Source organism: Octopus bimaculoides, chromosome 16 (assembly GCF_046866305.1).
Source record: "Octopus bimaculoides isolate indiv1 chromosome 16, ASM4686630v1, whole genome shotgun sequence".
NCBI lineage: Eukaryota > Metazoa > Mollusca > Cephalopoda > Octopoda > Octopodidae > Octopus > Octopus bimaculoides.
Genome location: NC_142943.1, coordinates 22,761,004 through 22,827,096, shown reverse-complemented (window position 1 = coordinate 22,827,096; position 66,093 = coordinate 22,761,004). Strand labels below are relative to the sequence as shown.

The window sequence follows — 66,093 nt, the reverse complement described above, 5'->3', positions numbered from 1 at the left end:
TGTCACATAGCTAGCTAGAGGCGATGGCTTCTTGGAGCTAATTCACGGCAGCTTTCGTCCTAATTTTGGGACTGCCATGTTGGCTTGGCGATAACTATTAATTTCCAGTACCGCTGCCGTAGTCTCCTTTAGAGAGACTTAGAAATATTAATAACTCTATTTCTGAAAACCAGTGGATAGATTCCACTGAAATTAGATAAATAACCTTCGAGCAGATAGTCAGCAGCGCCGCCTGGCTAAGGCTTGGCTACTCTGCATTGACAAGGGGCAACACCCTGAAACTAGTCTAGTCTGCAGATGCCAAACCAGCAGGGGGACACTGCTGACCTCCCCTGTTCGAAGGTTATAAAGGACACAGGTTTCGTGTGTCACATAGCTAGCTAGAGGCGATGGCTTCTTGGAGCTAATTCACGGCAGCTTTCGTCCTAATTTTGGGACTGCCATGTTGGCTTGGCGATAACTATTAATTTCCAGTACCGCTGCCGTAGTCTCCTTTAGAGAGACTTAGAAATATTAATAACTCTATTTCTGAAAACCAGTGGATAGATTCCACTGAAATTAGATAAATAACCTTCGAGCAGATAGTCAGCAGCGCCGCCTGGCTAAGGCTTGGCTACTCTGCATTGACAAGGGGCAACACCCTGAAACTAGTCTAGTCTGCAGATGCCAAACCAGCAGGGGGACACTGCTGACCTCCCCTGTTCGAAGGTTATAAAGGACACAGGTTTCGTGTGTCACATAGCTAGCTAGAGGCGATGGCTTCTTGGAGCTAATTCACGGCAGCTTTCGTCCTAATTTTGGGACTGCCATGTTGGCTTGGCGATAACTATTAATATATATATGTATATATATATATATATATGTATATATATGTATATATATATATTTATATGTATGTGTATATATATATATATATATATATATATATATACATATATATATATATATATATATATACATATATATATATATATATATATATATATATATATATATATATATATATATATACATATATATATGTATATATATATATTTATATGTATGTGTATATATATATATATATATATACATATATATATGTATATATATATATATATATATACATATACATATATATATATATATACATATACATATATATATATATATGTATATATATATATTTATATGTATGTGTATATATATATATATATATATACATATATGGTATATATATATATTTATATGTATGTGTATATATATATATATATATATATATATATATATATATATAGACCAATCAGAATGACAACATGAATCACGTAGGTAAAGTAAATGTTAGAGGTAATACTTGACAATTGTAAGCACCTGTGTATGCCAGCTCGTGGTTGGGGTGAATGAATAAATTGTAAATGCAAAAATAAAAACAAAACACAAAGGATTCTGCGGTACACGTGTTTCAAGCTTTATAGTTGTTACATCAGTGTATAATTGACGGTATAAAGTTATCTTCAGCCACAAATGTATTCTCTCCCAAGAATGATATCACATAGATGTTAAAGGAGGAAGAAAGATGAGATATAAGAGGTGTGGTTCCGTTTGGTATTTTGCATTGTAATATACCTCGTAGTATTCTTAATTTGATATATTTATACATAATTTCCTCGGTACTCCGGAATCCGTCCATACCTTGCCACAATTCAGTGTGTAGTGAATGCTAAGTAAACAATACTATTTTATATTAGTTAGAAGGGTAGTGTTAAAGGAGGGAATAAGTTGGTGGTTAAAACAATATAACAAAAATGAAATAATAATATAAAATAAAATAAGGAATATAAAATACTAAGAAGAAAAAAAATAATACACAGATATTCATACAAAAATAAAAATAAAAGGAGTCAAATCGGTGGGGTGGGTAATCTAAGAAACAATAAGAGAAAATCTGGGTAGTAAAGTAAGATAAATTTGGGATTTATGTACTGCCATCCTTTTTCGTAGGCTGTTTTTTGTATGGCCTATATATTGCCTATTGCTTCCTGTGCATGTTTTCACATAAATTTAATTTTCTGATGCACAGGTGAATTTTGTTCTGATGGTGAAATGAAAGCCTTGTTCTAATATGTATTCCAAACCTACTAAGATTATACAAATCCCGCAGTTGGGCCTTCCACACTTTTTAACTGTTGGTTTTGTGGTTGTTATTGGGTGCAGTTTAGCCTGGTTTAAAATCTTCTTTAGGGATTTTGATTGCTGTTTACTTTTTATGATGGTGTACATTTGGAGGATTCGGTTCATCCCTCGAGTCTTTAGCCTGGTTTAAAATCTTCTTTAGGGATTTTGATTGCTGTTTACTTTTTATGATGGTGTACGTTTGGAGGATTCGGTTTATCCCTTGAGTCTTCCTTGAGTAGGGCTGTGCTTTGGAGTATGGTGTTGAAGGTCTCATTGTTAAGTGGGTTGTGTGTAGAGATGTAAGGTAGGGTTTTTAATTTTTCATCCTTTCTTGGTTTTGGTTTTGGTTGTTTCAGGTCTTATATATTTAATGTAAGTGTTCGTTGGATTGTATTGTCTATTAGGGGTTGTGGATAATTCCTATTTATGAGTGTAGTTCTGAGTTCTTGGAGACGTGTGTCGGGTGTTTGTGTCTGATACTATGGTGCAAATCCTTTTGGCTAAACAGAAAGGGATGTTCATTCTTGTATGTTGTAGGTGGCATGAGTCAAATAGTAGGTACTGCTTTGAGTCTGTCGGTTTATAATAGATATCCATCTCTATTTTGTTGCCGACTTTCTTAATGAGGATATCTAAAAGTGGTAGTTTTTCCTGGTTATGTTCTATCGAGAATTGGATGTTTTCACTAATTCCATTTAGTAGTATTGAGCAGTGATTTTGCTTTTATGTTGTTGAAGTTAGCTTCTCATGTTACCATTGTGCATTGCTGTCATTGTCTATTCATGTCTCACATGAGATGTTTTTGTTGCATGTGCATAATACTTGTGAGCAGAAGATTAAGATTAGTGGAGGATGGTATTATCTGTGCAGAAGTGTGTGATGAGAAGCATCGGTAATTAGGAAAGAAGAATATGGGAGACATAACTAAACATTGGAATACACCAAAGTTGACAGTTGGATTGAAGAGAATCCCATCAAAAGCATGTTGCACTGGAACAATCTTGTACAATTTTAAAATTTCTGTAGTTTCTGTATCAATTTTGTTATTGATTGCATACATACTAAATCTGAAAGTCCACGATGAAAGCTTCATATGTATAAAACCACAATGAAAGAGAAGAGGCTGACAACAAAATCACACATACCCAATATTATCATTAAATTCTTCATGAACTAAACAAATACTGTAATATTCTTAAATCCATTCTCAGGAACTTTAAGGAACACACCAATGCATGATTAAAGGCAGCTTGCCATTATAGGCTTTATAATGACTGTAAATTATAACATGACACAGGGTGCAGCCATTACTGTGTGTATTTATTTCATCATTCATACCAACTCATGATATCACACTTTGTGTGCACATCTTAATGTAAAATTACTGTTATTACATCTCACTTCTTTACAAACATTGCAAAAGGTATTAGTGTTGTCAATATGCACACAAAGTCCAGGTCCTGGCAATATTTGGAACTTAAATTATCAACTTCAAATAAACTCAATTATATATTACATGGAAAAATATGAGCATGAAAAGTAATATTCTTAAGATTATAAACATGGAAAAGTACAGGACAAGTTATTACACCTGTAAAAGTACAGGACAAGTTATTACACCTGTAAAAGTATAGGACAAACTATTACTTCAAGTAAAGTAAAGAATAAGAAACTTTTTGCTTAAAATATTATAGCAAAGAATGCCAGTTCTAATTTATCACTCTTTACAGATGTCATCTTTTAAATTTATTTTACAAAATTGTTCAGCTAATTTGTAAGTTTGTTTAATTAGTCACTTTTTTCTGTAATTAAGGTAGTAAATTAGCCAAATTCTACTTTAATAAGTATAGTGTTATTTGTAAACTATAATAAAATATTTTTTAATATTCAAATTTTAATTTTAGCTGCAATATTTTAAGTAAAAAGTCTCTTACTCTTTACTTTACTTAAAGTAATAGTTTGTCCTATACTTTTACAGATGTAATAACTTGTCCTGTACTTTTCCAGGTTTATAATCTTAAGAATATTACTTTTCATGCTCGCATTTTTCCATGTAATCCATAATTTTTCCAGGCATTGCTGTTATAAGATAATTAATAATGTGTCAATTAATAATTTAAGATTTTACCTTATAAAATATTGAAAGATAATATTTAAATTTTTCCATGTAAGTGATAATAATATTTCAATTTTTTTCATGTTTAATTTAAATATATATTGTGATTGAATTATTTGATATTACCCATCCACAAAGGGTTTTGTAGCATATTAGATCACAGGAATTGATTAAACAAAAAAAAATTTCCAATGATTCTGGGGTCGGGGTGGGGGGGATACCCCTCTTGCCCCACCCACATTTTTCCAAAGCAAAATAAGAGATTTGCAGCATATTAGGAGGTCAGAGTACTTGATTTCACACAAAAAATCCTTTTTTTTTTTTTCTTAGTGAAAATCGTGCGTGAGTTAATATAGAAATTTAGGATAATGTTGTTATTTAGGCTCAAATCAACCCTATCATCAAAGACATTCCAGCTTTCAGTAAACTGTCTTTGTAGAGATAATGTAGGACATTATGTACAATGGGGGATACACTGGCACCTATTTTTAGCATGTCAAGCAACCAGGTAGAGGCTCTTTCATTGGTTTGAATACATGATGGGATTTTTTTACATATATTTGTATAATATGTATACATCGGCAGAAGTTAGAGAGTAAGTCAAAAGCTGAGAGTTTCATGTATTGACACTTATCAAGCGCGAATTTGTCCATTGTCATTCTGTAACTTGTGATGAAATAATTTCTAAGATACAAAATTTTGTCAAAAACGTTAAGAGTAAACCCTGTTGTATGTGACACATTGTACCAGTATCAGAAGTTTCAAAGTGTTTAGTTAAAAAAAATTAATGAAATAATCTGTACATCGAATTGAATAGATCCGAAATGGATAAAAGGCAAAGTCGGCCTCGGCAGAATTTGAACTCAAAATGTAAACACAGATGAAATACCACTAAGCATTTCACCGGCACTCTAACATTTTATCAAATAGAACTAAGTAGACATCTCAGCTAGTAGCTTCTGTTTTCTTGAGCAGATTTTTTACTGCCTGAAGTGTATGCTCAGCTTGTCCATTTGATTGTAGGTATGTCGGACTTGATGTTGTGTGTTTGACATCTCATTCTAGACCAAAGTTACAGAACTCTGCACTTGTAAACTGCAGTCCGTTATCTGTCATGAGCTCATCTGGGATGCCATGTCATTTTGCTTGATAGGTCAGGCACTGCTGTGATTGTCATTTTACTTGATAGATCAGACAATTTCACAATACTTTGAGAAATAATCCACACACCCTAGGTAGTCAATGTTCTTGTACACAAATAAGTCAGCTCCGACTTTGGCCCATAGTCAATCAGGAATTTCATGGCTCTCCAACAGTTGTTTCAGATTACTCTTTCTGTTCTCATTGCACACAGAACATCGTGATACAAATTCTTCAGTTTGTACAGTCATTCCTAGCCAGAAGATAACATCTTTGGCTCTGAGTATGCACTTTATCACTCTGAAATTAGCATCATGAATTCTCTTCAACATTTCTGTTTGTAGTGTTGCAGGAACTACAACTTTATCAGCTTTGAAGATTAAGTCATCAACAACAGTCAGTTCATCTCAAATATTCTAGTGGTCTCTCACACTTGCTGGAACATCATTTCTGTTTTCTGGCCATCCACACAGAATCACTGATTTCAGCTGTTGCAGTTTGTGGCAATCCTGAATTCACTCAACTTTCCTGAGGTCATCAGCAGTTATGATATTAGGTTCACATCACACTCGGTTTCATCAAACCAATCATTACTGGCTTGAAGATATGCCCTGCTCAAGGCATCTGTAAGAATCAGTTCTTTGCCAGATTTCTAGATAACTTGAAGATCATACTTCTGTAAATGCAGCAACATTCTCTGCAACCTCTGAGGAGCTCTACACAAAGGTATCTGAAATATGATTTCAAGGGGTTTGTGATCAGTTTCTACTTGAACTCTTTTCCCGTAGACATACTGATGAAACTTCTCACATCCATGTAGGATACCTAGCATCTCTTTCTCAATCTGCATATACTTCTTTTGTGCACTTGTCAGTGACCTCGAAGCAAATGCTACAGGTTTTTCAGCTTGCATCAATACTGCTCCTAGCCCTGCAAAGCTTGCATCCATTGATAATGTTACTGGCTTTGTAAAATCAAAGTACTGTAATACTGGAGTCTCTGTCACTTTCTTTCAAATTCTTGAAACAGGTTTATTGCCTCTCTTCCCAGTGCCATGCAATGTCCTTCGGCAATAAATATACCTCTGGCACCAACTTCACTGAAATACCTCTGGTGCTAACTTTACTCCAGAAGGTAGTCAAGTGATTTAGTATCTACCAAACAGGGTATTGAAAGTACACAACTTGGAACTGCTTTCATCAAGTTGTATCTGCCAAAATCTAGACTCTGCATCAAGAATGGTGAACAGCTTGGCACCTGGTATTTGTGACATAATTTTCTCAACAGTTCACATGGGATAATGTTCTTTTCTCATGGTACTATTGAGATCATTTGGATCTATACAGATCCTAATCTTGTTTGGTTTCACTACTGTCACCCAGTTTGTATGCTGAGTCGCTTTGATGACAACTCCAAGCTTGGTCATTTGATCAAGTTTTGCCTGCACTTTGTCCATCAAAGCAGCAGGCACTTTTCTCAGCAGGTGTACCACAGGTGTGATTTTGTCCATTAATTCTATATGTTTACCCGGCATGCATCCAAGTCCTTTTAACAGCTCTGGATATGCTCCCAGTATGTCTGTATTCACTTTCTGAATGTTGTGAACTCACTGTACCAATTTCAATTTCTCACAGGTTTTTCTTCCCAGTATACTTGGGCAGTTTTCCTCCACAACCTGGAATAGTACTTCATTCAAAGTGCCACTGAATTTACTTGATACTGATAGTTCCATCTGTCCAAACAGGAATTGCTTTTCTCTGAAGTATGACACAGGTTTCATTTTTGAACTTGACAGTCCCTTATTCTTCAAATTCAAGCAGTTGAACATTGATTTGGAAATGATATTGTACTGTGCACCTGTATCCAGTTTGACTTTCACTGGTTTCTTGTTGATTGATAAAGTCTCATACCAGTTTTCATAATCTTCATTACTAGTCATATGTCCAATGAATAATTCTTTAAATTTTTCAATTTCTTCAGAATTGTCAACGGTCTGAATATGTTTGTGTTTTCTCTCTCTAGGGTTTTGTCTGTCATGCCTAAATGGTATTATAGTTTTACAGATGCTGGCAAAATTATGCTTACCACTTTTCCTGCAGCAGGACACTTGTCTTTAGCATGTTTTTAACTACACTGTTTACACTGAGAGTATTCTATTGTTCTACCTTTAGGTTCATGCTTTCTTCTTGGACTCCTACTGGCATTCACGTCATTGACTTCTTTAGACATGGTTGACTGTTCATCATTAAAAACTTTCAATTGCTGTCCACTGATTTCTGTAGCTCTATACATCTGTACAGTATTTTTCCAAATCAAGATCATGGTCTCTCAATAACCATATTCTGAGGCTGTTACTAAGAATTCCACAGACAATTCTGTCTTTAATAAGCCTATCATTTTATGTCCCAAACTCACAAGTTCTAGATTTATTCTTTAGATCTGTTACATACTGATCAATTATCTCATCTGGTTTCTGAGATCATGTGAAAAATGCATGTCTCTCAATTGTCAGATTTTTCTTAGGTTCACAGTATTCCTTAAAACTTTTGCTTCACTTTGTCATAATTCTTGCTATCTGCTTCCTAACTCCACTCAAAAGAGTTTCACACTTGAACTGCAGCCCTTCCCACTACATGTTGTAGAGTAGCACTCTGTGATTTAGTTGCAATTCTGCTAGCTGTAAGGTAAAGTTCAGACCTTTGTATCCACCATTTCCAGCTCTTGGCTACATTGCCTTCAAGATTAAGCTCATTCAAGCTTCTTATTTGTTCCATTCAGGCGATTATTCAATCTCCTTCTGATACCATGTAAATTATGACACGACACAGGGCGCAGCCATTACTACATGTATTTATTTTGTCATGCATACCAACTCATGACACTATCATTACAATGACTAGCTTTTGATGCCAGATACAGATCAAAATTTTCAGCTATTAGCCATTGCTCTTTCCAATTCACTGATGAATACATTTGATCACAAATCTAGGAAATAATTCAATCTAGTTGCTGATTGTCTATAAGGCTCGAGTAAGACTCATAACTGAGTACTATTCTCATACTGAAATAGTGCTGCTACCCCCCCCCCCACACACACACACACACATTCATGCACATGTGCATGCACTCACGCAAATATCCTAACCTGCATCCAAAAGAAAGCCATGCATCTTCCACTCCTCTCATATATCTGCTGTCCCTGTCCTTGCACTAAACAAGTTATCTAATTATTTCTTCTCATAATTTCAGACTTCTAGAATTCCCACCCTGCCCATATTTTCTCAACAAACATTAGAAGTTCAAGCTTAACATAACTGTATTGCTTTCACCAGAAAGTTTTGTAAACTTTTCTAATAGAATTTTATAAAAAGAAATTTTTAACAGTATATGTTGTATTTTTTTTTAGAGTATGTCTAAGCAAAAAATGCTCATGAGATTGCATGTCATGGACAAGGATTGCCAACACAATTATCTTCCAAATAATGTTGAAATGCCTCTTTATATGCCAGTCATAGATAAGTAAGTTTTGATTTAACATCTTACGTTTTATTTAAAAGCTTTCATCTCATGTGTGCTGAACAATAAATGATTGTTACCTTAACTATTTTTGTTTAATCTAAGTGATAAGTCATATTTATATAAACATATTTATGATATATATTATTTAGAGTTAAAATCCAAATTAATCAGAAAGTATCCAGTTTCATGTTATAGAAAATACTTTTCGCAATAATTTTCCAGCCTACTTCACTCATAGATTTATTCCCTCAATATTTTATTTTACATTTTAATTTTATAGACAACTACTTTACTACATATTGTCTATCTCTTTACTATAGATAGTGATTTCTTACACTGTCACAAGCCAAAATTTTGAAGAGTCAATCAATTTACATTACCTAATGGTTCTTTTTTTCCTTTCCTATTTTTTTTTTACACAATTGGGAACAAAAATATAGTTGACAATGGTAGGATTTCATCTCAAAATATTACAAGGTGGTATCAAAAAGTTCTTGGACTAGTTCTGTTGCACACCAACACACAGTTGCTTGCAATGCCACTTGGCACCAACACAGCAATGCCACTTGGCACACTGCCTCATGAAGGTCACTGTTAGCTAACAGTGACCTTCATGAGGCAGTGTGCCCAGTGGCATTGCTGTGTTTACTTTGCAAGTTGTGTTTTTGTGATCACATGTATGCTGTAGTCTGCGATTTTTGTCATGGAACAAAGAGCTAACATGAAATTTTGCATTAAACTTCGGAAGTCTGCTACAAAGACATTGAACATGCTTTGGTAAGCTTACAATGTCGAGGCAATGGGTCATATGCAATGTTTCAAGCAGCAGAGGTGCACGACAGTCGCAACTGAATCAAGAGCATGCTCATCATTTTTTTTACATCTGCAGTATTGTGCATGGAGAATTCATCCCCCAGGGCCAGACTATGAATTGAGAGTTCAATTGCAATGTTTTGGTGTGTTTGAGGCAGGACATTCAGCAAAGCAGCCAGATCTGTGGAGGATGAAGAATTGGACGACAGTGCATGCTGTCACTGAGGTGTCCTCACTCATGAGTTTCTTGCCAAAAACATGGTGTCACTTCTACACCCACCCTATTCACCAGATTTAGCACCTGCGGACTTCCCTCTCTTCTCCAAGATGAAAATGCAGCTCAAAGGTCAATGTTTTAGCACTGTTGCTGAGCTCAAGAGTGAATCACAGGTCCTTGACTCACATACAGAAAACAACTTCCAGGATGGATTCCAAAAGTGGCAGGAACACTGGAACTGGTGTATTGCTGTGCAAGGTGACTGTTTCGGAGGAGATGATAAAACTTAAATAAATAAGTTATATTTTTTATTAAACAGCCAGTCCAAGAACTTTTTGATACCACCTCATCATCATCATCATCATCATCGTTTAACGTCCGCTTTCCATGCTAGCATGGGTTGGACGATTTGACTGAGGACTGGTGCAACCGGATGGCTACACCAGGCTCCAATCTAATTTGGCAGAGTTTCTACAGCTGGATGCCCTTCCTAACGCCAACCACTCAGAGAGTGTAGTGGGTGCTTTTACGTGTCACCCGCACGAAATGGAATGTAATTAAATTCTGTAAAGCATTTAGTCTGAAATGTAAAGCTTTCTCTTGTCTGTACCTTACAGTGCTTTGTTGTAATATGTCCACTGTATTCTCATCTTAAATATTCATTATGTGTAAACAAAAGGAAATAAACATCACATCAACATTGCTGGTGTCTTATTCTGAGGTTTTACTTGTAAACTTTAGTTTCGGTTATACATCATGTAACAGTTTAAAAAGAGTTCTATGTAAAGTTATACAAATTGAAACTCTTTAAAAACCTAAACATTAACAATATCCCAAACATAACCTTTAAGGTGATGTTGTATGCTAGATGAACACTAACAGTAGTCATTTGTGTAGTGTGTCTCTCAGAAACTCAGATGCTCCTGTCTTTGTTAGCTTGAAATTTACTCACAACCTCTGATCCACCCATTCCTTGTTTATCTTTGTTTCTTTTATTCTTGCCACATCAAATTTTAAACAACTATCACTAACAAAGTAATATGAATTTAAAGTCTCAATAAGTGATTAGTTGTCCAATTTTGCAAAGTACTTTTGGCAATCTTGGCAACAGGAATATTTCCTACTAAGGCACCAGCATTGGTTAGATTATTAAGTTCAGAAGCTTCTAAAGCTAATGGATTCCACATTAGTTCTTGAAGTGGCTTCAGAGAAAAGAATTTAGATGTAGACTTTTAATTTGGTTGATAATGCATTGAAGGGCTGAGAAAATAGCAATATGTTAAAACACAAACTTATGTGTGAAACTGTGCCACAGTATTTCAAGTAATAGTTTACTATACTTCCAGCTATGAAAGATGAAGGAAAATCCTTTTCCATACCAACAAGGGAAATAGCTGCTGGTGATCTCAAATTATCTAAGAGAATATCTATTTTTAAATAAAATGAATCTGTCAATAATAGAATTTCTAATTTTGAGCACTTAGAAATTTATAGAAATACCTATATTTGACCTGAGTTTCAGCATACTGACTGGTGATAATATGTTGTGACTACAACTGTAGTATAGATAGAAATTATGACAATTGCACAGAGAATTGAGATGATATTAGTTTCCTTCAATTTATCAAAAAAATAGTTTTGCACAAATTTAGATAAACCCATACATACATACATACAACACATAGACACATGCACACACACACAGATACAGATGTAAATGCATGCACAGATAAGGATACACACTATAGAAAGACAGAATGGACTGAACAAAATAGGAGACACGTGGGGTGAAGAATCACTGAAAAGTTCACATGATGTGTGACAGAAGATTTCCAAACAGTGCATGTGTTTATTTGGCAAAAGGAAAAATAATGACCATCCTGAAATATAACAATATCTATTTCAACACACAATTTTATATCAGGAATCTTGCAAAACAAATACATAAACATAAAAACAGTTCAGTTTGGGGCTATTTGACGACTCAAAGAGAAAACCATATTGTTTGTGCTGATCAATACTAATTTAATCCCAGAAAAGAAATGCGCATTTTAGCAGTTTACTCACACCTGATACCATTTTTTTGTTGTAAATTTAATGTATTAATATTTTTTTTTTTTTAGAGTTCTAGGTGTTCATGATGGAAATTTAGAAGAACTACCTCTGAGAATCATTGTTGAATGGGATTCTCATTTATGGGAAATGTAAGATTTTTTTTATTAATGATTATAATGATCAATAATCATTGATTTTTTTTTGGTTTTTAATTTAGGTATAAATTATCTAAAAACATTAATATTTCTTATATATTCAGAATGATTGCCAATTCTAGTGTTGTAAATAATTAATTCTTTTTTTACAAGGATCTTTTTAGCTTTTATTTATACACATATCAATGAATATCTCTCCATATTAATTGGTTTCATCATCATCATCATTTGATGTCCATTTTCCATTCTGGCATAAATTAGACAGTTCAACAGGAGCTGGCAAGCCAAAGAGCTACATTCGGTTCTGTTTGTCTGATTTGGCATGATTTTTATAGCTGGATGCCCTTCATAAAGCCAATCATTTTAAAATAGCTTGTAAGACTAAACCCTCTCAGCTGAGGGAGGAAGTGGAGCCAAGGGAAGTGACTGTGTGTCAGGCAATAGGTTAGAGTATAATTGGGGGACAGAGGTAATAGGTTAGAGTATAACAGGGGGACAGAGATTGCTATCTTATGATAGATACTTGGCTACCGCAGTAGGATAGGAAAGGAGAGGAAGGGGAGAGAGAGAGTTAGAAAGACAGAGAGACAGTCAGTGTGAGAAAGAGATATTGGGGCCTATTTATAGGCAACTGTAAGGGAGTATAAATTGTACAGAGGGGATTGAGGGGTATGTTCCATAAAAGTGTGAGGGACTATCATTAGCAATGGGGAAGACATGACTGTAACAAATGATGGTGAAAGAAAATGGAGTGTTAGGTATGTTAGAGCATGGAAACTGTGCAGATTGATATGTGAGGGACAGTGAAGGGGTCTGTAGTGGGTGGTGATCATGCGTAGTGAGATGAGGATGATGGGAAGAAGGCTTGTAGGTGTGTTTTGAAAGAGGACTAATGTGTGAGTGAGGAGCATGGTTGTAAAGGACATGCCTATACCTATGGATGGCCAAGATTTTACTTAGCTTGTTGTGTTTTCTCAAGCCCAGCAAAATGCCAGATATCTTGATCCTTTCTCATCTCCTCTATGAAGCTCAACATCTAAAGATCATTTCTCACAACTCTGTAAAACTTTTTGGAAGTTAATCATTTAAATATATATGAGCTTGTCTAGATATGCTATTATATGCATGAGAATACATACATAATACAAAACATGCAAATCTGCATATATACATACATACATATATACAAAAAAAAAATATTCCTGATTGGTTATATGCCATAACCAAGAATATAATACTTGGCAACATATGTATGTGTGTGTGTGTGTGTGTGTGTGTGTGTGTGTGTGTGTGTGTGTGTGTGTGTGTGTGTGTGTGTAATATATATCTTATATTTTAAATCCATCTGGGTGTTGTCATTTCAGCCATTTTCATTTGAACATCTAGAAATTTTATAATTTTTTTTTAAAGAGATGATTGCACTGAAGAATTATAAAACTATTATTATTAGCACTTATGTATATTATTTGTAGGATTGTTAATCATACAGCTCAACTTTTGGATGAACATTGCAGTGTTATAAATGTACAAACTATGCAACAGAAAATGGGTCATACCACTTTGAAAGATTGTTTTTATTTATATACACAAGAAGAAAAGGTAATAAATATTGTTTCTCATTTTACTTTTTGACATATATTGCATTGTATTTTTAAAACCTTCATATTAAATCTTCAAATGTATTCTCTATCTTACTAAAAATGATCACAAAGCCAGAGGCCAAATTGAGTCATAAAATTATAAAGAAGCAGGTTCTTGATTATTTTTTTTTCTCTCTCTTTTTATGAATGTGTATGGAGTGGGGATGGGACAAACAGGAAAAGCAGTTCATCCTTACCTTAGCCACAGGATAAGCAAGCATCAGGTTAGACTCCAAAAAGGAAACAGAGGGAAAGATTATTCCGTGTGGAGACATCTTTTTCTCCCTAACTCCTCTCTCCTACAAGTGGTACATTACTCTTGGCTTATATCTTCAGATTCCTCTTTGATCTTAAGATTACTTCATATGTTAGCAACCACTACTCTCCACATGCATATGCCCCAAGAAAATCTACAAACTGCTCAACAATAGAAAAAATTTCGATTTGTGCTTCCCAATTATTTATGTCTATATATATCATCTGTAACTGGAAAATGCAGTTTAATGCCTTCATTTTTATTTGAGGGCACAGAGACTACTCACACCTACAGATCAATTCTCCTAAGAACCCCAGGCATATATAATTTATATATATAAATTTACCATTATCATCATTGTCATTTAACAGCCATTTTCCATGCTGGGATGGATTGGATAGCTTGACAGGAACTGGCAAAGCCAGGAGCTGCACCAGCTTCCATACTCTGTTTTAGCTTGGTTTCCATTGATAAAATTCTAAGCGACATTTTATCCATCTCTACAGTCTGAGTCCAAATTCCACCAGGGTCAACTTTGCCTTTTATCTTTTCGGGGTTGATAAAATACCAGCTGAGTACTGGGATCAAGTAAATCAACTTCCCCCCTCCCTCGAAATTGCTGGCCTTATACCATAATTTGAAACCAGTATAATTTATGTATGCATATAATTATATGTGTGTGTGTGTGTGTGTGTGTGTGTGTGTGTGTGTGTGTGTGTGTGTGTGTGAGTAAATGTAATGATAAGCAAGTTAGGCAAGTCAATATATAAAAAATATTAAATACAAAAAAGGTACATATAAAAAGAAATGATATCAGGAATTAAAGCAGTTAAATAAGAATTTTACAAGTCCAATAGCTACTTCTGGGGGCTTTGTGATCCTAAATAATGATTGAAAATTGATTCCATCATCGGATAGTACCAGCCTCCATCTTCAGGGAAGAATTTTACATTTGAGGTGTTGACAGAAAGGAGATTAAAGATGGAATGATTTTGTGAAGAACTAAGTGTATTAGAAGTAGTTGGAAAGTAAGTAGTGGAAGGAGAAAACAAATTTCAGGGTTAAGCGTTATTAATAAGGTAGTGAGAGTAGTAGAAGTGGAAGGTGAGAGGAAGAGGGTAGGGTTGTTTAGGTAGTATGTGAATGGTAACTTTTGTCTTAGTTTGTATGAAGACTATACAGTTAAAGGTTGAGGTAGTGAAAATTGTTTATATAAGAAATACACAAACTAAATTTTATATCTATAATGTTGATGTGTGTATGTATTTATGTGTATGTTGTCACAGATCACGTATGTGTGGTTGTGTGTGTTTTTACGTTTCTATGTTATGAAAAATATGTAAAAAATACTAAGAGGAGACAAGGACGCTGAACATGCAGACAGACAATGTAACAAAAACATGAACGAGTGAAATGCCGATAAGCCCCAGATGACCAGGTCACGTAGATAGTTAGAGGTGTAGAGGGATAGAAGAAAGCTATTAAATGGGAGAGAGGAAGAATAGTCTTCAACCAAATTAATCTATGACTTTGTATGTATCACTTTCTCTCTCTCTCCCTCTCTCTCTCTCTCCCTCTCTCTCTCTCTCCCTCTCTCTCTCTCTCTCTTTCTCTCTTATATGTTGAGCACATGATCGATGTGTAAGAACAGTGGTACAGATAGAATGGAAGAAATATAAAAGTTGCTAGAAACAAAGGCCAAATCTCCTTTAAATCACACAAAAGTAAACGGAATTTTAAAAATCTAATTACTGCACTGGAAAGCTCACATTGAGAAAATTCCATTGATGTAAAAATTTTCACTAAAAAGTGGAAAATGTGGATTCCTATAAACTTTTAAAAAGGCTTCACACAGGCACACAACTTCAGCTTTATATATTAAGATAATTTTATATATATATATATGTGTGTGTATATATATCTATATATCTATATATATATATATATATATATATATATATATATATATAATTGTATATATATGTGTGTGTTCCCAGGCTACAGGCCCACACCCCCAACACCCATACTGTTAGGATTGGCACTCTCAACGTCGGCACGCTGAAAGGTAGATCTGCTGAAATTGTTGAGATGCTTGAACGGAGACGTGTAGATATGTGCTGCATCCAGGAAGTAAGATGGAGAGGAGGTTCCTCACAGGCAAAGAACACAGGTACAAGATTTTCTGGGCAAGGAACACTGACGGGGTCGGAGGCGTAGGAATACTTCTAGCGGAGAAATGGGTGGATAAGGTAATCGAGGTCGTTAGAGTAAGTGACAGAGTACTTAAGATTAGACTAGTGCTTCATCATAGATTAGCTACTGTCATCTCAGCCTTTGCACCTCAACCGGGGCTACCAGATGGTCTGAAAGACCAATTCTATGACACCCTCTTGCAAACTACCTCGTCGACAAGTGACAGGGACCTTCTCTTTGTGGCTGGAGACTTCAATGGTCATGTCGGACGTCGTGCCGGAGGCTTTCATGGCATACATGGAGGCTATGGCTTCGGTTCCCGCAACGAGGAGGGAACCAGACTGCTGGAGTTCTGTGATGCAACCGATCTTATGGTCTGCATTACCAACTTCAGGAAACCTGCTAGTCACCTAGTCACCTACCGCTCCGGCAGACACTCTAGCCAAATCGACTACATCCTCGCCAGAAATAGGGAAAGAGGGCGGCTTATAAATGCCAAAACCTACCCTGGCGAAGAATGTACCCCACAACATAGATTAGTAGTTAGCGACTTTGGGATCAAGGCAAAATGGGTGCCCAGAATTAGACAGGCTTGGAGGAGAAGGGTGTGGAAGCTTAAAGACCCTGCAAATGGACAGAGACTTAGAGACAAGTTACTTGAAGCATTTAACGAAATAGAAGGGGATATAGCATCATACAACGTGGAGATTTCTGCGGGACAACCTGTTGAAAGCCACCGACCAGATTTGTGGGTGGTGTAAGGTCCCCTCCCGACCCAGAGTAATGTGGTGGTGGAACAAGGAGGTAGACAGGGCTATTAGACAAAAGAAACAGGCTTGGAAGGACTGGAAGAATGGTGGTAGCAGGGAATTGTACCAATGTGCCAGAAGGGAAGCTAGGCGACAGGTTTATTTAGCCAGAGGGGAAGCAGATAAGAAAAGATTTGCCAATGTTCTGTGCTGTGAAGACCAAAGACTCGAGGTATTTCGTGTTGCAAGACAGTGTAGGAGAGAAATGTGTTCGCATGGATGATGGTACGCTTGCACTAAATGAGGATGCAAAGAAAGAGGTCTGGAGATGCCACTACGATAGATTGCTTAATAAAGAGAATGAATGGGAGGAAGAGAGCCTGCCGTATGTCGACCCAATAGAGGGACCAGCTATCCGAGTTGATGGTACCAGGGTAGATAAAGCAATTAAGAGTATGAAGACCGGGAAAGCCCCCGGCCCATCAGGAATCACTGCAGAGATGCTCAAAATATCTGGCAGTGTTGGCTATAGCCTAGTCACCCGTATTACGAACCAGGTGATACACGAAGGAGTCATACCCAATGACTGGTGTAGCAGCATCATAGTCAACTGCTACAAAGGTAAAGGTGACGCTTTAGATACAAATAATTACAGATGCATCAAGCTGTTAGATCAGGTTATGAAAGTTACAGAGAGGGTCATAGCCCAACTAATTAGGGAGCGAATCAATTTAGATGAGATACAGTTTGGGTTCGTGCCAGGTAAAAGCACTACTGATGCCTTATTTCTAGTGAGACAGCTGCAGGAGAAATACCTAGCTAAGGATAAACCTCTGTACCTGGCTTTCGTTGACATGGAGAAAGCCTTTGACAGGGTCCCCCGATCCCTTATCTGGTGGTCAATGAGGAAACTTGGGATAGAAGAATGGTTAGTGAGAGCTGTGCAAGCCATGTACAGAGATGCTGCCAGTAAGGTAAGGGTTGGAAATGAGTACAGCAATGAATTCCGGGTAGAGGTAGGGGTCCACCAAGGTTCCGTCCTCAGCCCCCTCTTATTTATCATAGTCCTCCAGGCAATCACAGAGGAGTTCAAGACAGGTTGCCCCTGGGAGCTCCTCTATGCTGATGACCTTGCCCTAATTGCGGAGTCACTATCAGAACGAGAGGAGAAGTTTCAGGTGTGGAAGCAAGGACTAGAATCGATGGGCCTTAGAGTCAACCTAGCTAAAACCAAAATCCTAATAAGTAGGAAGGTAGATAAAACACAAACCCCTTCCGGTAGATGGCCCTGCTCAGTAGGTAGTAACTCTATAAGATGTACCCGGTGCAAGCTATGGACACATAAGAGGTGCAGCAACATCAAAGGCAGGTTAACTAGCAAGTTAGTTTTTGTATGTGGCAGATGTTCAGGTGCAATAAACACTGTAAACAAACAGGAAACAACTTCTATCTCATTCCAGGGTGAAAAACTAGAGGTAGTCGATAGCTTCCGCTATCTGGGCGACCAAGTTAGTAGTGGGGGTGGGTGCGCTGAAAGTGTAGCTGCTAGAATAAGAATAGCCTGGGCAAAGTTTAGAGAGCTCTTACCCCTGCTGGCGACAAAGGGACTCTCACTCAGAGTAAAAGGCAGACTGTATGACGCATGCGTACGAACAGCCATGCTACATGGCAGTGAAACATGGGCTGTAACTGCTGAGGACATGCGTAAGCTCGCAAGGAATGAAGCCAGTATGCTCCGTTGAGAGAAAAGCTGAACATTAGAAGCATCAGTTGTGGTGTGCAAGAGAGACGATTGCGCTGGTATGTGGTGAGAATGGATGAGGATAGCTGCGTGAAAAAGTGCCACACCCTAACAGTTGAGGGAACCCGTGGAAGAGGTAGGCCCAGGAAGACCTGGGCTGAGGTGATGAGGCAAGACTTTCGTACATTGGGCCTCACCGAGGCGATGACTACTGACCGAGACCTTTGGAAATGTGCTGTGCGTGAGAAGACCCGGCAAGCCAAGTAAGATCGTTGCCAGTGCCCCTGGACTGGCTCTTGTGCGGGTGGCACATGAGATGCACCATTTTGAGCGTGGCCGTTGCCAGTACCGCCTGACTGGCTCTCGTAGGATTTTCGAGTGAGATCGTTGCCAGTGCCCCTGGACTGGCTTGTGCGGGTGGCACATAAAAGACACCATTTCGAGCGTGGCCGTTTTCGTGCGGATGACACGTAAAAGCACCCACTACACTCTCTGAGTGGTTGGCGTTAGGAAGGGCATCCAGCTGTAGAAACTCTGCCAAATCAGATTGGAGCCTGGTTTCACTTTTTTAGAAAAAGATGGTCAAAAGTAAAATATAAAGCTTTGGATTATTAAGTACTGGTTATCGCAAAAGTATTTAAATACATATCTACATTCTCTGATAATAATAAGAATATGTTAAAAGCAGTTTAAGTAAAGACCTGTTGAGGCAAGTGAAATTGAAATCGAGTTAAATTGGACACTAAACTCCACTTGCAAAGACCTGTTGAGGCAAGTGAAATAGAACTAAATTCGACGACTGGCACCCATGCCAACGTCGTCTCCCTCATTGGACACGAAACTCAGGTTGCAAAGACTTATTGGGGCAAGCGAAAGCAAAATTGTGATGGCACCTGTGCCCAGCGTCGCCTTTCTGGCACTTGTGCCTGCGGAATGTGTAAGGACTTTCAGGCGAGATCATTGCCAGTGCCCCTGGACTGGCTCTTGTGTGGGTGGCACATAAAATACACCATTTTGAGCGTGGCCATTGCCAGTACTGCCTGACTGGCCTTCGTGCGGGTGGCACGTAAAAGCACCCACCACACTCTCTGAGTGGTTGGCGTTAGGAAGAGCATCCAGCTGTAGAAACTCTGCCAAATCAGATTGGAGCCTGGTGTAGCCATCTGGTTTCACCAGTCCTCAGTCAAATCGTCCAACCCATGCTAGCATGGAAAGCGGACGTTAAACGACGATGATGATGATGATGATATATAAATACATATATATATTCTTTGATAATAATAAAAAAATGTTAGAAACACACAGACCCATATACACACACCACAATAAACTCTGGGACCAATCAAAAACGGCTCACACTCACAGACACAAACACATGTATACACACACACACACACACACACACACACACACATAGAGACATGCACAGAGACATTCTGACCTCTAAGACCAGTCCTAAAAACCACTGAACCATGGCAGACTAGCCCAGAAACAAAAAAATCCTTTTAATTCTACATTGCTCTTCCTTCCTCCCACCCCAACCAGCCTCCCACACTGTCCCTTAAAATAGCAAACATCCCCTAGCCACACACAAGAGAGAAAACATGTTAAAAAGATGGGTCAGTTCCTCTCCAATGTTTTGTAAATTCTTAAATATATCTCCTTCTGGGTATATATATATATATATATACTACCAAACACTTTTGTTGAATACTCTCTTTTAAACTGTTTTAAACATATTCTTATTATTATCAAACAATGTAAATATATATTTTAATACTTAAACTGTTTTTAACATTTTCTTGTTATTATCAAAAATATATATATGTATTTTAATACTTAAACTGTTTTTAACATTTTCTTGTTATTATCAAAAAATATATATGTATTTTAATACTTTTGTGATAACCAGTACTTAACACTACAAAGTTTTACAAAGCTTTATATTTTACTTTTGACAATCTTTTTCTAAAAAAGTGAAACCGGTCAAGTGAATAAACATCTTTAAAATTGCATTTTCAAACCTTCTTTCATATATATTTCCACTTGTGCGGTATTTTACAACTTTACTTTGTTATATATATGTGTATATACATACAGACATATATATATATATATATATATACATATATATATATATATATATATATATATATATATATATTATATGTTAGTATTCATCACTCCACTCTCACCACCTCCATCCACTAATCCACTACAAACACACAGACTCACACTCATACTGCAACTTCTCCTCCTCCCACCTTAAGCACACCAAACTCTCCAGCCGCTATTCCCAGTTCCTCTGTCTGCGCAAGCCCAGTAGTGACAACTATGACTTTGAAACTCAGGATATCCCCTCACCACTATCCACACCGCCCTTGCCAAAGCATTTTTTGTGGACCGTGTATCTGCTCTCTCCACCCACTGTCACCCATCTCCTGTTTCCCTTCACCTGCCACCTCTCCACTCTACATCTCTAATGCACCGTTCTCCGAGCCTTCTGACAACTCCAGTCTGACCCCTACACTTCACACATCTTCCCTAACCGACCTCTCCCTTCCTTCAAACGAGCCCACAACCTGCATGACCTCCTGGTCCACAGTTTCTTTTCTAATCCAACCTCCCAACCCGGCTCATTCCCCTGCTCCCTCCCACGCTGCTGCACTTGCCCTTATCTCTCCATGTCCTTCTCTGTACATCTGTCAAACAGGACACCGCTTGGCTGACTGGTTTGTGGGACACTTTCGTTTTGGGATCACCCCGTCATCTCCCCTCTACCAGTCATACTTTACAATAACTGTCTGTGTTCAGATTGTCCTTGCCCAGGGGCCATCCGGACTCCTGTCTTTGCCATGAACAGGAATTAGTCTTCTCTCTTCGCTCCTTTGCACTACATGGGCTCTGAACTCTCCTCCCCTCTCCATCTAACCCTCGTCCTCTCTCCTCTCTTCCCCTCACACCTACTTCCGCCCTTCACTCCCACCCACCTCTCCTCTCCTCTCTTGCTCTGACACCTACTTCCTTTCTTCACTCCTATCCAGCCTCTTCCTACCCACCTTTTCCCTTCATTGTCACCTCTCCATTGTTACACATCCCTACACATTCCAACCCCACCATCCTTATACATCCCATCCCACTCCCACATACCCCACACTTACCCCCCACTACCACGTACCCCACACTTACTTCCCCACCGCCGCATCCCTCACACCCCAACACCACTACACCACACACCACTACACCACTACACCACACACCACTGCACCACTACACCACACACCACTACACCACACACCACTACACCACACGCCACTACACCACACATCACACACCACTACACCACACGCCACTACACCACACACCACACCACTACACCACACACCACCTTACCACACCAAACCACATCACACCACTCCACACACATAGGCAGTGACCACTTCCCAGCACCCACACCATCCACACACCTACACATGCACACACACACACGTCAAGGTCACCAGCCCCTATTCACATGCACATACACATGCACACGCACTTTCGTTTTGGGATCACTACTGCTTTATTATCTCTCCTTCTTTCTAGCTCTCCTGTCTGACCACCTCTGTCTGGCATTCACCATGATTGATCACTAGCCACTAAACCTTTTTTTATCTTCTCTCTCTGTTTATTTCTGTGTTCCTTTCTGTTGAAGAGTATAGGCATGAGACGTAAAAGACTTTCTCACTTCTCGAGCATTCAACTAATACATCTTTTGTTGCTTACACACTTGTCTTCATCTTTTGTTTTGTTTTTTTTCTGTAAATTCTAGCTATATATATATATATATATATATATACTTATACATAACAAAGTAAACTTGCAAGGTACCACACAAGTGAAAATATATAGGAAAGAGGGTTTGAAAATGCAGTGGTTTTTTAAAGATGTGTATCGACTTGACTGGTTTCACTTTTTTTTTTTTTTTAATTATCAAAAGTAAAACGTAAAGCTTTGTATAAGCTTTGTTGTGTTAAAAATGGTTATCATAATTGTATCAAAATACAGTTATACAGTCTTTGATAATGATGATAAAATGTCAAAAAGTAGAATCTTTGACAATGAATGATAAGAAAATGTTAAGAGGGGCTTTTTGTTTAAACAGTTTACATGAAAGTATTCAAAATAGGTAGTAAAATGAATTTATATTATTTTAAGTTCATCAAAAGTCATGGTTTTATAGAAGCATATATACAGAAGGAATCATATTTAAGTATTTATACAGTATTTTAGGGGAATGACCAACCTTTCCATCCTTCATCACCTGTGTGTGTATAAGAAATGTTTGCTATTTTTAGAAATAGTGTGGGAGGTTGGTTGGTTGGTGGGAGAGAGTATTGTGGAATCAAAAGGATTTTTTTTGTTTCTGGGCTAGTTTGTCATGTTTCAGTGATTTTTGGGACTGGTCTTAGAGTTCAAAACTCTAAGACTAATAAAAAAATAAAAACCCACACACAAGCACATATATATATACACACACACGCACACATAGAAATGTGCACAGAGGCACACACACTCACACCATTTTGAACTTCTTTTTGCTTGTTCTTGACTTTCAGCATCTACTCTCAGTCTCTTGGTCCGCTGATAGTCTCTTCAGCTCTTTCTCTTTTCCTATGCTGAGATTGCTTAGGTAGTCCAAATCTAATTTTTTTAGGAGGCATTGTAGTAGGGTGAATTAATCTTTATTTTCAACATTCAGCAGGCCAAGCAGAGATGTGAAAGATATGGAAAAGATCTGATAAAATGACGGAATAGTTTTATGGTTTAAATTTCATCAATATCGGGGCTATTTGAATATTCTCATTATAGACTTTGCAATGTAATTTTATGCATTAGAAAAGGAACATTTTAATAAGCAAAATATACTTAGTTTACCATATCACCATGAGTTCGAATCCCTGTCTCATCAGTTGAGCGCATACCACAACAACGATCGACAGTCAGTAACTCTGTGTTTATCTAAAGATTATAAAATTTTATAAAAAATCTTGGAATAAGTGTGGTACAAAACGCCAACAATATACATCTGATTATAGACTTTGCAACATAATTTTATGCATTAGAAAAGGAATATTTTAATAAGCAAAACATACTTAGTGTACCATATCACCATCATTTCGAACATCTGTCTCATCAGTTGAGCATATACCAATACAACGATCGGCAGTGACTAGCACTGTGTTTATCTAAAGAATATATAATTTTATAAAAAAGCTGTTTTTATCCATGTTTGACTTAATTTTGTCATGTTTCACCTACATGCTAGCAAAAAAAGATATATATATGTATATATAGAGAGAGAGTTTGAATGATAGACTTGTGAAAATGTTGCCAGGAATTGATCATAATTATAAATCCATAGACTTTGTCATAGATGAATCATCATCATCATCATCATCATCGTTTAACGTCCGCTTTCCATGCTAGCATGGGTTGGACGATTTGACTGAGGACTGGTGAAACTGGATAGCAACACCAGGCTCCAATCTAATTTGGCAGAGTTTCTACAGCTGGATGCCCTTCCTAACGCCAACCACTCAGAGAGTGTAGTGGGTGCTTTTACGTGTCACCCGCACGAAAACGGCCACGCTCGAAATGGTGTCTTTTATGTGCCGCCCGCACAAGCCAGTCCAGGGGCACTGGCAACGATCTCACTCGAAAATCCTACGGGAGCCAGTCAGGCGGTACTGGCAACGGCCACGCTCAAAATGGTGCATCTCATGTGCCACCCGCACAAGAGCCAGTCCAGGGGCACTGGCAACGATCTTACTTGGCTTGCCGGGTCTTCTCACGCACAGCACATTTCCAAAGGTCTCGGTCAGTAGTCATCGCCTCGGTGAGGCCCAATGTACGAAGGTCTTGCCTCACCACCTCAGCCCAGGTCTTCCTGGGCCTACCTCTTCCACGGGTTCCCTCAACTGTTAGGGTGTGGCACTTTTTCACGCAACTATCCTCATCCATTCTCACCACATGTCCATACCAGCGCAATCGTCTCTCTTGCACACCACAACTGATGCTTCTAATGTTCAGCTTTTCTCTCAAGATACTTACACTCTGACGGGTATTCACATTGACATTACACATCCAACGGAGCATACTGGCTTCATTCCTTGCGAGCTTACGTATGTCCTCAGCAGTTACAGCCCATGTTTCACTGCCATGTAGCATGGCTGTTCGTACACATGCGTCATACAGTCTGCCTTTTACTATTAATTTATCCAGTAGAATTTTTGAATTCCCTCAAGCCAGCAGGTGCTCCTCGTTGTCTTCAAATGAAAGTAGGTATGCCAGTCATACTTCCACGCAACCTCTCACAACCAAAGTTATGCAAAGGCACAAGACTCTTTGTCAAGAAATTAACGAGCAATGTTATAGAGGCCACACTAATTTCTGGCTGTGGAAAAGGCGAAGATGTTTTTATCCTTTGAATTCTTTTAATACCTTCCAACATGCCCTTTGAGTTCAAATGACTTCAGTTTCCCATACATTTGCCTTTTGCAATGTCTATCAATAAGTCACAAGGTCAGACACTACAAGTTGCTGGTTTGCATTTAGAAGAGGATTGTTTTTAACATAGACAGCTATATGTCAGTGCTTCTAGAGTAGGGAGTAAGAAAAACCTTTTCACATTCGCCCCTAATGGTAAAACTCAAAATATTGTCTATAACGAAGTTTGTTCTGAGCAATTAACAAATTAATAATTGTACATTGTTCAATATATTTATAATGAGATTCTCAAAGTCAAACCCTGATAATATGAAAAGCCACTTCTATGTCATTTTTTTCACATGTGATAGAATTTTTTTGTATAATCTTTAAGGTTATGAGTTACTCATCAGTAATATTGGAGACCTATTATAACCTATATAATATTTTTTTCTTGAAATTCTTCATACATCATCATGTTTCAGAGTTTTAATTATTTCTCATTTTACATTTCTAATTGCTTTACTTTCTTTATTTTTAAAAACCTATTTATAACTTTATGCAGCTACATCCTTGGTATAAAGTTTCCTAGCATCATACTTGATTTGTTAAGCATCATAAATAGTTATAATAAAGATGTTACATTACTATGATAATATGTGGTTGGCATTAGGAAGGGCATCCAGCTGTAGAAACTCTGCCAAATCAGACTGGAGCCTGGTGTTGCCATCCGGTTTCACCAGTCCTCAGTCAAATCGTCCAACCCATGCTAGCATGGAAAGCGGACGTTAAACGATGATGATGATGATGATGTTAGTGTTTGTTGTGATACTTGATTAAACATTGCAATATGTATGCCTTTATAATTTTCGTCATTCTATGTGCAAAACCTGCAGTTTATGTGATGGTTGCATCAATTTATAAATCAGAATATTGAGATAAAGATTAAGAAGTTTGTATGGAACCATGATTATATCTGGTTAATGGAAGAACCTCTTTTACACAAAAACTAGCATTCCTTTCTTTTGAGTTATAAGAATGCATAGAGATTTATCATCTACATGATTGGGAACAATATTTTTATTAGGATAAATGAGTATTGAGTCCAATAGTACATTAGACTATATTATAACTTTTTGAGCCGAAGCCTGGCAATAAGAGTTTGCGTATATTCTGCTACAAAACATTCAATAATATTGAAGTGGTAACTTTCATAAATCAGGGTATAATTTTTGAAGGTTCTTTCTGAACCCAGTCAGCAACAGGTATTTCTGCTAGTATATATGTATATATATATCTTAATATATAAATCTGAAATTGTGTGTTTGTGTGAAGCCTTTTTGAATGTTTATAGAAATCCACATTTTCCACTTTTTCGTAAAAATTTTTACATCAATGGAATTTTCTCGATCTGAACTTTCCAGTGTAGTAATTAGATTTTTTTTAATTCCGTTTACTTTGTGTGATTTAAGGGAGATTTGGCTGTTGTTTCTAGCAACTTTTATATTTCATCCCTGCTACCTGGAATGCCATTCTTACACACGCGCTCAACATAAAAATATAGAGAGTAAGAGTAAAAGAGGGAGAGGGAGAGAGAGAGAAAGTGATACATACAACGTCATAGATTAAACTTTCATCTCAGTATTCTTTACCTATTTTTCATAACATAGATATGTAAAAACACACACAACCACACATACATGACTTGTGACAACAACATACACATTGCTCTCAATCTCTATTCATTTCTCCCCCTCTTCCTCTCTCGCTCTCTCAAACGTATACACGTGCAAGTAAACAATCATTCACATCGTGGTATATTTACAAAACATTGATGGCATAACTACAGAGTTGTATCCCCCAACTTTGGAAGGTCATAACTTTCATAAAAATGAATATTTTTTAATGAAATTTTCTATGCATATATTATTTATTATGTAGATTCCGAATATACAAAAATTTTCGGTGAAAGTGTTTTGGAAGGGGGTGGGGTACAATATTCGGAAATTCCACTTAAATTCCTCTTAACTTACAGGAAAATGAATATTTTTTCATGAAATTTTGTACAAATGTACCTTGATGTATGTACATTTCAAGCATGTAGGAATTTTGAAGGAAACAACTGCAGGTTATTTTTGAGAAGTGTTCCCCACTTGGTGGTGTTTCGGAGCAAGTCGTCCATATTTGTTTCATTTTTCTCTATTATGTGCTTATGTGCATCCTTAGATTTCTAATGAAGTAATAGGCAGTGAAGAGAAGCAGTCATAAGAAAACTTTTAACTACCCCTATTCCTTTCTCTCCCCCTCTCTACCTCTTCCTCTCTCGCTCTCTCAAAAGCATACACGTGCAAGTACACAATCATTCAGTAAAATATAACTCATGTTCGTCATTGTTTTGTAAATTTACCAAGATTTTCACAAGGGTGTTAGGGTTAGGGTTTTAGGGTCAGGGTTAGGGTTTAGGATTAATGTTACGGTTACGGTTTTTAGGGTTAGGGTTTAGGGTTAGTGTTAGGGTTAGTGTTAGGATTAGGGTTGGGTAATCGTGCGGGTGTTAATCTGAAAAATTACAGATATGTGAAAATTACCGACACTGCCATCTATTATAACTTTTGTTGTTCTGTTTAATATATACATAGATTATGCCTCCAAAGAAGAGAGTTTGCTGGGGAAAGACAGCAACCGGTTTAAAATGACAGCAACAGACTGCAGTAATGCACCACATTCCAGAAGCTATTTTGAACATAATGCAAAATGGTGCTTCAACATCTTCTGCCCAATCTGATAGAATTCTGGCAAAACTGTGTAGCAACAGATCGCCAGCAATTGCTTCATCAGAAATTGCCGTCCTAGCTCCTGCTAAAAGGGATTACCCTGCTATGTATAATCAGGGCAGCGCAAAAAGTTGTTTTGCACAAGCATTTCTATAGCCAATTACACGAATGAAATTTACGTATGCTTAATAATTTTACGCAAAACAGCCTTCAGACTTTCCCTATTAATTTCATCGTCTTTTGAATTATGAACATATTTACATCATAAGGGGTTTTTTTCGTTGTAAGGCTTGCTTTTTTAGTTGATTTTCAGCTAGCAAGACTTATTGTAGATGGCATAATAAGTCACACCCGGACAAGGTCGGGTTATACTGCTAGTATATATATAAAACACACTCTTTCTTTCTTTCCTCTATTTTTTTCACTTCTCTCCAACACACAGTCTTTCTTCTCTCAGCCCCTCTATCTCCCTAAGTGTAATCTATATATATAAAAATGAGAACGTGTGTCTGTCTGTCTGTCTGTCTGTGTGAATCCCTAAAACTCGAGAACTACGCAACCAATTTCATTCAAATTTTACAGATGCCTTACTTAGGGTTCCAGTTGTGTTTTAGTCAAAAAAAATTTTAACTTCTTGCAGAGTTCGAGCCCACGGCAACATAATATCTCCTCCACCTTTTAAGTATTACGTGTCAAAAATGAAACAAAAACACTCATGTCAAATACTTTCACTTTAAAAATGAAACTATTCTACTAACTGAAACAATCACATTTCGATACTGTAATGACAGATACTTTCAGAGAGAGAGAGAAAGAGAGATGTATATGTATACATATAGATGTATATGTACACGTTATTCCACTAACTGAAACAATCACATTTCGATACTGTAATGACAGATACTTTCAGAGAGAGAGAAAGAGAGAAAGAGATGTATATGCACACAAACACACACATTAGTAATTTGTTTTCTTATCCAAAACTACGTCAAAAGTACTGAACGGATCTTTATGAAATTTGGAAATTATATTCTATGTATAACGGCCATAACTCCCATGAAAATTCATATATTTTTGATGTTGATGAAATTTTAACCCGAACATAACAGATGAGCATTATTTGTAATTCAACGGTACAACAGTGTAAGACTACCTTTCAGATATACTTACATTGTGATTTCTGCAATGTGGTGCATAAATTGTCAAGTAAATGAGACGCATCTTTGCCTCCACTGATTCACTTGCAAAGTGTTGAGTAAAATTATTTCGTTGCAGACCTTTGGGTCTTTTTATTATCACTACGACACACATAGTCCCCAGTTGGTAACATTGATTTCAAGGCCCTCCTAGATGAGAGACTGGCATTCCACTTAATGTCTATGTTCCATGCTAGCATGGATTGGAGAGTTATTAATGTAGAAATATGGTATCGTAGCTACTAACAGTTGAGAGTTGCGTAGTCTAGACGGCGTTTTTAGATTTCATTATTCTCTTTAACCTGGGCAAAGCCGGGTATTTCTGCTAGTATATATATATATATATATATATATATATATATATATATATATATATATATATATATATATATGTGTGTGTGTGTGTGTGTGTGTGTGTGTATAGACAGACTCTTTCTCTCTTCTCTCTATTTTTCACTTTTCTCCAACGCACTTTCTTCTCTCAGCCCCTCAACCTCTATTATAGACACATGTTCACTCTCTCTCTTTCTCTCTCTGTCTCTGTGCTTCTCTCCATCACACCGTCTTTCTTCTCTCAATCTTTCTAACTATATAGACACTCACACTGTATCTCTCTCTCTGTATCTTTCTCTGTTCCTCTCTTCTCTCAGCCTCTCAATCCCTCTAAATATATAGGCACACACTCTCTCTCACACACTTTCTTTCTCTATTTCTTCACTACCCTCCATCACGCAGTTAGAAAGAACCATAACGAATGTCCAGAAACTAGAGGAGCATGGAACTGACATTGTTTTTGAGAACCTATGATTGTGCTGAAGGAGATAACCCAAACAATATCATCATGGCTGTGCTGAAAAGCAATGGCTACTCAAGATCTTTAGCACAGATAAAGTGAAATAAGCTGGAGTTTATATGCTCCCATGCTCTCATAAGATCCCACATCAGCACTCTTGATGCCATCTTTGATAATGAACAAGGATGACAAGGATGGAGGCTGGATGTAGGTGAAAGCTGCCCCCCCCCCACACACACACTTGGTAGACACTCAAGGAAACAAAGAAGAAGATATAAGCAAGAAACCTGCCAGGAAAGAAAACCCAAGTGCAAATGCCCCTACCACCATCAAAGTGAAAAACCAAGGATATGAAAGAGCCAAGAAAGAACAACCAAAAGAAACAAAAACGAAAACAAAAGATGAAACAGCCAAAGAAAGAAGCAAGTCTGACTGCCCATACAACAAACAGGATAAAAAGAGACAGCACACACAAATAAGTAAATTTTATTTGAAAGGTGTCTGCTGACATAGAGTGGGAGAATCAAGCTTCTGTTTTGCATACCAAAGACCCTGCCACACCAACACGAAACAGGGTGGAAACCACCTACCAAAAGGAAAGGTTCACATTTCACCAGCCCCAAAATGGAAATACGCAGATGTAGTGCACACTACAAACCAGTCCTATCAACATGTTGGAAAGGCAGCTGCTGAATAACAATCGTTTTTGTGCATGGCACAAAAGATTGTACAGCAACTGACCTGGCTACATCAATCTCACAGATGGGACTATCCCCAATACACAAAACCACCGCATCAAATGGAACCAAGGTGGACACCACTGGCAACAACACAGATATCACATCATTGCTCTTACTGAATATCAGAGGACTACTAACACAGAACAAAAATTCCTTTTCTGAGAGACCTTGTTGCATGCAATCAAGCCTTACGCATAGCACTTATGGAAACACATGAAATCAGATATAGCAAATGCAGAAATTCACATACCACAGTATGTTGTATTACAGACCGACAGAAAAGAAAGGAGTCACGATGGAGTTGCTATGTACATCCGCAAAGACCTCAGGTCTTTTTGTCACACTCAAATTCAATATGTAACACACTAATTGTACATATAAGACAACTTGATGTAGTTATATGTGCTACATATTGCCTTCCAGATGCTCTGAATCATGCAGACAAGTTTGAAGCCTGCCTTACAAAAATAGAAGTAGTCCTGGTTATATTAGAACACATAAGTGTCAATGTCAGATGGCCTGAAGGCCTTTCTCTCTCAGGAATGGTGCATTGCGAACAAGGACAGGTGAAGTCCCTCCAGAACCTCATCAACACTTTGTACATGGAACAAATAGTACTCCAACCAATCAAGACAGGTAATATACTGGATATCTGTTTCACAAATAATATGGACCTCATCCATAATGTGAAAGATGCTACTTTCAGATCACGACATGGTACAGCTGACCATGTATGGACTAAAAGAAACCATGGACATGCAACCTACAAGAAACTCTCAAAATCTTTCCAGTTTGAACAGCCATAAGCAAACTGGAAACAAATTTAGAAGATCTTCAAACAAAACTGGCCTAAATGTCTCTCCTCACCGGACATCAACATGAAGCTTCAACAGTTCGTGTCTGTAATGCAAGCCATATGCTACAAATATGTCCCAGAGAGAAAGGCCACTATACAGAAGAACAAAATCCCCAGGGAGAGGAAAATTTTTATGAGACGGCGTACAAAAATTTCAAATCACCTAAACGAACTAATTGAAAGCAGTGAAAAATCCTGCCTGAAAATACAACTGCTGGAGATAGAAAAAATCTGCAACTCTCTCATGAAAAACAAAGAGCAGACAAAGAAGCCTGGGCTATTGACAATATAAAATCTAACCACAGAGCCTTCTACAAATTTGCCAAAGAAACAGCCTCAGTGCACTGCAGGGTAGGGCCACTCCTTGCAAAAGATGGTTCACTCGCAGGAAACCCAATGAGGATAAGTGAAATACTAAATGAGCAATTCAAAAGTGTTTTCACTCCACCCCTAGGGCACTTGCAAGTCAGCAATCCAGCTGACCTTTTTTACCACTGCAGATTTAAAAACAGAGGCAGTGATGATTGATTACATCAGTATAAAAGACAATGTAATAAGGGCTATCGATGAAATGAACCCAAACTCAGCTACTGGCTCTGATGGATTCCCAGCAATCCTTCTAAAAGCATGTAAGCAAGTCCTATCAAGACCACTGCAGTCCAGAGTTTCCTTGCAACTAACAAACTTCAAAGCAAGCTGAAGGAAGGTAAAATATGCCCTATTCATAAAAGAGATAGCAGAGCAGAGGCCAATAACTACAGAACTATCTCTCTGACCTCACACATCAGCAAAGTCATGGAATGAATAGTCAGCAGAAAAATAATCACTTTCCTTGAAGAAAATGACTTGCTGACTGACACCCAACATGGTTTCCAACCAGGAAGAAGCTGCCTGACTCAGCTCTTACAACACTACAACTGGGTGTCAAAACAGCTGCTCAACCACTCAAATGTGGATGTGATATATCTTGATGTTGCAAAGGCCTTCAATAAAGTCGATCATGAAAGGATATGTCACAAAGTGCATGTTCTTGGCATAGTTGGGAAATTGGGAGAATGGCTGCACAAGTTTCTGAAGGATAAAAGTCGGGTGGTAGCAGCTAATGGGGCCACCTCCAATGACACACACTATTCTGGGACCACTACTGTTCATAATAGCCCTCTTAGATATGCCCTCAGCCACACAGAGACCTATGATCACAAGTTATGCAGATGATACAAAAGTCTCACAGGTGATACAGAACTCTGAAGACGCTATGCACCTGCAATGTGAGTTGGATGAAATATACAAGTGGGCTGAAAAGAATAAGCATGCAGTTTAATGCTGGAAAGTTTCAAGCCTTGTGCTATCAGCATGCAAAACTAAATGCAATACCAATTAAATACACTAGACCTGGAGAGATTGCAATCCCAGAGACACAGTTAGTGCGAGATCTGGGCATTTACATGAGTAATGAAGCATCCTTCCATGTGCATGTTGCTAAGTTGGTAATGAAATGCAGGCGATTGACCAGATGGATTCTTAGAACTTTCAGTTTGAGAGATCAGGAAACCAGGATGATCCTCTGGAGGACATTTTTCCTAAGCTGCTTTGACTATTGCTCCCAGCTGTGGTCACCAACCAGTGTAAAATTAATTGCAGAACTTGGGGCAATCCAATGAAGCTACATGAAGAAGATAGCTTCTTTGCAGCATATAAGCCACTGAGAAAAACTCAAGAGATTAAGACTCTATTCCCTAGATCTATATAAATATAATTGATGTGTGTGTGTGTATGTGTGCATATCACCTAGGGTAATTTGTATAATTTAGATGAAAATGTGCCAAGAGAAATAACTCAAAGTGACCAGTGGCATGGACAGGAACAATAAAAGACACTATATCAAATACCATACAGGTTAACTTTTTCATTTATTGAAATTATTTTCCTTTGAGAAGAAATTTTCAAAATCACTGTGTAACAACTGCAGCCACTTCTAATCTTAAGAATAAGAATTTTCTGAAATTGACTAGCCATTAGGTCTGTTTATCCTTTTTGTCTTCAGATAAGAGAAGATAATCCCAATAAATCAGGAATTTATCTTACATGGTACTTTAGGTATCTTTACATTTATATATGAGTTTATTCATTATTTCGTGTTGCAAGACAGTGTAGGAGAGAGAATAGTGATGTCGTAGGAGAGAAATGTGTTCGCATGGATGATGGTACGCTTGCACTAAATGAGGCTGCAAAGAAAGAGGTCTGGAGATGCCACTACGATAGATTGCTTAATAAAGAGAATGAATGGGAGAAAGAAAGCTTGCCGTATGTCGACCCAACAGAGGGACCAGCTATCTGAGTTGATACTACCAGGGTACATAAAGCAATTAAGAGTATGAAGACAGGGAAAGCCCCTGGCCCATCAGGAATCACTGCAGAGATGCTCAAAATATCTGGCAATGTTGGCTACAGCCTAGTCACCCATATTACGAACCACGTGTTACACGAAGGAGTCATACCCAATGACTGGTGTAGCAGCACCATAGTCAACTGCTACAAAGGTAAAGGTGACACTTTAGATACAAATAATTACAGATGCATCAAGCTGTTAGATCAGGTTATGAAAGTTATGGAGAGGGTCATAGCCCAACTAATTAGGGAGCGAATCAATTTAGATGAGATACAGTTTGGGTTTGTGCCAGGTAAAAGCACTACTGATGCCATATTTCTAGTAAGACAGCTGCAGGAGAAATACCTAGCCAAGGATAAACCTCTGTACCTGGCTTTCGTTGACATGGAGAAAGCCTTTGACAGGGTCCCCCGATCCCTTATCTGGTGGTCAATGAGGAAACTTGGGACAGAAGAATGGTTAGTGAGAGCTGGGCAAGCCATGTACAGAGATGCTGCCAGTAAGGTGAGGGTTGGAAATGAGTACAGTAATGAATTCCGGGTAGAGGTAGGGGTCCACCAAGGTTCCGTCCTCAGCCCCCTCCTATTTATCATAGTCCTCCAGGCGATCACAGAGGAATTCAAGACAGGTTGCCCCTGGGAGCTCCTCTATGCTGATGACCTTGCACTAATTGCGGAGTCACTATCAGAACTAGAGGAGAAGTTTCAGGTGTGGAAGCAAGGACTAGAATCGATGGGCCTTAGAGTCAACCTAGCTAAAACCAAAATCCTAATAAGTAGGAAGGTAGATAAAACACAAACCCCTTCCGGTAGATGGCCCTGCTCAGTATGTAGAAAAGGAGTAGGTAGTAACTCTATAAGATGTACACGGTGCAAGCTATGGACACATAAGAGGTGCAGCAATATCAAAGGCAGGTTAACTAGGAAGTTAGTTTTTGTATGTGGCAGATGTTCAGGTGCAATAAACACTGTAAACAAACAGGAAACAACTTCTATCTCATTCCAGGGAGAAAAACTAGAGGTAGTCGATAGCTTCCGCTATCAGGGTGACCAAGTTAGTAGTGGGGGTGGGTGCGCTGAAAGTGTACCTGCTAGAGTAAGAATAGCCTGGGCAAAGTTTAGAGAGCTCTTACATCTGCTGGCGACAAAGGGACTCTCACTCAGAGTAAAAAGCAGACTGTATGACGCATGTGTATGAACAGCCATGCTACATGGCAGTGAAACATGGGCTGTAACTGCTGAGGACATGCGTAGGTTCGCAAGGAATGAAGCCAGTATGCTCCGTTGGATGTGCAATGTCAGTGTGCATACCCGTCAGAGTGTAAGTATCTTGAGAGAAAAGCTGAACATACGAAGCATCAGTTGTGGTGTGCAAGAGAGACGATTGCACTGGTATGGACATGTGGTGAGAATGGATGAGGAAAGCTGCGTGAAAAAGTGCCACACCCTAACAGTTGAGGGAACCTGTGGAAAAGGTAGGCCCAGGAAGACCTGGGCTGAGGTTGTGAGGCAAGACCTTCGAACATTGGGCCTCACCGAAGCGATGACTACTGACCGAGACCTTTGGAAATGTGCTGTGCATGAGAAGACCCGGCAAGCCAAGTGAGATCGTTGCCAGTGCCCCTGGACTGGCTCTTGTGCGGGTGGCACATAAGATGCACCATTTTGAGCGTGGCCATTGCCAGTACCGCCTGACTGGCCTTCGTAGGATTTTCGAGTGAAATCGTTGCCAGTGCCCCTGGACTGGCTCTTGTGCAGGTGGCACATAATAAGACACCATTTTGAGTGTGGCCATTGCCAGTACCGCCTGACTGGCCTTCGTGCAGGTGACACGTAAAAGCACCCACTACACTCTCTGAGTGGTTGGCGTTAGGAAGGGCATCCAGCTGTAGAAACTCTGCCAAATTAGATTGGAGCCTGGTATTGCCATCCGGCTTAACCAGTCCTCAGTCAAATTGTCCAACCCATGCTAGCATGGAAAGCGGACGTTAAACGATGATGATGATGATTGGCCATTTGATAACACTCGAATTATGCACAGCTAAGCTAAGAATTTCTCTTGTTTTTAATCCCCACATTCATTCAAACCCATCTATTCTCTAAAATAATTCTTTCTAGCTTGTTCTGCCCCTAAAATGACTAACCTTGTTTCTCGGTTACATGTATATACATGTTTCGTATTTCTATTTAACATAATTCTTTCTTGTTTGCTCTGCTCCCTAAAATGACTCATTCTTGTCTGTGGTTGCTTTTGTAAACTGTAAACATTTATATTAATTCATCAAATAATTTCCAAATTGTTATCTCTCCCTCTAAAATAGTCCCATCCCTTGTTTCTTGACTACATATATATGTATCACCATCATCATCATCATCATCGTTTAACATCCACTTTCCATGCTAGCATGGGTTGGACGATTTGACTGAAGACTGGTAAAACCGGATGGCAACACCAGCCACCAATCTGATTTGGCAGAGTTTCTACAGCTGGATGCCCTTCCTAATGCCAACCACTCAGAGAGTGTAGTGGGTGCTTTTACATGTCACCCGCACGAATGCCAGTCAGGCAGAACTGGCAACGGCCACGCTCAAAATGGTGTATTTTATGTGCCACCGGCACAAGAGCCAGTCCAGGGGCACTGGCAAAGATCTCGCTCAGTAATCCTACGAAGGCCAGTCAGGCGGGTACTGGCAACGGCTACGCTGAAAATGGTGTATTTTATGTGCCACACACACAAGAGCCAGTCCAGGGGCACTGGCAACGATCTCGCTCGGAAATCTTTACACATGTCACGGGCACAAGTGCCAGGAAGGCGACGCTGGGCACAGGTGCTATCCCGATCTCACTATTCGCTTGCCCCAATAAGTCTTCGCAAGCTGAGTTTCGTGTCCAATGAAGGAGATGACGTTGGCACAGGTGCCAGTCGTCGAATTTAGTTCGATTTCACTTGCCTCAACAAGTCTTCGCAAGCGGAGTTTAGTGTCCAATGTAGAAAAGGTACGCATGAGTGGGCTGGCTACACCCCCTGGCAGAGGCCATGGATTTAGGTCTCACTTGGCTTGCCGGGTCTTCTCACGCACAGCACATTTCCAAAGGTCCTGGTCAGAAGTCATCGCCTCGGTGAGGCCCAATGTTTGAAGTTCTTGCCTCACCACCTCAGCCCGGGTCTTCCTGGGCCTACCTTTTCCACAGGTTCCCTCAACTGTTAGGGTGTGGCACTTTTTCACACAGCTATCCTCGTCCATTCTCACCACATGTCCATACCAGCGCAATCGTCTCTCTTGCACACCACAACTGATGCTTCGTATGTTCAGCTTTTCTCTCAAGATACTTACACTCTGACGGGTATGCACACTGACATTGCACATCCAACGGAGCATACTGGCTTCATTCCTTGCGAACCTACGCATGTCCTCAGCAGTTACAGCCCATGTTTCACTGCCATGTAGCATATTCTTCTGCAGGCTACCTCAAAGACGAGTGACAATGATCTCATCTTTGTGGCTGGAGATTTTAATGGGCATGTCGGACAGCAACCTGGTATCTTCCATGGTGTACATGGGGGCCATGGAGTTGGTGCTAGAAATGAAGTTCTGGAATTCTGCGATGCAAATAACCTATTGATCTGCAACACCAACTTCAGGAAGCCAGCCAGCCACCTTATAACCTATCAATCAGGTGACTCTGCTAGCCAGATTTATTCCATTCCCACTAGACAGCGGGATGCATAGTCGCTCTTAAATACAAAGACCTGGTGAAGAATGTACCCCCCAGCATAGACTAGTTATTAGTGACTTTAGACTCGAAGCCAGAAGGATGCCAGAAAGCTGACCAATCTGGAAAAGAAAGACTTGGAAGCTTAAGAACTCTTCACATAGTCAAAGATTTAGGGATATCCTTACGGAGAAATTTGATGATAGGGAGGAGGAACTATAGTCCTGTGTCATAGAAGGCAGCTGGGAATTCCTGCGAGACAGCTTGCTGAGCACCACAGACCAAATCTGTGGCTAGTGCAAAGTCCCTTCCAGACATAGGATAACATGGTGGTGGAACAATACTGTAGACAGGGCTATTAGAGCAAAGAAACAGGCCTGGAAGACCAAGGGTAGCAGGAGACTGTATCAGACAGCCAAAAGGGAAGCTAAGAGACAGGTATATATATAGCCAAGGGAGTAGCAGAAAAGAAGTTTGCCAATGTTCTGTGGCATGAGGACCAAAGAACTGAAGTATTTCAAATTCCATGTGAAAGAAAACCGTGATGTCATAGAAGAGAATGGTGTCTGCATGGATGATGGTGCCTTTGTGTTTAATGATTCTGCAAAGAATGAGGCTTGGAGATGCATTATGAAAGACTACTGAATGTGGAGAATGAATGGGAGGAGGAGAGTCAGCCAAAGGTTGACCCAATTGTGGGACCAGCTGTCTGAATTGACAATACTCTGGTAGATAAAGCAATTAAAGATATGAAGACAGGGAAAGCACCTGGCCCATCAGGAATCACCGCTGAGATGCTTAAAATGTCGGGCAGTATGGGTTATGTTTTTGTCACCCACATTTTAAATCAGGTAGTTCATGAAGGAGTTATAGCCAATGACTGGTGTAGCACCACCATAGTCAGCTGCTACAAAGGTAAAGGTGATGCTTTAGATAGAAATAACTACAAGGGTATCAAATTATTAGATCAGGTGATGAAAGTTACAGAGAAGGTCAAAGCCCAACTAATTAAGGAGAGAGTTAGACTAGATGAGATGCAATTTGGTTTTGTGCTAAGCAGAAGCACCATTGATACTATATTTCTGGTAAGACAACTGCAAGAGAAATATCTAACTAAATATAAACTTCTGTACTTGGCTTTTGTTGACTTGGAGAAAGCCTTTGACAGGGTCCCCTGATCCCTTATCTGGTGGTCAATGAGGAAACTGGGGAGAGACAAGTGGTTGGTAAGAGCTGTACAAGCCCTGAACAGGGATGCTGTCAGTAAGATGAGTGTTGGCAATGAGTATAGGGAAGAATTCCAAGTAGAAGTAGGGGTTCACCAAGGATCAGTCCTCAGCCTCCTCTTATTCATCATGGTCCTCCTGGCAATAACAGAGGAAGTCAAGACAGGCTGCCCCTGGGAGCTCCTCTATGCTGATGACCTTGCTCTAATAGCTGAGTCACTATTAGAACTAGAGACGAAGTTTAGGGTGTGGAAGCAAGGTCTAGAATCGAAGGGCCTTAAGGTTAACCTGGCAAAAACCAAAGTCCTAGTAAGTAGGAAGGCTGACAAATCATGAACCCCTTCAGGTAGATGGCCCTTGATTTGTAGTAAAGGTGTGGGTAGAAACTCCATAAGATGTACCCAGTGTAAGCTGTGGACACATAAAAGGTACAGCAATATTAAAGGAAGGTTAACCGGGAAGATAGTTTTTGTATGTGGCAGATGCACAGGAACAATAAACATTGAAGATGTACAGAAAATAGATTGTGCCACATGCTAGGAGGAAAAACTAGACGTAGTTAATAGCTTCCGCTACCTAGGCGACCAAGTCTGTAGTTGGGGTGGTTGCTCTGATAGTGTAGCGACTAGAATAAGAATAGCCTGGGCAAAGTTCAGGGAGCCCCTACCTCTGCTAGCAATTAAGGGACTCTCACTCAAGATAAAAGGTAGACTGTATGATGCATGTGTGCAAACTACCATGCTACACGGCAGTGAAACATGGGCCATGACTGCTGAGGACATGCATAGGCTTGAAAGAAATGAAGCTAGTATGATCCGTTGGATGTCTAATGTTAGTGTGCATATATGACAGAGTGTAAGTGCCCTAAGAGAAAAGTTGGACATAAGAAGCATCAAATGTGGTGTACAAGAGAGGTGACTGTGCTGGTATGGCCATGTGTTACATATGAATGAAGACAGCTGTGTGAGGAAGTGCCACTCCCTAACTGTAGAAAGAACCTGTGGAAGAGGTAGACCCAGGAAGACATGAGATGAAGTGGTGAAGCATGACCTCTAAACATTGGACCTCACAGAGGTAATGACAGGAGACCAAGACCTTTGGAGATATGCTGTGATCGAAAAGACCCGGCAACTAAAGTGAGATTGCAGCCATGGCTGATGCCAGTGTTGCATGTCCAGCCCATTTAAGAATATTCTTGATGCATCGAGTGATATGATATGCCTGAGAAGACCTGTTGAGTCAAGTAAAACCAAAATCATAACTGTAGCCAGTACCCCCTGACTGGCTCCCATTCTGGTGACACGTAAAATGCATCATTTAAACATGGTTGATGCCAGTGTCCCCTGACTGGCTCCCGTGCTGGTGGCACATAAAAAGTACCAGCCGAATGTGGCCGATGCTAGTACCCACTGACTGACTCCTGTGCCAGTGTTCATTGCCAGACCTGCCTGACTGGCTCTTGTGTTGGTGGCACATAAAAAGCACCCACTACACTCTCAGAGTGGTTGGCGTTAGGAAGGGCATCTAGCTGTAGAAACACTGCCTGATAATGAATGTGCCTCTAGGCTTCTTCTGAGGGTCTCAGTGGTTGGCGGGGCTAATACATATACATAAAACTCAGTTAACAATAGCTACAGTGTGTTTGTCTTTTGTAAAATAGAGTAGAAAAAGAATAAGAGTAAGAATTAGAACAAGCACGAGGATACAGGTGAAGTACATCTTAGTATAATGGTTTGCCCAAACCATTATTACTGGCTGATGTCTGTCGATTTCATATCCTCTCCACTTTCTTATTTGCTGTATAAATCAAGGATAAACTACCTTTTACCCCCACCCATATATAATACTCAATTGCGAGATTGCCACACAATAAATAGCACTTGGGTATGAATAACTGGGTACACTACCAGCTGTATATTGGATAGGTACTATCCCTTAGTTGGTTTTTCAAACTCTAACTCACACACACACACACACACATATATATGTATGTATATATGTATATAGATAGGGATAGATGGCTAAGCAGGTAGGTAGGTAGGCAAATAGGATGGGAGAGTTACAGAGTGACATTCTTAATCACATTACCATGTCTGCACCTATATTAAATAGTATATCTATCAACAGAGTTGTGCGATATGAATTCCATCTGTAATTTTGTGATAAAAAGTCTTGTAGCAGCTATGTCATTGCTATACTTTAACAAATATGACTGAACTTTTACAATATATCTTTAGTGATGTAGATACATGAACAAATTAAAAAGTGAAATTAACTGTTGTTGTTGCTGCTGTTGTTGTTGTTTAGCCACATATCAGGTGGGAAGAGATATTTGATAATGTAGTACATAATAGGAGCAGACCTGTGAATAAAAGCATTCTATTTATGACCATTCCAGCTTATTTTCCAACATCTGAAAATGTTATATGTAGTACTAAATTATTAAATATGGCATCCCTTTCTTATAGTGACAGGTGTGACTTGAGAGAGATTCAGTTACTATTCTTAGCAATTTAAGCAACAATATAGAGATCGTATCACTAGATCTATTTTTTTAAAGCTTTTTCTGTACAACTTTTGAAAACTTATTGTTTCTTCTTCTTGAGATTTTAATTATTTTGTTAAAATCATTGTCCTATATTTGTTGGAGTTTATACAAGCAGGTACCCAAAAGTAACTGGAAACGTTCTGTGTGGGACAAGCCCATTGTAGTTCAGGCTTCTGCTGCTAGAAGCCACTTGATGCAACCCTCAGGCATCAGTATATCAACTGGTGTCATTGAGTGTAGTCCTACTGCTACTTGGTGCATCTTTGCTTTGCAGTGCTTCTCCCCTGTTCATTGATTTTTGTGATGGCTGAAATGAAGGAACAGTGTGCTTCCATGAAATTCTGTTTCCTGCTGGGGAAACAGCTGCCAAAACAGTTGTAATGCTTCTAACAGCTTACAAGGATGCTGTCATGAGCAAAACACAAGTTTACGAGTGGTTTTAATGCTTTAGAATGGTCACTCATTGCTTGAAGACCAACCTCATTCAGGGCATCTGTCGACTGCCCAAACAAATGAAAACATCATGCACTGATCCTGGAGGACCATCACTGAACAACTGACGAACTTGTTGATATAACTGGTGTGTCCTAGAGCTCCTGCCAATGAATTTTGAGCAAGGAATTACAAATGAAAAGAGTTGCAGCAAAATTTGTGTCTCCCTTGTTCATGGAAGATCAAAAGCAGCCATGACTGAATGCATGTCATGATCTGAAAGAAGAGTTGGACATTGATTCAGACCTTTTTTGAAGATCATAACTGATGATGAAAGCTGGTGCTATGGAATTTGCAAATGTGTAAGAGGTGAAGAAAGAATTGACAGAGACGTTAGAAAGCATCACTTCACAAGAGTTCCAGGAATACTTTGAACAATGGAAAATGCATCTTGACTGATGCATTGCTTCAAATGGAGAATACTTTGAAGGCAATAAAAGAGGAAACATGTAAAACTAAGTGAATAAAATAATTTTACAAAATTCCAGTTTCTTTTGGGTATCACGTAAATTGTATAGATTTAACAAATTTCTTGAGTAAAATAAGAAAAAAGAAAGTTTTTTGCTTGATCATTGATCTTCTAAATTATTAATGGCCTTTAGTGTCTTTAATGATATTTAATATTATGAACCTTTCACCTTTTCTTTCTTTTCTACAATTGTGCAGCTCAGTGGAGATGCCTGGAGATGTCCACATTGCCGTCATCAACAAACAGGAGCAATAAAGAAGTTACGACTATGTTCCTTGCCTGAAATTTTGGTTGTTCATTTGAAACGTTTTAAACAGGTTGGTTTTAAAAGTGTTTTAGAAAGTCAGTTTAATGCAAGTAAGTTTACTTTTTTACTTATATTTCAATAATTCAGGGTTAAAACCCCTTTATCAATTTAAAATGGTGGATGGTGCTAAGCTGATATCTTTTGTGCAGAAAAATGAAGATAAGAGGAGGATGTTTACAATTTATTGGTATTGTTACGATGGCCAATGAGTTTCATGCAGTTAATCTCTATTTTTGATAAATGGATTTAATCTATTAATGAGGTTGACCCCTTTAATCCACGAATTTCCTATGTTCCTTCCATTCACTGATTTTGATAATGACTAATGTCTTTGGTATAATGTTTCTCCAGATGTTCTTTTAATGCAAGAGGGAATTGTTTGGATATGCTCTTCAATACAGCTTTCCAGATTAATGTAGTTTGTAGACTGTGCTCCTTTTATTGAAACTACTATATTTATTGAAAACTACATAATAACACCATGTAAGTCCTGAAATACACAATGTTAATAGAGCAGCTGACTATTGTGCATATATTGCTGTTATTTACAGGCCAGTCACCAGGCAGTTATTTTTTAATGTGGGCCCAAAATATGTCAGTTTTGTGTTAATCTCCTCCCTGAGGATTGCACTAGTGGAAAGGATGTGTTATCATTGGAGATTTAATGATATGTTATTGTCTAGCAAAGGATGTTGTATAGCTGTTAGCCATTAGCATCCTTTAGAACTGCTTAGCATAAGTACATAAACTATTAAATTTTGACCAAAACTTCATTTTAACCCAACAGTCCTACAAGCTTAAACATGATATAGATGCTACATTTTGCAGAAAATCTGATTGCTTAAAATGGATGTCAGCTTACTTATCTCTACTAGGTTTCCAACCAATATGGACAGATCTGCTTTTCTCTCAATTGATGAGAGGCATGGTACAGTGAATAAAAGAAGAAATGACTGAGCAATGAATGGTATCAAATAGGCAAGAGGGGTAGTAGATGGTGACCTAGCAGGTATAAACTGACAAAGTGCAGATGTAGATATTTAATATACATTCCAGTTTCTATTACTTCCCCTCACCATTTTAATGTATATTTCATCATGCATGGTTGTTTGCCATTTCCATTGTGAGACAAAACTACTTGAGATCATGTCTTCTTCAGCTTCCCTTTTCCGCAGGTTTCATTCACTTTCAACACTTGGCACTTCCTTATGCAGCTCTCCTCCTTCATGTGCATCACATGCCCATACCAGTACTGTCTTCTCTCTTGCACACTATCTAATTTCTCTTTTAATCACAGACCTATGACTGTACCCATATTTTTATCTACTCCTTCTTTGTTTTTGATACTCTTAATTATTTCTTTCCTTAGTAATTCTTTATTGTCTCTTTTAATATTTACATTTTAGCCAATTAGTGGTTTTGTTTTGATTTTATTGATCATGAGATAATTGTTCAAATTTCATTCCAGGTGAAAATGCAACGCAATAAAGTTGATATTCTGGTTGATTTTCCAATGTGGAGTTTAGATCTCAGTCAGTATTTGGTAAATTCTAGTAAATGGAATCAGCATATGCATGATGGCTATTCTTCAACTTTTGATGAAAGCCTTAGAGATGTTTATGATTTGTTTGCTGTATGCAACCACTATGGAAATATGATTGGAGGTCATTACACAGGTAAGTTATATTTTATAACTATTTCTTCATTTGGAACTTATTAATTTTTTAAAGTTGATATTAACTTTCATGAATGATGGAGCACAAGTGAGTTGGGATAGTGGTTGGGTATTTTAAAAGCATCTGTAACCTAATTTAGGAGGCTCTCATGCCAGATAGGGTTGAATGCTTTGCTGATGTCAAGTATAAGAAATTGTCTTTCCTGAAGTGAGTGGGTAGAATTCTATATTAGATCTGGATATTTGTAAGTCATAGTATTCATCATAGAGATTAAGAAGAAACATTTTAATTTTGGTATGTTGGAAGGCTCTTGGTCAGTAATTGGAAGGATCAGAAATGTTTCCCTTCCTAACGATGTGATGTGTTGTAATGTGTTTTCACAAAGACTGGGATAGTTCTTTGTAAAGTTCAAATAAGAAAAAAGTTGTAATCACTTTACTAGCCTTCCCACTCTTACTATTACTGTAATGATTATTTCTTTTGAGATGCTAGCTCAGCAAGATGCACAGCTTTTGCTCTTTAGAAATGTATTTTTCATGAATACTAAATAAACCACATAGTATTTTTGTCATTTTCTTATTAAATAATGGAACTTTAACCACATTGTTTACATTGATGTATTTATATATGAAACATTGTAACTTACAGAACTGGCTCTGAATTCTGTAGAAAATCTATAGAAATAAACTTAAAAATGAGAATATCACATTGCTAGCACAAAAAGTAAAACACAATATTAACTTGTAAACCTTTAATATACTTGGTTGTAAATTATGGTTGCCAAATGAAATATTGTGTCCTTGCTAGCAATTAATATTTATGTAAGTGCAAGCTATGGACACATACAAGAGGTGCAGTGAAATAATAGGACGGTATCCGAGAAGTTAGTGTTTGTATGTGGAAGATGCACAGGAGGCATAAAAACTACAGATACTTGGGAAATCAGTTCCCTCAAATATTCCGGAAGCTCCTAAGAGGCAGTGGTTAATTTCTGCTACCTAGGGGAGCTTTTACCTCTGTTGGCAATCAAAGGTCACTCTCTCCAAATGAAAGTAAGATTGTATGAGGCATGTATATTAGGGTGGAGTGAAAATAAAACATTGTGAAAATTGAAAATGCCTGAGGGCTAAAATGTTGCTATATTTCATTACTAGAAAAATGCTAAATTTTTGCTGATATCAATCAAGAGCATTTGCTCCCTCAAGCCCCCTAAACTCCGAAAATGGGGGATTTTTGTAAATTTTTTACAATAGTGGAGTTTTGGAGGTTTGAGGAAGTAAATGCCTTTGACTGATCTAAGAAAAAATATTGCATTTTTCTAGTAATAATATATAGCAAGATTTTAGACTTCAGACATTTTCAATTTCCACAATTTTTTATTTTCACTCCACGCTAACACACTTGTATGTGTGTGCAGGTATATAAATTGTGTAATCTAGGGTGGAGTGAAAATTAAAATTTGTGGAAATTAAAAATGCCTGAGGTCTAAAATCTTGCTATATATTATTACTAGAAAAATGCTAAATTTTCACTTAGATCAGTCAAGGCATTTATTCCCTCAAACCCCACAAACTCTGCTCTTGTAAATAATTTACAAAAATCCCCCATTTTCAAAACTATGGGGATCTGAGGGAGTAAATGCCTTTGATCTCAGCAAAAATTTGGCATTTTTCTAGTAATCAAATATAGCAACTTTTTAGCTCTCAAGTATTTTCAATTTTCACAGGTTTTTCTTAAATATTTTTGCTCCACCCTAATGTATATGAACAGCAGTGTTACATGGTAGTAAGATGTGAACTCTGAATGCAGAAGATTAGAGAGGAATGAAGCTAGTATGCTCCACTGGATGTGCAATATCAGTGTATATGAGCAACAGAGTGCTAGTGTATTGAGAGAAAAATTTGGCATAAGAGGAATGTGATACATATGGGTGTAGACAATTGCATAAAAAAGTGTCGAACACTTAAAGTGGATGGAAATTATGGAAGAGAGAGACCCAAAGAAACATGGGATGAAGGATTGAAGGCTGATCTCAAGAGGCTGAGCATCACAAAGGAGATGACAAAGAACCAAGATAACTGGCGCCTTGGTGTACTCAAGAAGACCAGTCCACCAAAGCTACTGCCACATAAGCACTGGTGCTAGTACCACATAAAAAGCACTGGTGTAGATACCACATAAAAAGCACTTATGTTGATACCACATTAAAAGCACCCATTACACCCTGTAGAGTGGTTGGCATTAGCAAGGCCCTCCAGCCATAGAAACCATACCAGAACAGACAATGGATCCTGATGCAGCTCACAGCCTTACCTACTCCTATCAAGCCAGCCAACCCATGCCAGCATGGAAAACAAACATTAAATAATGATGATGATGTTAATGTTGTACCAATATATAAATTGGTCTATCCAATAGTGTTACACCACTAAACTTAATGGATATTTAAGCAATGTGTGCATGGATAGTTGATGGGTTGGATGTGATGCTGATGAAAAAACAATAACTCTTGAAATATATATATATACACCCATTACCCTTCTTTTTTTTTACCTTCAATCGCATTGTTTAAATAGATGTATTCATATACAAAACGTCATAATCTTCAGTGTTGGCTCTGAAATCTATAGAGATAAACTTTAAAATTTAATAAATAGATAAAATTTTAGCCGTGAAACAGAATTTTGCTTTGCAGATATAATATTTCTGAATTGAAAAATTGGGAAAAATGATGGCAAAACATTTTTCTGTACAAAATGCAATAAATAAAAACATAATTATACTGTAGATATTTTTCTTGTTCTACTTATTGGAGATGTGTGAGCACAAGTTAAAATCCTTTTCTTTATACTGGCTGCATTTGAACCAAATACATTAAAAAAGTAAAGTTAGCTTATTTTTTCTAATCAGTTCCATTCTATGGTATATAAGTGCTTTAATGAAACACAAGTGCAGACATCTATTGCTATTCTATAAATGAAAAATAGAAATACTAGTAAACATTTTCTTTGTGATAAATGCCTATATAAAATACATACTTTAAAAAACTGTTTACTTTGAGAACAAGAGAACTATGATGTTTGTCATGTTGTCTAAGATTTTGCACTCCTAAATTCTAATATGTTTAGTAATAAAGATTTCTTAATTATAGTTGTTTAACTCCAAATCAGTTTTAATTGAGCAAACATAATTAAAAACATTCCATTTCTTTCTAACATGATACATGTAGGGTTACATCTTGTAGTGTGTCTCTCTTTTATCTTTTACTTGTTTCAGTCATTTTGACTGCGATCATGCTGGGGCACCACCTTGAAGGTTTTAGTCAAACAAATCAACCTCAGGACTTAATTTTTAAAGCCTGGTACTTATTCCATCGGTCTCTTTTGTTAAACCACTAAGTTACAGGGGTATAAACACATCAACACTGGTTGTTGAGCAATGGTGGGAGACAAATACAGATACAAAGACACATATATATATATATATACATATGGTGAGTTTCTTTCAGTTTCTATCTCCCAAATACACTCACAAGGCTTTGGTTAGTCCAAGGTTATACTAGAAGATACTAGCTCAATGTGCCACACAGCAGAACTGGACCCAAAACAATATGGTTGGGAAGCAAACTTCTTACTACATAGTCACACCTGTGTCCTTCTTTTTTTCAAAATAGTAGGTTGTAATTTGGGAGAGATGTAATTGTTATTTCTAGCAGGTCAAGTAACTGTATATCTACTCAACTAATTTAACTGATTTCATTTTCATTAGTGTGTCTCTTCTAATTTATTTGATTACGGTCTGGATGGAAGTGTGTATTGTCTGTGTGTTTGTTTATTTTATGATTGATTTTTGTAAAGTGTTTAACAATGATTGTCATTCAATATAAATCTAAAGATGTGATACAATGGTCTATTACAAAATTTATTGATTCTATAAGCATTTCTATATTAGAATTTACTGTGCAGTTTTTGGTTTAGAATGATCTTCAACTGGTGGGTAGGATATTTCTTTGGATTTTATTTGGTGTATAGTCATGTGTGTTACTGTGGTAGTGTGTATTTATTTGTTCATCTATTTCAATTTTATCAATGTTAATCCCATCTTTTGTAGTATGATTCTTGGATACCTCTATAACTATCTTGATTATATGTACCAGTTGATATTTGTTTGTTGTTTTTTGTTTTGTTTTTTTAATTTTGATACGGTGGTTGTGAATGTTATTGATGCATCTGATGAAAATCAAACCAACCAAATTTAAAAAGGGAGGACATTATAATGGCCCAGGTTACATTATGCTAGACTAATTACTAGTTGAATGATGAAAAGTAAATTGCCTTGTGGTTAAGAAGCTCATTTTGCAACCACATGGTTTCAGGTTCAGTCACACTTGCACTTTGGGCAAGTGTCTTCTGTTATAGCTTCAGGCCAACCAAAGCCTTGTAAGTGAATTTGTTAGACAGAAACTGTTTTTAAGCCTATTATATATGTCTTTGTATTTTTGTTTACATTTTGTGTCTTTGTATTTTTATTTGTCCCCCACCACTGCTCAACAACTGGTGTTGGTGTATTTACATCCCTGTAATTTAGCAGTTCAGTGAAAGAGACTGATAGAATAAGTACCAGGCTTTAACAAAAAATGAGTACTGGGATTGATTCATTCAACTAAAATTTTTCATGGCAGTGTTCCAACATAGCCACAGTGATGACTGAAACAAGTAAGCGGAAAAATTCTGAAATGAATTATGCATTTCAATTCACTAAATATTTTACTTTCAATATATTCTTAAGTTCAGTAAATGTGGATTTATTTAAATATGTTTTTGTGTTTTTTTTTTTTTGGTTTTTTTTTTGTCTTTGTTCATTTTCAGCATTCTGCAAAAATCCTGTGGATGGTTCTTGGTATCAGTTTGATGACACTCAAGTAAAACCAATTTCAAAAAAGGAGGTTGTAACAAAAGCAGCTTATTTATTGTTTTATCAGCATCGTGGGTTATTTAAGCATCAGAAGGATGAGTTGCTAACTGGAACACATTGGATATGTACTTTACATGGTGCATCTTCAAGCTTAGATTGTCCATCAGATCCTCCTCCAAGAACAACTAGTTACTCAATATACCAAAGTCCAGCACTGTCATCCAATCAAACATCATCCTGTCTGCCAGATTCTGCAGTAAGAATAAACCCTTATGATCATCCATGTTCATCTCCTCCTGTACATTTTGTTAACAGTACAACATTTCAGAGTACTCGTGGGATCCAAAAAATTCATACCAACAGCAGTAATTGTAGCCAACAGTCACTTAAAACATCTGAGGAAGAACGCAGTTTTAAAATATCTGCAGAAGGACATCAGAATCAGAAAACCAGTAAGATTGTACTTCATTTTAACTTCAAATGCTTTTGATTTCATTGTATATAGATATATATAAATATGTATGTGTATATGTGTGTGTGTGTGTGTGTGTGTGTATCATCATCATCATCATCATCGTTTGATGTCCACTTTCCATGCTGGCATGGGTTGGATGGTTTGACTGGGGACTGAGCCAGATGGCTGCACCAAGCTCCAATCTGATCTGGCAGAGTTTCTACAGCTGGATGCCCTTCCTAACACCAACCACTCCGAGAGTGTAGTGAGTGTTTTTACATGCCACTGATATGGGGGCCAGTCAGGCGGTACTGGCAACGGTCACGCTCAAATCGTGTTTTAACGTGTCACCTGCACATGAGCCAGTCCAGTGGCACTGGCAACGCCCTCGCTTAAATGTTGTTTTCCACGTACCACCAGCACAAGTGCCAGTAAGGCAACGCTGGTAACGATCACACTCGAATGCTGCTTTTTACGTGTCACCTGCACGGGGGCCAGTCAGTGACCCTGGCAACGATCATGCTTAGATGGTGCTCTTAGCACTCTGGGGTGCTGTCATCGAATTTGATTCCAATTTCACTTGCCTCAACAGGTCTTCACAAGCAGAGTTTAGTGTCCAATGAAAGAAAGGTATGCCTAAGTGGTTTGAATTTCTTAATAAAGTCCTTTTCTTTGCATTTTCTCTCAATTTCATTCCAGTTGTAAAGTTTATGGAATGGAAATATAATAAAAGTTTGATGACCACATGTTGCCAGATGGTTACTCAGTGGTATTTGGCGGACTTCTGGGTTTTTAATCTGTTGTCGATGCACCCATGAGCGTTCCGATAGTGCATTACCTGTCTGGCCAACGTACAGTTCTTCACAATTAGGGCATTTGATGCAGTAGATTAGATTTCTGCTTTTGCAGTTCATGTTCGCATTGGTGAATATTTTCCCTGTTTTTGTGTTCATATATGGGCCGGTATGGGAACGAGGTTTGCTCCAGTTTATGTGAACTCGGTGATGGGTTACTTGGAACAAAAACTCTACCAGGAAATAGAAGAGAGATATAACACCGAATTTAGGAAGTTTATAGGAAAAGCATGGAAGAGATACCTGGACAATTGCTTTATAATCTGGACCAAACCTCAAAGCACTGTGGAAGAATTCAACACCCTCCTGAACAACCTACACCCATCCATCCAATTTACAAAGGAGATGAGCAGTAGCAAATTACCATTTCTAGATATAATGGTAGTTAAAAGGGACACCACCATTACCACAGATATATATTACAAACCCACAGACACACACCAATACTTGAACTTTAAATTGTGCCATCCACCCCATACAAAACGCAACATTCCATACTGCCTAGCCAGGAGAATATGTACTATTGTAGAGGATATAGAGACCAGATTGGCACAGATTGGTTAGAACTATTCGATTTATGGCCCCTCCCCATAAATCTTTACTGCAGTAACATAGATGGTTGTCCCATTAAAAACAAGTCTTCAGAAGAACTGAAGAAAAAATTGAAAAAGATGTTCCCGCTAGTGTTATCAGAGGATTTAGGTCTATGTAGAAAGACAGAAGCCTATTTCCAAGTAAGTGAAAACACTGTACCTGTAGTTAAAGGAAACCGAAAAGTACTGTTCACAGCCATTGAAACCATAAATGAAGAGTTGGACGGACTCACTCGAAGTGAATGGCACCCACAATATGTGTTTAAAAAATTAATAAGATTAGGCTGTGTGCCAATTACTCGACAGGATTGAGCAACTGCTTAAAAACATACCACTACCAATCCTGACTGCAAAGGACATTTTTTCAAAATTAAATGGTCAAAAAGATTTTCAAAATTAGATCTGTCTTAAACCTATTTACAGATAAAAGTATTTGACCATAAATACACACAGAGGATACACATAATTACCATTTGGATTAAAAGTAGCACCAGCAATATTCCAGCATATCATGGACACTATGTTATCTGATTGTGGATTTGCAATCCCGTACTTGGACAATATTTTGATTAAGAGTAATTCTCGTGAACAGTATGTGGAACACCTAAAAGCTGTGTTTAAGAAAATTGAAGTTTTCGTGAATTCTTTCAACTTCCAATTAAGTACTTAGGGTAAATAATTGATAAAAGTGGTAGAAGTTCTGACCTGTCGAGGGCAGACTCAATAAGGAATATGCCTGCACTTACAAATATTCCAACTTTACAAGCATTTCTTGGGTTGGCAAACTATTATCAAAACTATATTCCTAATATGCACAAGTTAAGAGTTCCATTGAACGACATTAAAAAAGGGAGTAAAGTGGAATAGGTCCACTAAATGCCAGAACACTTTTGAAGAAATAAAAAAATTCGGATCTATTTTAAAACGGGGGCCACAGTATTTTCTTAACGAAACACTTTGAAACTTGGAACGCTGGTAGAATGTGTCATATAAAACATCTTTTTCTCTTAGTCTTCTTAATAAAAAAAAGAAATCCCTAAGTTATTCCATGTTAAAGTTGTCATATTTCTGTAATTTCAACCAATCACTGACGTCCATTCAGCCGATATACATTAAGTGCCGACTACATAAACAAACGATTCTGAAACAATTCTATCGGTGATAAAATTATTATTTCCTTGTCAAAAAATGGCTGAAGCATATTGGCAGTAGCTAATAAACCTTTCTATTATAGGCTAACCCTAACCCTAACCCTAACCGTAGGGTTAGGGTTAGGGTAAATCAGCAAATTTAAAAAGAAAAAAGCAAATAAAACGAAGAAAAAAAAAGAAAATGAAAAAAGCAAATAAAACGAAGCTATGGAGATTAAATACGCTTTACACCGCTTAATCAGCCAAAGGAGTAAATGTAAACAACTGAATACTTGTCAGTGATTGGTTGAAATTAACAAAATAAGACAATTTTTTACATGAAATAAATTCGAATACAAAAATATTTTTCTGTTCTATAACACAAAATAGATAAGTATATGAAGTTTGAAAGTCTTTCGGTACCAAAAACACTACGTAAAACATTAATGAAAACTGTGGCCCCCGTTTTAAAATAGATCCAAAAATTCTAATCTCAGACATGTCGTTAGCACATTACGATCCTGAAATGGACATCATTGTAGCGTCTGATTCTTCCAAGCACAGTTTAAGTGCAGTTCTACTTCATAAATACAAAGACGGAAGCACAAAAACAGTGGTTCATGTTTCGCACTTGCGGCAGAGAAGTGATTTTGTCAAATTGAAAAGGAGGCCATAGCAATTATTTTTACTGTTAAAAAATTTCACAAGTTTCTGCGTGGCAAAAGTTTTTTATTGCAAACAGATCATAGACCTTTGTTGTCAATTTATGGATCTAAAAACGGGTTACCAACTCATACTGTGAACCACCTGCAACATTGGGGTGTGATATTATTAAATAATAATTTCAAAATGCAATACATTCTATCGAAAAAAATCAGTCATGCAGACTGCCTCTAGAAATTAATTCCAAAGAATATGGAACCACTTGGAGAGACTGTTATAGTCAGGCTACAGACAGAAAGTGAAATTAAAAGTGTTACGACAAATGTTATCCAAGAACTACCAGTAACAGCACAGGATATAAGAATGAAAGCTGTAGGTGATGAGTATATTATGAACACTAAAGAAGCTTTGAAAAATAAACAGAATAAAAATTCAGATGCCAGTTTTTCAATTTGGACCAATATTCTGATATATGCCCAAAGGGTGGTGGTTCTAACTACAGTACAAAAGGTGTATTGCAGCAATTTCAAAGCGGACATCCAGGAATGACAAGGATGAAGGCTCTGATGAGGAGTTATGTCTATTGGCTGTCTATGGACCAAGATACCAAAACCTTGGTGAGAACATGCCAATGTTGCATGCTTGCGGCCAAAGTCCCGTCGGTAAAATATCAGTCATGGCCAGAGATGGAGAACCCATGGTCTAGGTTACACATTGACTATGCTGGACTGGGAAATGGTGCTTACTCCTTTAATCATAGTAGATAGCTGTACTAAGTGGCTGGAAGTTTGCAGGTGCTATAGACCAACCTCTATGCTAGTTTCAGACAACAGAATGCAGTTCTCTGGGTATGGATTCAAGAACTTCTGTAAAAGGAATGCAATAAAGCATATTTTCACTTCACCCTACCACCTAAGGTCAAATAGGCAGGTAGAAAGATTTGTGGACACCTTTAAGAGAGCATTAGGAAAGTGAGGAATGAATTAAGTAACGATGAAGCTCTGACAAATTTCTTAAGAATATACAGAGTGGCCCCCCAATCTAAGAACAAATTCAGGGAAGTCTCCCACAGAATTGATGTTTGCAAGCAGAATAAAATCCATTTTGATAAGCTATTACCAGAGAAGAAAAGACGTAAAGGAAATACAAAAGAGCCAATGAAATATGTTGGGATAGGTGATAAAGTACATATCAAAACCTATAGAAATGGTAAAGAGGGCTGGGAAAATGGCCTTGTTACCAGAAAAGTTGTAAGTATGATATATCTTATCAAAAAGTAACACGGTAATAGTCTTGTAAAACCAGCATGAGAAAAAGAAAGCAGACAGAACATCTTAAGATAATGTTGAAGTGAAAGAGATACTAAAAAAAAATATGTATATAAATAAAAAATTTCTTTATTCCTTTCGAACACAAAATCTCAAAAGGGGAGACGTTATGCAAGAGTACAACACCCCTGGCAAGAATGGACTGGACAACTACCTATAAATGGTATCAGTCTGAGTAAGTGAGGTAGTTTGTACTAGTTCCACAGTTCATGTGTTGAAAGTTGAAAGTTTATAGTTCAAGTTGGCATGTTGGATTGTTGGTTCTTAAAAGATTGTTGTTACATTCCATGTGATTATTGCTGTTTGTTTTGATTATATTGTTATTACACTATTGCAATGTATTCATGTATCCATCAAAATATATCAGTAACAGACAGATCTAGAGACAGAAATTGCCATTTATGTATGAGATATATATATATGTATATGTATAAAACTGAGAATGTGTCTGTCTGTATCTGTGCATCACTAAAACTCGAGAACTACCCAACTGATTTCATTCAAATTTTACACATGCCTTACTTAGCGTCCATGCAGTGTCATGGGCCAAAAATATTTTCAACTTCTTGCCTAATGAGAGCCCAGCGCAATCTTTTATCTTTTACACATTTCAGTATTACATGTCAAATGTGAAACCATAACATCTCTGTTGTAATGTGAGATAATACTTTCAATTTTAATAGTTTCACTGTAAATACTTTCAATATGTAAATAATATATACATTGTGAAACTATTAATACTGAAACTATCATCTCACATATACACATGCATACATATATTTATATATATTCCATTCCTCCAGCATTCGCTACCTTACCTCATCTGGCCTAACGGCCCTCCATGTTTGTTTTCATTTGGCTTGTTGCATGTCTCCACTGTCCTGTTTTTGTTACCAACTTTGACCCTCTGCAAATCCCAAATTTTATTTTGGCTCACAGGAGCAACTGCCTTTTCGAAGCCTCATATTGTCATTAATTGCTCGAAATGAGGAGTATATGGACACCCGACAACTGATGATGGGTCGTTTTTTATGTTACTTGTCTTGTTTTCCATTTGTTTCTCTCGTTCGCATACCAAAGTTTGTCTTCATATTTCATGTTGTTTACATTTTGTGACTTCCTGTACTTATATATGCATATATATATATCATCATCATCATCATCATCATCATCGTTTAACGTCCGCTTTCCATGCTAGCATGGGTTGGACGATTTGACTGAGGACTGGTGAAACCGGATGGCAACACCAGGCTCCAGTCTAATTTGGCAGAGTTTCTACAGCTGGATGCCCTTCCTAACGCCAACCACTCAGAGAGTGTAGTGGGTGCTTTTACGTGTCACCCGCACGAAAACGGCCACGCTCGAAATGGTGTCTTTTATATGCCACCCGCACAAGCCAGTCCAGGGGCACTGGCAACGATCTCGCTCGAAAATCCTACGGGAGCCAGTCAGGCGGTACTGGCAACGGCCACGCTCAAAATGGTGCATCTCATGTGCCACCCGCACAAGAACCAGTCCAGGGGCACTGGCAACGATCTTACTTGGCTTGCCGGGTCTTCTCACGCACAGCACATTTCCAAAGGTCTCGGTCAGTAGTCATCGCCTTGGTGAGGCCCAATGTACGAAGGTCTTGCCTCACCACCTCAGCCCAGGTCTTCCTGGGCCTACCTCTTCCACGGGTTCCCTCAACTGTTAGGGTGTGGCACTTTTTCACGCAGCTATCCTCATCCATTCTCACCACATGTCCATACCAGCGCAATCGTCTCTCTTGCCCACCACAACTGATGCTTCTAATGTTCAGCTTTTCTCTCAAGATACTTACACTCTGACGGGTATTCACATTGACATTACACATCCAACGGAGCATACTGGCTTCATTCCTTGCCCATGTTTCACTGCCATGTAGCATGGCTGTTCGTACGCATGCGTCATACAGTCTGCCTTTTACTCTGAGTGAGAGTCCCTTTGTCGCCAGCAGGGGTAAGAGCTCTCTAAACTTTGCCCAGGCTATTCTTATTCTAGCAGCTACACTTTCAGCGCACCCACCCCCACTACTAACTTGGTCGCCCAGATAGCGGAAGCTATCGACTACCTCTAGTTTTTCACCCTGGAATGAGATAGAAGTTGTTTCCTGTTTGTTTACTGTCTTTATTGCACCTGAACATCTGCCACAAACAAAAACTAACTTGCTAGTTAACCTGCCTTTGATGTTGCTGCACCTCTTATGTGTCCATAGCTTGCACCGGGTACATCTTATAGAGTTACTACCTACTCCTTTTCTACATACTGAGCAGGGCCATCTACCTGAAGGGGTTTGTGTTTTATCTACCTTCCTACTTATTAGGATTTTGGTTTTAGCTAGGTTGACTCTAAGGCCCTTCAGTTCTAGACCTTGCTTCCACACCTGAAACTTCTCCTCTAGTTCTGATAGTGACTCCGCAATTAGGGCAAGGTCATCAGCATAGAGGAGCTCCCAGGGGCAACCTGTCTTGAACTCCTCTGTGATTGCCTGGAGGACTATGATAAATAAGAGGGGGCTGAGGACGGAACCTTGGTGGACCCCTACCTCTACCCGGAATTCATTGCTGTACTCATTTCCAACCCTCACCTTACTGGCAGCATCTCTGTACATGGCTCGCACAGCTCTCACTAACCATTCTTCTATCCCAAGTTTCCTCATTGACCACCAGATAAGGGATCGGGGGACCCTGTCAAAGGCTTTCTCCATGTCAACGAAAGCCAGGTACAGAGGTTTATCCTTAGCTAGGTATTTCTCCTGCAACTGTCTCACTAGAAATAAGGCATCATTAGTGCTTTTACCTGGCACGAACCCAAACTGCATCTCATCTAAATTGATTCGCTCCCTAATTAGTTGGGCTATGACCCTCTCTGTAACTTTCATAACCTGATCTAACAGCTTGATGCCTCTGTAATTATTTGTATCTAAAGCGTCACCTTTACCTTTGTAGCAGTTGACTATGATGCTGCTACACCAGTCATTGGGTATGACTATGTACATATATGTCTGTGTATATGCATATACATATATATTATTTATATTATATGATTGAATGCCATGCATCCATTTCCAAGTAAGTTATATATATATATATATATATATATATATAAAGAAAGAAAAGGATAAAGAGACCAATGGCAAAGTTAGAATTATATTTTATGGATAAAGTCTTAAAGCTGTTTCAGGGAAAATCCAATGTATCCCTTCATCGGAGACGGTAATAGTAGAAGAATGGATTATTACATCTATAAGAGCAGAGTTGTAGTAGGAAGTGAGAGCGATGCGTAGAAGAAAGAACAAATAAGAAAAGTACTTGGAGTATAGTTCCATTCCAACAGTAAACATCCATGTAAAGAATCCTTGTGGGTATTTTCCGGAGATAATTGTAGTAGCAAAGGTGGATATATATCATATCTTATCCGGAGTACTCTGTGCATTGTTTACTCAAAGGATAGCCCAAATCAAGTGATATATATATATATATGTGTGTGTGCATAAACACACACACACATATATTACTCCACCATCCCCGGTTTGTGGCCTTCTAATTGTAATCCTATGGATTACTATGTGTGAGGTGTGGTTGAGAAAGACACCAACTGCTCTGCCTGCAACACCACAGCTGAGCTGGTGACCAAGGTCAAGAAGGGATCTTTTTTAAAACGGGGGCCACATTTTTCATTAACGAAACACTTTGAAACTTGGAACACTGGTAGAATGTGTCATATAAAACATCTTTTTCTCTTAGTCTTCTTTAAAAAAAAAGAAATCCATAAATTATTCCATGTTAAAGTTGTCGTATTTCTGTAATTTCAACCAATCACTGACGTCCATTCAGCCGACATACATTAAGTGCCGACTACATAAACAAACGATTCTGAAACAATTAATCCTAACCCTAACCCTAGGGTTAGGGTTAGGGTTAAAGCAAATTTAAAATGAAAAAAGCAAATAAAACGAAGAATCGTTTGTTTATGTGGTCGGCACTTAATGTATATCGACTGAATGGACGTCAGTGATTGGTTGAAATTATCGAAATAAGACAATTTTTTACATGAAATAAATTCGAATACAAAAATATTTTTCTGTTCTATAACACAAAATAGATAAGTATACGAAGTTTGAAAGTCTTTCGGTACCAAAAACACTACGTAAAACATTAATGAAAAATGTGGCCCCCGTTTTAAAAAAGATCCTCAAGAAGTAATTGCTCTAGTGAATCCCCTGTGAAGAAGTCCAACAAAATCATGAACACATCACTGAAATCACTAGCATGACTGATAATTTACAAAAATCAGTTGACAGCTTGGAAGGAACAGTGGATTAGGAATCACCTATAGTGTATGAACAGATGCTTCACTTTATTGGCATTTTATTTTGGTAACAAATATTTGCAAGCATTCCTTTTAACAAAAGAGTTTCTTTGTACTTCAGTATATATGTATATCTTTTTCTTCTTTTTATTTAGTGGCATTCTTTCTAGAAAGTGGGAGTTGGTTTCTAACAAAGAAATATATATGTATGCATGCATATGTATGTATGTATGTGTGTGTATATATATATATATATATATATATATATATATATATATACACAAATAATATATGAGTATATGCATGCACACACACACATAGACATCTGTAAGTAGAGGGAGTATGTGTTACAGATAGTGTGGTTTAAGCAACATAACTAATCAAACCCACATCTCAGCTATGGAGACACATTCGTATACATTGATAAATATGAGATGGTATCAAAAAGTTCCTAGACTAGTTCTGTAATGCACCAACAGATGGCAGCACATGGTTGCATGCACGGTGAGAGCTAACAGTGACCTTCATGGGACAGTGTGCCAAGTGACAACACTGTATTTACTTCAAAAGTTGTGAAATTTGTTTTTGTGATGATGTGTATGCTGTTGTCTGTTATTTTGTCATGGACAGGAACAAAGAGCCAACATCAAATTTTGCATTAGACGTGATGCAGAGACATTGAGCATGCTTTAGAAGCTTATGGTGATGAGGCAATAGGCCATATGGAATGTTTCAAGTGGTACAGATGCTTCAAAAACAGAAGAACATCACTAGAATACAATCAACAGTCTGGAAGACCTGCCACAAGCATCACCCCCAGAAATGTAATATTGTGCACTGAGAATTTGTCCCCCAGGGCCAGATCATTAATCGAGAGTTCTAATGTGACATTTTGAAGCATTAGAGGGAGGACATTTAGTGAAGATGACTGGTTCTGTGGAGCATTACTGAAGTTTTTTCTTTTTCTTAGAATTATATATATATAAAGTGTAGTATGTTGCCACTTAAGTGTGGCTGACCCCTAGGGGTGGATGTTACTGTTGCTTTTAGCCCCAGGAGGACATCTCCTCCAGCTGGCTTATCGACACACGACTGTGTCCTGTTTGCCAAGGGAAGTTATCCCTCTCACCTCGATCTGCAGCACGAACGTATCCGGATTTCAGGGTCATCAGCTGTCGGACGCCGACGAAGGGAAATAACCCTGAAATCCGGATACGTTCGTGCTGCAGATCGAGGTGAGAGGGATAACTTCCCTTGGCAAACAGGACACAGTCGTGTGTCGATAAGCCAGCTGGAGGAGATGTCCTCCTGGGGCTAAAAGCAACAGTAACATCCACCCCTAGGGGTCAGCCACACTTAAGTGGCAACATACTACACTTTATCGTGCAGTTACTGTTAATACTTCATTTAGAGAATTAACATTGCTTATATATATATATATATATATGTATATGTTTTTTTTTTTTTTTTTTTTTTTTTTTTTTTTGCGCAGGTGAACAGATAACAAATCCTGGAACCAGAACTGAATTGAAGAAATTTGCTACTATCGCTCGAACTGAAAATCGTAATCACTATAACCAATTTGATAATAATAGTTCAGTAGTTTTTTCAAGATCCAAAACCTATGATGATATTAAATCTTGCTCTCAACTTTCTTCTAAAAAGTCGAACATTTCTCAGGGATCAGAAACACAGTCCATAACTGAACCTATACGATACCAACCACAGCTTCACTTACACAAGTATAAAGAACAGACATCAGCTTTCCATAAGAAGAAATTACTTGGTCCTTGTTTAAAAGAATCTTCAGTATGATTTTCAGTATTCCAAAACAAATAACTGAATGATGAATGGATTCATTTATGTCAAAATATCAGATATTTTACAATAAATATTACACAAGACACTTCTAGATTATTTCTTATACAGTTTTGCATTTTTTTTAAAAATAATAAAAATTTATATTGTTTATTCTATTTTATATCTCTAACTTTTATGATTAACACTTCTAATATTTTAATCGTACTAAATATTGATGTAAAAGAGGAGATTAGTAACCTAACTTGATTGCTCAACCAAGTACCCCTGTAATCATTCTCAACCATCTTAAATAAGAACATATTGAACAATATAGTCTGATATAGCAAGGTGATTATGGCTAGAATGCCTTTTGATCAAAAGTTTGTAGAGTGATGTCATGACTGTGCAAACAACAATAATAGTGGAAACTCATTGAGTTATACTTTTGTACACCAAAAATGAGTCAAAAGTTACATACAACTGTTGCTCTTTTTTTCTCATCCACATACTATACTGACAAATTGCTTACAGTTGTCGTAACACTCTGTGTTGGCTAAAAAAAAAAGCTATAGATATATTCTGTCATATAATATAGTAACAAAATGAAATGCTATTAATACAACCATAATTTTATTTGTGCAAACTCTAGCCCCTATCATCACCACTCTTTAATCTTCCTATGTGCAGGGATATATCCCAGTTTTGGAAACCTGCTACAGTGTCTGCAATTCCCTGCCTACCATTGTCCTATTCCATTCACTCCCAACACCTCAAAGGGATGGAGACAACTGTTAACAACACTGAATCCCTCTCCCTCCTTTATGGTCACAGGTGTGTCTTTTGTAAAGCCAGATCTACTGGAAGTCTACTTCCTTATATCCCTAACCAGTGAGCCGTCACCCTCAAGAATTTGGGGAAATCCATGTCATTGCATTTGACATCAGGGAATCAGTCAGCTATATCTGCCTGTGGGCTCCATTTGTCTTTTGGATCAATGTCTTCATATCAGAAGCACCATCAAAGTGTGTGCTGATGGAGCTCTTTCTGATCCACAGCATATCAATTCTGGTGTGACCAAGGTTCGGTACTGTTATAAGGTCAGTACATTGCTTAAACTGAGCTAATCAGTGAAGATATATTTCATTGGCTGCATGAATAATAACTAAAGCAAATTCACGAACATTTACTAGAAATATTTATTGTTGGATGTAAAGATATTTGATGTTGGCTATTTACAATGAACAAGGTTAGTAACTGCCAACAAGGATGGAGAGAAAAATCATGCCACAGTCATAGAAGTTTCTTATGAAACATTGTGTAAATGTTCAGTTCAATCTGTCCAAAAACCTAGAGTTCATCATCATCATCATCATTTAACGTCCACTTTCCATGCTAGTGTGGGGTGGATGATTTGACTGGGGACTGGCAAACCGGATGGCTACACCAGACTCCAATTTGATCTACAGCTGGATGCCCTTCCTAATGCCAAACACTCCAAGAGTGTGGTGAGTGCTTTTTGTGTGCCACCGGCACATGGGCCAGTCCGGCAGTACTGACAATGGCCACGCTCAAATGGTGTTTTTACGTGCCACCTACACAGGAGTTAGTCCAAAGTTTTGTTTACATGCCACCGGCACAAGTGCCAGTAAGGTGAAGCTGGAAACGATCGTGCTCAAATGGTGCTTTTTACGTGCCACTGGCACGGGAGCGAGACCACTGCTCTGGCAGTGATCCCACTCAGATGGTGCTGTTAGCGCTCCACTGGCACGGGTGCCATTCATCAAAATTGGTTCAGTTTTGATCTCGCTTGCCCCAACAGGTCTTCACAAACTGAGTTTAGTGTCCAATGAGGGAAGTTTAGCATGTGTGCCAATCATCAAATTTGGTTCGATTTCAATTTTGATTTCACTTGCCTCAACAGGTCTTCGGAAGCAGGATTTTGTGTCCAAAGAAGGAAAGGTACGCATAGTGGGCTGGTTACACCCCTGGTGAAGGCCACAGGTTATGGTCTCACTTGGCTTGCCGAGTCTTTTCATGCACAGCATATTTCCAAAGGTCTTGGTCACTAGCCATTGCCTCAGTGAGGCCTAATGTTCGAAGGTCGTGCTTCACCACCTCATCCCCAGTACTCCTGGGTCTACCTCTTCCACAGGTTCACTTTTTCACACAGCTATCCTCATCCATTCTTGCCAAGTGACCATACCACCGCAATCGTCTGTCTTGCACACCACAACTGATGCTTCTTAAGTCCAACTTTTCCGTCAAGGTACTTACACTCTATCGAGTATGCACACTGACATTACACATACATCGGAGCATACTGACTTCATTCCTTGTGAGCTTACGCATCTCCTCAGCAGTCACGGCCCATGTTTCACTGCCATATAGCATGGCTGATCATACACATGCATCATACAGTCTGCTTTTTACTCTGAGTGAGAGGCCCTTTGTCACCAGCAGAGGTAAGAGTTCTCTGAACTTTGCCCAGGCTATTCTTATTCTAGCAGCTACACTTTGAGCGCACCGTCCCCCACTACTGACTTGGTCATCTAGGTAATGGAAGCTATCAACTACTTCTAGTTTTTCTCCCTGGAATGTGGCAGAAGTTGTTCTCTGCATATTTTCAGTGTTTATAGCTCCTGAGCATCTGCCACATACAAAAATTATCTTGCTAGTTAGCCTTCCTTTGATAATGCTGCACTTATGTGTCCATAGCTTACACTGAGTACATCTTATAGAGTTTCTACCTATGCCTTTTCTACAAATTGAGCAGGGCCATCTACCTGAAGGGGTTTGTGGTTTGTCTACCTTCCTACTTATTAGGACTTTGGTTTTAGCTAGATTGACTCTAAGGCCCTTTGATTCTAATCCTTGCTTCCACACATGAAACTTCTCTAGTTCTGATAGTGACTCAGCAATTAGAGCAAGTTCATCAACATAGAGAAGCTCTCAGGAGCATTCTGTCTTGAATTCCTGTGTTATTGCCTGTAGGACTATTATAAATAGGAGGGAGCTGAGGACTGAACCTTGGTGGACGCCTACCTCTACCCAGAATTCTTCACTGTACTCGTTGTCAACCCTCACTTTACTGACAGCATCCCTGTACATAGCTCTCACTAACCATTCTTCTATCCCTAGTTTCCTCATTGACCACCAGATAAGGGATCGGGGAACCCTGTCAAAGGCTTTCTCCATGTCAACGAAAGCCAGGTACAGAGGTTTATCTTTGGCTAGGTATTTCTCCTGCAGCTGTCTTACCAGAAATATAGCATCAGTGGTGCATTTCCCTGGCACGAATCCCAACTGCATCTCATATAAGCTGACTCTCTCCCTAATTAGTTGGGCTATGACCCTCCCCATGACCTTCATTACCTGGTCCAACAACTTGATACCTCTGTAATTATTTGTGTCTAAAGCGTCACCTTTACCTTTGTAGCAGTTGACTATGGTGCTGCTACACCAGTCATTGGGTATGACTCCTTCATGCATCACCTGGTTAACTATACGGGTGACTAGTCTATAGCCGACATTGCCAGATATTTTGAGCATCTCTGCATAGATTACTGATGGGCCGTGGGCTTTCCCTGTCTTCATACTCTTGATTGCTTTATCTACCAAAGTACTGTCAATTAGGATAGCTGATCCCTCTGTTGGGTCGACATTCGGCAGACTCGCTTTCTCCCATTCACTCTCTTTATTAAGCAACCTTTCATAGTGGCGTCTCCAAACCTCTTTCTTTGCAGCCTCGTTTAGTGCAAGTGAGCCATCATCCATGCGAACACATTTCTCTCCTACGACATCACAATTCTCTCTCACATACTGTCTTGCAACACAAAATACTTCAAGTCTTTGGTCCTCATGGCGCAGAACATTGGCAAAGTTTTTCTTATCTGCTTCCCCTCTGGCTAAGTAAACCTGTCTCCTAGCTTCCCTTCTGGCAGTCTGATACAATTCCCTGCTACCTCCGTTCTTCCAGTCCTTCCAAGCTTGTTTCTTTTGTCTAATAACCCTGTCAACCACATTGTTCCACCATCATGTTACTTTGGGTCAAGAGGGGACTTTGCACCATCCATAGATCTGGTCAATGGCTCTCAGCAGGTTGTCCCATAGAAACCTCCAGTTGTCTTCCACATTATGTGATGCTATATCCCCTTCTATTTCATCGAAGGCTTTGAGTAACACGTCTCTAAATCTCTGTTCATTTGCAGGAACTTTAAGCTTCCAGAGCCTTCTCGTCCAAGCTGGTCTACTTCTGGGCATCCTGATCCCGAAGTTGCTAACGACTAATCTGTGTTGAAGGGTACATTCTTCGCCTGGGAAGGTTTTGCCATTTATAAGCAGTCCTCTTTCCCTTTTTCTGGTGAGGAAGTAGTCAATTTGGCTAGTGTGTTTGCCAGAATGGTAAGTAACTAAGTGACAGGCAGGTTTTCTGAAGTTGGTATTGCAAACCATAAGATCATTTGCATCACAGAACTTCAACAGTCTGGTTCCCTCCTCATTGCAGGGACCAAAGCCATAGCCTCCATGTACGCCATGGAAGCCCCCTGCATGTTGTCCAACATGCCCATTGAAATCACCAGTCACAAAGAGAAGGTCCCTGTCATTCGGTGCAAATGTCCAGAACCTGAAGTTGTCTGTGGAAATGTCCAATCTGCATGGCAAGAGTAGAGACACATTTCAGTCAGCTGTTTCCAATATTTCCAGTGAGTTAAATTGCCAAAACAGTTTTTATAGGGTACTAGAGGTTTTATTCTACAACAATCAAGAAAACACCACAACCTCACACTGATTGATCGATTTATAGACTGATCACATGAAACTATAGTTCACTTGTAGTGTCTGACCAGTTGAGTGGTTAGGATTTGAATCACCACTACAAGTAGTCTCCTCCCAGTTCTTTATGTGAATGTGAAAAGAACAGAATAATAAAACAGAGAATTTACATAAAAATACAATAGGTCAACACATGCAAAAAGAATAGGAAAGAGAAAAACATGCATTGAATACTGAATAAATACTGAAAGAATGTTCATGTAACAATGATAAGTTTGTAAAATATGCAAAGTTCTGCAGTTTTTTGTTTGTTTGTTTCCTTTTTTTAACTCTAAAAAGGAAAACATTTGTGTAAAAAAGAAAGTGAGTCTAAGCACTGATATAAAAAATGGGGGCTAGAGCTTCTGCTGCAAGAATTTCCTGCTCCCTTGATATAATGTATATCCACAGTAAACTGTGAGATATAATCAAGGCATTTGCTTAAGGAGTATTTTTTCATGTTGTATTATGATTCATAGATTAGTTGAAGATCAGCATACATGATGAAGGTTCTTCTTTCCAAGGAATGGTGTAAGTGTTTTAATGACAAAGGAAGTGCTGATGTCCCACATTTGAGTTGCTAACTTGAAAGAACATGGTTGAGTGCATACATGTGTGATAATGCCAAAATGTGGGTCTCCCACAGGGACTGAATGAACGATTTCTTGTAGTTCTTCAGCCATGACAATTTGAATGCACAGAATCAAAGCCATTGCCAATGTACGAGTCTGTCAGAGCCTGAATTTTGTCTTCAATCATCTTATGAAAAATCACCAGTTCAGAGAAAATGGAAGAGACAAAAGTAAGAGGATAAGTA

The 66,093-nt window shown here is 38.4% G+C and overlaps 1 protein-coding gene across 1 annotated transcript; it reads left to right on the top strand.

The window, feature by feature from the left end:
- Positions 1-5,366: 5,366 nt before the first annotated feature.
- On the top strand, positions 5,367-60,640 carry LOC106875249 (ubiquitin carboxyl-terminal hydrolase 31). Its single transcript, XM_089364266.1, has 7 exons — positions 5,367-8,929; positions 12,083-12,163; positions 13,642-13,768; positions 42,611-42,730; positions 44,189-44,396; positions 49,265-49,762; positions 60,157-60,640. Exons 1-7 carry the CDS (start codon positions 8,820-8,822, stop codon positions 60,477-60,479), a joined length of 1,467 nt encoding a protein of 488 aa, XP_089220392.1. The 5' UTR covers positions 5,367-8,819; the 3' UTR covers positions 60,480-60,640.
- Positions 60,641-66,093: the final 5,453 nt, after the last annotated feature.

Excerpts from the sequence above, each read along its gene's own strand:
- LOC106875249 (XM_089364266.1), top strand. The coding sequence starts at position 8,820 with ATGTCTAAGCAAAAAATGCTCATGAGATTGCATGTCATGGACAAGGAT. Across the intron at positions 12,164-13,641 it reads GATTCTCATTTATGGGAAAT|GATTGTTAATCATACAGCTC; the intron begins GTAAGATTTTTT and ends TATTATTTGTAG. Across the intron at positions 49,763-60,156 it reads ACATCAGAATCAGAAAACCA|GTGAACAGATAACAAATCCT; the intron begins GTAAGATTGTAC and ends TTTTTTGCGCAG.